The 63,931-nt window shown below is 42.7% G+C and overlaps 1 protein-coding gene across 3 annotated transcripts; it reads right to left on the bottom strand.

Annotated features, from left to right (window-relative positions):
• Positions 1–10,420: 10,420 nt before the first annotated feature.
• On the bottom strand, positions 10,421–39,569 carry ENTPD4 (ectonucleoside triphosphate diphosphohydrolase 4). Of its 3 annotated transcripts, none has more exons than XM_063086491.1 (13): positions 39,411–39,569; positions 32,495–32,596; positions 31,079–31,276; positions 29,995–30,200; positions 26,696–26,846; positions 26,012–26,115; positions 24,233–24,292; positions 23,796–23,950; positions 21,815–21,981; positions 18,969–19,293; positions 17,140–17,225; positions 16,006–16,167; positions 10,421–14,813 (listed from the first exon to the last, which is right to left on the bottom strand). In XM_063086491.1, exons 2-13 carry the CDS (start codon positions 32,500–32,502, stop codon positions 14,585–14,587), a joined length of 1,851 nt encoding a protein of 616 aa, XP_062942561.1. In that variant the 5' UTR covers positions 32,503–32,596; positions 39,411–39,569; the 3' UTR covers positions 10,421–14,584. The 3 variants fall into 3 exon arrangements, with proteins under 3 accessions (XP_062942561.1, XP_062942563.1, XP_062942562.1); XM_063086493.1 differs by having other exon boundaries at positions 23,820–23,950; XM_063086492.1 differs by lacking the exon at positions 39,411–39,569 and adding an exon at positions 38,018–38,085.
• Between the last annotated feature and the right edge of the window lie 24,362 nt (positions 39,570–63,931).

The following is a 63,931-nucleotide window of genomic DNA, read 5'->3' as shown; positions in this document are numbered from 1 at the left end:
ATGGTGGGAATCCTAGTTTTGTTTCTGATTCTACAGAGAATGACCATAACATCTCACCATTAGAAATCAGGCTTGCTGTAGGCTTATGTATGGAACCCTTAGAAAGGAAAGAAAGAGCTTTCCCTCTGTCCCTTGTTTATAAGTACATTTTTATTACACAGAATTTTGAATTTTATCACGTGTTTCCTATATCCATTGACGTAGTCATATGGTCTTTCTCCTTGAATCTTAACGTATTGGATCACATAAATAGGTTTCTTAGTTTTTCCTTCTTCTATTGTCCTTTTCTAGTTTTAGTGTTAGATTATACTTGTCTCACAGAATAAATTGGCAAGTGTTCCTTCTATTTTGTATTATCTGAAAAAGTTTGCATAAGATTGGAATTATCTATTCTCTGAATATTTGGTCAGATTTCCCTATAAAACTGCCTGGGTCAAGTGGGAAGACTTAAAATTACTCATTTATTCTTTTACAAATTTAGGACTATTCAAGTTCTTTATTTCTTCTTAAATCAGTTTTGGTAAAGTTATAATTGCATACGATTTTGTTCGTTCATCTACGTTTTCAAACATAGCGTCATGAATATATTCATAATTTTTCTCTTTAATATCTGCTGTATCTATTTCTCTTTTGATTTCTAAAATTATTTGTGCCTTCTGTTTTTGTTCCTGAACAATCTTGTCAGAGTTTGTCCATTTTATCAGTTTTTATGAAGAACCAACTTTTGGCTTTGTTGACCCTTTATTTTTTGCTTATTACTTGCTTCCTTCTAATTACTTTTTTTTTTTGCATTTACTCTGTTGTCTACTTAGTTTGTCGAATTTTATCTTTTATGCTTTTCTAATATATATATATTAAGACAACAAATGTTCTTCTAAGCAAAATATTAGTTGCATCTAGCAAGATTTGAGATGTGGTATTTCATTAATGAATGGTCAGTTCTAATTATTTTCTAATTTCCAATGTGATTTCTTCATCCACGCATGAGCTATTTATAAATGTGTTTTAAAATTTCCAAATATTCAGTTTTTAAAAAAGTTATCTTTTGTTATTAGTTTCTAACTTAATGATATTGTGGTCAGAAAAATGTGGTTTGTATAAAACTACTTGAAATTTGTTAAGCTCAAATTTTGCAAAACGTTTCACATGTGCTTAAAGTATGTGTTCTATAAATGTGCACTATAGAAGCTTATCTTGTTATTCAAGTTATTCAAGTGGATGGACTGGTTTTTGCTGCTTGAGATTTCAATAACTGGGAGAAGTGTGTTAAAATCTACTATGATAGTGAATTTGTCTATTTCTCACAAGGGTTTCCCTACGTTTCTGAGGAGTCCCATGACACACCAGTTAACTATTCCATCACAAGAACCATTTCTTCCTAGGAGGTGCTCAACCAATTGAGCTATGTGGGTTGAACTGTGTCCCCCAAAAGAAATGTTGAAGTCCTAACCCCCTGGTACCTATAAATGTGACCTTGATTGAAAATAACATCTTTGTAGATTTTATAATCAAGTTAAAACAAGATCATTCTGGATAAGGATGGGCCTTAAATCAGTGACTGGTGTCTTTATGAGGAGAGAGAGATTTGAAACATAGAGAAGACACCCAGAGAAGACAGAGGCAGAGACTGGAGTGATGCTGCCACAGGCGGGACACCAACAGTGGCTGGCCACCACCGGAAGCCAAGAAGAGGCGTGGAAGGATCCTTGCCTAGAGTCTCAGAGGGAGCAGGGCCCTGCAGACCTCTTGATTTTGGACCTCTGGCCTCCACAACAGTGAGAGAAAAAAAGTCTGTCATCTTAAGCTCCTCAAGTTTGTGGTAATTTGTTGCAACATCCACAGAAAACGAATATGCCTGCTATTTTGATTCATTGATTTGAAGTACATTTCTCTCCAGCCTGCCACTTGTACCTGACCATCATAGGTTAGGACCTGTTTGTGTAAGAGCGAGGGACAAGGCTGTCATGCTCAACGATCCTCGGGTCCACGTGGACTTTTCCATCCTCAGCTCTCATGGTCTTAAGCCAACATTGGTGAGCACCAAACAGTGAAAACATACAGAGGAGCTGGGGGTGTTGGGGGTGGGGGTGGCATGGAGATACAGGTGTGTCACCCAGGGGAAATAGCTGGTCACATTATCACACATTGTGGCTCACCCCCCAGCAGGTGAGTTGAAGTGAGGGGCAGCAGAAAGCATCACATTTGCTGTCTCTGTCACTTTGGACAAATTCACGCAACATCTCTGGACTTTCACTGATGAAATGACCACTTTGAGCTTGTGATTACACTACAAAACCACAAAAGATACAATCCCTTTTCAGAAGGGCAAGGGGCAGTTCAGGGGAGAGAGGTGGAGAGAGAGAGTGAGAGAGAGAGAGAGAGAGAGAGAGAAAGAGAGAGAGAGAAAGAGAGAGAGAGAGAGAGAGAGGGAGGGAGGGAGGGAGGAAGGAAGCCACTAGGGGGCGATATCTCTTTCTGTGGCTAAGTAGCAGGCTGACCTCCAGCCCCTGATCAGCAGAAGGGATGTCCAGACCTACCACCAGGGCCTCTGGCCAGGCTCTGAGGGGAAACTATCCAGGCAGAATGATCAAGGCTGTGGCAGGGACCTTAGAGCCAAGAAACATCGACTAGGAAATAAAATCCTGGGTTGCAAAAGAATGAACATAATGAGTCTATTTGTACAGACAGCTGTTGACAGCTCCGAAGAGCTTTCATGACATACAAGCTTTTTGGAGCCCCTCAACCTCTCTATGAGGGACACAGGGCAGGAGTTTTTATTCACATTTTATAGGACAGGAGACTGAAGCCCAGAAAAATGAAATGGCATGTTGAAGGCCACATTTGAAATGACAAGGACAGGACTCACATGGGCTCCCAACTCTGGGCCATGGCCAGGGCTCTCTGCACCACTGAGCTTCTTTCATCAGACCCTTGCTACAAGAGATGCAGTCTGCTAGGCCACGGGGACTTACAAAGAGAGATGGCACATGGTCCCTGTTCTTAAAGAGCTCACAGTCTTGGGGGTGGCACAGAGAGTGGGTGACAGGCATGTCGACAGATGCTTCCAATGACAAATATTATGAAAAGATGCCAGAGGAGGGCCTGGACTCAGTCAAGCAAGACTTCCCGTTAGGGGTTGTCTTGTATCCCCCCCAAAAGACATGTCAAAACCCTGACCCTGGTACCTCCGAATGCAACCTTGCTTGGAAACAGGGTCTTTGCAGATGTAATCAAGTTCAGATGAGGCCATTAGGGTGGGTCCCAAGCCAATATGACAGATATTCTTATAAGAAGTGACAGGCAGAGATTACAGTGTGCGGCGGCAAACCGAGGAACGCCAGCAAGCCATGGCCACTGCCAGAAGCAAGGAAGAGGCAGGAAGGATTCTAGTGTCCCAGAGGGATCACGGCCCTGATGACACCTTGATTTCAGACTTCTGGGCTCCAGAACTGTGAGAGAATCCAACACTTGATTGGCGACTGATTAGAGGGAGAGAGAGGATGATGAGAAATAATACAGAATGGTTTCCATTTCTGTTGTTTTAAGCCACCCAGTTTGTGGCACTTTGTTAGTATGTCCCTAGAAAATGAATATACTTCCCAGAAGCAGGTAATAGTCAAATATTAAAGGCTGAGTAGCTTTTGGAGTGCATGATACAGGAGAAACATTGTGGGCAGAGATAACAACATCAATAAAGGCCCTACCACATGCAAAAACGCAGCACATTCAGGCACCCCAAATAATTGGGTAGGACTGAACGAAGATGAGAGGGGACTTGGCTGCAGAGACAGGTGGGGGACCAGACCTGAAAGGGCTGATGTGAACTGTTTGGGTTTGTCCTGTAGCCATGGGAGGGACTTAAGTCAAATGCCTTTTAGAAAGCTCACTCTGGTGGCAGATTAGAAGGGTCTGAAGTGGCCAGTGCCTGCGAGCTCAGTTAGGAGGTCACTGCACTATCATAGAATAGTGCGAGGTAAAAGGAATATTAACTTAGGGAAGGACAGGAACAGAGATCCAACACTTGATCGGTGATGGACTAGAGGGAGAGCGAGGGGTGATAAGAGAGAAATAACACAGAGTGGTTTCTGGGTCTCTGCTTTGCTACCAGGTGGTGTAGAGAGAGAATAGGCACAGCAGCGGAAAGGCCCATACTTGGACGTGTGTTTCAGGATCCTCTGGGACAATGTAAGTACTTAACCCAGTAGAAAATGGAAATAAAGGTCTGGCCCTCTGAAGAGTGGGTGGAAGGAAATGAAAGGCAGAGGATGTTGTCTTGAGGTAGCACGTCCTTCCCTAACATGAGGTCAGCCTTGTGTAGGATTTAGAGTAGGGGCTGGCAGACTACTGCCTGTGGGCAAAATCCCTAGTCTCTCATGTATTCCGTGACTCACCGCATACTACAAAAGCAGTGAAGAGAGTCGCACCATCTGGCCCTTTAGAGAAAAGTTTTGCTGACTCCAGGTCTAGAACAGCCCTTTTTAGACGTTAATGTGCACTAGGAATGACCTGGAGAGCTGGTAAAATGAAGAATCTGACTCAGGAAGCACTGAGATTCAGCACTTTTATTAGGCTTTGGTGATGTTGATGCTGCTCCAGGTACTGCGCTTAGAGAAGCAAGGACCAGTGACAGTGTTGTTCAATAAAAATACACTGTGAGCCACAGAGGCCGTTTAAGATTTTCTAGTGTCCACTCTAAAAAGGTAAAAAGAAACAGGTGACATTAATCTAACAACATATTTTACTTAACTCAGTATATCCAAAATACTATGTCTCATGTGACCAACATAAATGGAGACACTTGACATTTTTTTTTTCATACCAGGTTTTTGAAATCTGGTGGATATTTTATGCTTACAGCCCATCTCAGTTTGGACTCTGTATGGTGTGGACAGTGCAGCTCTGCAGTACAGACTGGAGCCAGTCTGCTCAAATCCAAACCACAGCCGCCCTCCCCCCACCCCCAACCTGTAGCTGTGTAGCCTTGAGCTAGTTATGTAGCCTCTCTCAGGGATAATAAAAACACCTTGTGGCACTGTCTTAAGGATTATGTGATCTGACAGAGTGCTCAGAACAGCGCCTGGCACATGATAAGCTATCATTATGCTATTATGATGATTCCCTCCAATAAAGCCAGGAGTTTGGGTCATGTTTCTTGCCCCCACCCCAGGGGCAGTCAGTGGAGTGAAGCACATTCCTCAGTTCTCAGCCCCTGGTCCTCTGCCTTCCCTGCAAGGATCCTCCCCTGCTCATTCATTCTGCAAGTATTTATCTAGTATTGACTGTGTGTCAGACCCTGCCCCAGGTGCTGGGGATACACACAGAAACACACACATGAAACTCCCTGTCCCCTTGGATTACGTTCTAGTAAAGAGAGCCTCAGAGAATTGTAACAGATGTAGAATGTGCTAAAAGGCAGTGAGCACCATGGAGGTAACAGAAGCAGGGTAAGGGGCTGGGAAAGTGCTGGGGAGGGAGCACGTGGCCAGGTGGGCCTCCAGGGGAGAGCGACACTGAGGTCAGTGTGGCTGGTGCTGAGGAATTCTAGAAGAGAAATGAGATGTGGTCAGGGAGGCATGGAAAGCAGGAGGCACACAGTGTAGGAACTTACAGGCCATTGTAAGGACTTCGGCTCTTTCTTTGAGTGAAACACAGAGCCCACTGAAAGGTTTTTGCCAAACAAGCCTTATGATCTGAACTTGGATTTACAAGGCTGCCATGTTGAAACAGACCAGGTGGGGGTGGGGTGACCAGCCATCCCCATTGGTCCTGAACCAAGGGGTTCACTGGGATGTGAGGCGTTCAGTACTAAAACTGGGTAAGACCTGAGCAAACAGGTGTGGTGTTTACTCTAAAACAAAGAGACCAGTTTTATCTTTTGTCTTCCTTTTATAACCAATCGGTGTCCCCCATAACATCCATTTTAATGTGTTTTGATAGTCAAAATGTGCACATCCTCATAAAACATATAGTGTGTGTGCCCTACATTTACATAAGTGGCATTATGGTACAAATCTCATTTCTTGCTTTAAGGACTGAACACTTAAAGAGTGTTAAGAGCCATGCATTTTGCTGTAGGTACTTCTAGTTTGCTGTTTCTAACAGCTGCACAGCATTCCATGGTACGTATCTGCTATGTTTACTTATCCAACGACTTACTTGCCTCCAACAATGCAGTAAGCCAAAAACATCGCCAAGAGCATGCTTCTATATGTCCATTTATGGACCCAGGTAGACATTTCTCTGGGGAATGCACGCATGGTGGCTCTCTGGATCACAGGGCAAATAAATGAACAGCTAACTTTAAGGGCTGCCAGCTGGATTTCTGAGTTCCTGCAGTGGTTTACACTAATAGATCTGCAACATAACCAGAGCCACTTTAGACAAGCCCAAGTACAAAATGGCACCATCCGCCTCCTCCCCTCCCCTCCCCCATTCTCTTTTACAATAAGCCTCATGGTTTCAGAGAAAATGAAATTTTCAGTGTTTCCACATGCGCAGAACTCTCCATTCCCATGACCTAACTCAATCCCCACCCCGGAATTACATCAGCCAGCTCTTGGTGCCAACATACCAATATAAGCTCCTACCACCCTGTTAGCTGCTGTCCCCCATTTTCAGGTCAGCCCTGGGCTGTCCTCCATTTTGAGCACAGCCCGGCAGATTTCTTTCTTTAATAAAGCTTGAACGGTACCTGGCATCTCAGCTCACTTTCTTTCATACACCACCAGCGGCAATATGTAAGTTACTGTCTCTGGGTCACTGCCACCACTTTCAGTTTGACAATTCTGAGGGGCATTAGGTAGTGGCTATTTTTCATTTCATTTCTCTGGTTCTCTTAGCTTATCTCCTTTTTTTTTTTTTTTTTTTTTTTTTACTGTTTGGGCTTCCCCTTCTGTGAATCACCTATTAATATCCACAGCCATTTTTATTTTGGATTTCCTCTTTCTTAGTGATTTGCAAGAAACCTTGTATAATACATTAATCCCTTTTCTATTTTAGTTACTGAAAATACCTTCTCAGTCTGCCATCTGTTAGTTTTGACTATGATGTCCGCTGAACAGAAATCTTTACTTTTGATGTCGTTAAATCCCTCCTCTTCCCCCTTCCATTTGGTGCTTTTGGGAGATTTAAAAAAAAAAATGACTAACTTTTAAGGACAATTTAGAATGAAAACAAAATCTGAGGCTATGCTTAAAATAAGATAAATATACAGTATACGGGAATTATTTTCTCTAAACTGGGCTTCAGAAAATATCAATCTTACTTTGTTTCTACTTATGACTACCTAATTCTGGGGATTCTTTTTCCTTTCTTTTTCCCCCCTAAGCCTGAATGGGTTAAGAAGAAAGGAAATCACTTAAGTAAATTTGGTTCTCCCAAGTCTTTCCAAGCAGGCATTAAAATGCAACACTCGCATAACAACTCTGTGGTGTGAGGGAAACCAGAAGAGATGACCAGGCATGAGGCCTGGGATTCCATCTCGCCCTCCACATCCCACTGCATTTGGTTGAACACCACTCAGAACTCTGCAATCGGGAAAGAATCACACAGATTAAGAATAAAAGACTTTTAAAAGATTTGTTTCACAAATTCTAGAAACCTACAGAGGTAATTTGATAAAGAAACCAGATTTTGATTAGATTCCAAATAAAACGCTCTGAACTACAAGGTATTTACTATATTGGGTTGGTTATTGGAGGGTAAATGCTGGGCATTGCCCTATTTCCCCTCCCTGTGCATACTAGAGTACCCCCTACCTGCTGGGAAACTACCCCTGGCCAAGGTAGTTACCCAAGGAAAGGCAGGACCTCTTTAAGACAAAGGGAAGACTGGAGGAAGCAGGGAACCTGTGTAAATTAGCACACTGTTGTTAAAGCGCTCTGGTGCCAAAGAGTAGCAAGTAGATTAACTTATCTGCTCAGCCAGATCTCCCATGTGCTCTGAGTTATGAGAGCTGGGTGAGAGTCTGTGTGTAAGCCTGCAAATGATTTACACCCCTACTTTGATCTGTTCACTATATAACTGTTGTATGTACCCTGTGGCAGTGCAGATTTCCAGCTGGCCAGTTGCTGCCAGCAACTCTCATTAAGTCTAATAAACTGAAGTCTCTACCTATTGGCCTGGGTGAGTTCTTTGGAATAGGTGAACACTACGCAAGTGCCCTCTCAGATTTGGCGCTCCTGCAATGCAGTTATAAATATAGAAATACTGAAAGTAAATACAGTACCCCTCATTATCCATGTATGAAGAAGTTCAGGGATGGAACAGAGACACTGATGGGCAACAGGGTCACAGGAAGTCAGACAATTACAAATGTAACTTGAACATTATGGAGAACAGGCAGGAACTTCCAGAAAATTCTCCTGCGTTACCATGACCACAATAAAAGGACTTTATAATCTGAGTAGAGCCCGTTAATCAGTTAACTGTCTCCATCTTTTTGAATCTAAAATCTGGGTAATAAAGCTTGTGTCAGGTGGACAGCGGTACTCACACTACCAATTACAAGCCTGAGAGAACGGCAAGAACAGCCAGCACAGGTACTTTCTAGAAATAATGCAAAGAAAGTCAGTCTCATGCTGGGAATTAGAAAGGCACCCTTTGTTTTTTGATGACTTTGCCAAAGACTAACTTTTCCCCTTCACGTCAAACGGGGTTCACTGAAATCCCAGTCCCTCAACAAAATAAGATGTCTGAGCCATTTATTTGATGACTGGTTTTACAGGAGGGTGGAAAATCTTTTCTCTCCATTTAGTTGAGTTTACCTATTTATACAAGAAGCCTGTCTTTTGTGCCCATCTCCACTATGTTCTGAGGAGCTTTCAGTACTTTTCTCAGGACAGAATCGTTAAGGCCTGGTTTTCTTGTTTGGACTTCTTACTTGGGTCTCTCAGGCAGGCACCAGACTTGGGCTGTTGACAGAAACAGCTAACTGGCGTGAAGTCTGGAGCCCAGATGTAATTCACCTGTCAAACAGGATCAAGGGTGAAGGGCAAAGTTCGAAGGCCAAAGTGCCCCCTTGTTTCCCCTGCAGCAGGTTTTAGTCAATCTTAATGGATATATTCACTGAAAGGGGGGGAGGGGGAACTAACCTGTTAAAACAAATGAAAACACATCAACAGATAAACTCTTTTCTTTTGTTAAGAGGAGGAAGGATCACAGGCTGAGGACACAGGCTCCCAGACAAGGAGGGACTGAGAAGGCTCTTAAAGGTACTGCCTTTCATCCTGTATTGATGGTCCAGGCAAATTGATCTGAACCTGCCAAATTGTGCTTTGGGATCAGTGGGGCGCTCCTTTGTCTTTTGATGACCAAAAGAAGACAGTCTGACTTGACAAAGGTCATGTATACTTCTCCACTCCCAGACCAGTATGGGACAAGACCACAGCCCCCCTGTGCAAACCATGGAACAAATGGAAGCTAATTAAAAACAAAAAAACCCAGAACCATGTCCTTTTGGATATGTTGACATGGTTAGCTGTTAGAAACAGGTACTTCTCTTCCACCAAGTAGAATAAAAATTTAGACATCTTCAGCCACCTGAGGTACTGCAATGTATTTATCCATAGGCAAAAAGACCTATATTTATTACACTGCCTCATAAATTATTTCAGCATGCTCTGTTTCAACACTATTACTGTTTCCTTCCGGCCATCAACGGCTTGAGCACGCTTTCCAGCCGCCTCTGCTCTCTGTACCCCCACTGTGTTTTGCCGTTCCCTCTCTTCTTCTCATACATGCCTTAGGCCTTTGTTTCTGTTGTTGTTAACAGCTGGTCCCTTTCCCTTCCCATCTGTCTCTATCATATATTTTCAGATTACGTATCAGGCCCACCTTTCTCCACCAGGAAAACCTCTATATATTCCAGAACAGCTGAAAGAGACGCCTCGCTTCTGATCTCATCTTTTCTGCCAGCTACTAGTAACATTAATAATGAGGTTCACATTCTCCGGACATAAGCCAAAAGCTTTATTTAAGCTTAGACCTAATTGCAAAATGGAGTAATATAAAGTCAGCATTTGCTGTTACTATTTACAAGAACAAATACACCAAAGTGATTGGTTTTATTTCTGTTTCTTGTCTATACACAAATGGCTATTGTAAAATGGTGACCTTATAAACAGTTGTCTCGGTTTGGCAGTTATTGTTGGTGCATGGCTTACTGTCGCGTGCTGGCTGATATTTCTCCTGGTGAAACATGGGTCTCTGTGCTGCAGGGCACAGATGCCTCCCCGCACACTCCCTGGATCACACCCCATACAACGAATGCAGAGCATGCAGTCAGACTCAGACCTTTTAATTACTAAATTTAGACTCAAATTCAACTAGTCATTCCAACAAGTAATTAGACTCAAACACCACAGACACTTCTACTTAAAGATTCATCAGGAAGAAGCAAGCTCACGGAGACTACAGGCCATCGAGTGAACTTCTGCTTTATTGATTCTCAGCACCCTCCCGTGTGCAAGTGCGGAAACGCGAGGTTGCCAGACACAGAAAGTGACATGGCACCATGACAAACTTCCAAGATAACAATTCTTACCTTGAGTGGAAAACATCACTTAAAAAATACTTTGTGTTCATGTACTCCTAACTGTAAAATATAATTTTAGTAACAGAACAAAGAATTCTCCTCGGTTCATCACATCATTCATTACAGAAAGGGAAACTCAATAAAATACAAAATGAAACACTGGAATAAATAACTCAATAATTTACTGAAAGGTAGGTTTTCTGCATTGCACACTGCATTGCACACTGCCGCACAGAATTCTAAAGCTGATCTGTTCTAAAGCTTGGAAAACACATTTGCATGTTTTAGTTTCTTGCTCCTTATAAGGAAAACTATTCTGTGTAGGCCTGAGTTTAAAATTTAAGTATCTGTGCATTGAGAGTTGTTACTCTAGAGTGAACAGGTGTGGAAACCTGGTGTTGAAATACTGATCTCCTCAGCCTCGGGGTGGCCAGGAAGAGCCGCCCCATCTCTGGCCTCAAGCCCCCGGTAGTATCTTCTCTTTACCCCAGGTTGGGAAGCACTGCCTAAAGCCAGAAGTTTAGGGGCGAAAATGTGCAAAAATCACTGGTACAAATTGATGTGTTTGTCTTTTATATTGAAACCTTGAAAGGACTGAGAAGACTTTGAGAACATCCCCAGAAGATATGGAACGTAAGCATTCACTGTTGAAGTGTCCCTGCCAAGATTTAACAAGAATGCTTAGCTTTTACAAAGCTTTTAGCAAGTTCAGAGAAGCATCTGCTGTCTTCTCTGTGGTATGCACAGAGCTGCGAGGCACAGTGCCAGACCTTCTCTGGAACATGACCTGTCGTGACTGCAGACATCTCGACACAACATAATGAGCTCCCCTCAACAGCACTTCATTTTATTTTGGGGAGCACCAGGTTTCCTGGTTTGTTAGAAAACTCATCTTGAAAGTAATCTAGAACCTGAGATAAGAAGTGAAATTCTTGTGCATAAACAAATATTTTAAAGTTGAAGTTTAGTCACTTCTCTTGCCCATCTTTTTGTGCCCAAAAATGGTAACCACATTCCTGAATTAAGATGCTACCGTCTAAATCCTTTCTTGAACATGATTATTTTTTGCTGGGGCCAGCAAACTTTTTCTGTAAATATTTTAGACTTTACAGGTCACATTTAGTGTCTGTTGCAAATTCTTCAACTTTTTTTTTTTTAAAGAACTCTTTAAAAATTGAAAATCCACCACTCCCTCTCAGCTGGAGCAGGATGTTTCTATCAGTCTTTGTTTCGGGACCTTCAGGTACAGGCCTTGAGACTTATGACAAGACCTCAAAGGTGGTGGGGGGTCCCTCCTACTAACTCCTGTGGGTCCCTGTCCACCCTCTCCACCCTTTACAGCCCCCTTACTTTTCGTCCTCCTATATCTGCTACTGGCCCCTTGTGGCTCGGTCCCCACCTCCCCACAGCCTCTGCCAAAGCACCACAGCTCCAGTTAGGAAGGTGGCACTCAAGTGGCCAAAAGCAATGCCTTATGGAGCCGGGTTCTTGCCTCCTTTCTTAAGGACTTTGACCATGAAGTGTACATATGATGCAAACAAATTTAACCAAGACAGGCAGAAGCGCCTTGAAGAGACTGATAAACTGTACGATGAGATTCTGTGGCTCCCCAAGGCAGTGCTCAAGATGAACGGGCTTGACTACTTTGCCCTTGCCACCAGTCTCTGCCTGGGCCCCCAGGCTGCTTATGACATCCTTTGAATTATAGGTGGAGGGAGCCATGCCCCCACAGCTCTTGCATTCTGCGTGCCTGGAGAATTACCAGCACACATTTGCCACCAAGGTTTATGACTTGTTCTTTCTAAGTGGCAGACAGAGCCACAACTGGGGCCACTTAAGCCACAGCTGAGGGTGCTAAGGTGTGCTGCACAGGAAAACAGGAAATAGAAACCCAAGGCAGTCCTGGGCAGAGGCACATCCAATTCATTCTGCCCTGCTAGAGCTCTGAGCCTGTGATGGAAGGAGCAGCCTCAAAGATATCTGGAATACCTTTAGAGTTTTTCTCCCATTGTCCTGGTGAATAGCCTCTGGCTTCATTCTATCTATACTAATCTCCTTATCAACCAGTGGCATGGTCACACCTCTTTGGTTTCCTTTGCTGAAAATGTTCTTTCATTCTCTACCACATGGCCAATCTGCAAAATTTCCAAATCTTTCCACTCTACTTCCCTTTTACTTATAAAGCTGCCCTTAAATTATCTCTTTCCTCTCTTATTTTACAGTAAGTCATTAAAAGTGCCCATGCAGCAGCATGGATGCTTTTTTGCTGCTTTGTTATTTCTTCTACTAGATATCCTAGATCATCAGTCTTAAATTTTGCCTTCCATAAAGCCCTCAGACAAGGACACATTTCAGTCAAGTTCTTTGCTATTTTATAATAAGGATGACTTTTGCTCCTTGTTCCTCAGTTCTATCTGAGACCTCATCAGAATGGCCTTTACTGTTTGTATTTCTATCAACATTCTGGTCATAGCCACTTAAGTAATCTCTAAGAAGATTCAAACTTTTCCTACTCTTTGCTTCCTAGCCCTCACCAGAATCACCCTTAATGCTCCATTTATGGCAACATAGGCCTCTTCTTGCCTGCTCCTACAAACTCTTCCAGCCTTTACCCATTATCCAGTTCCAAAGCTGCTTCCACATTTTCAAGTATCTGTTATAGTAACAACCCCACTTCCTGGTGCCAATTTGCTACCAACTACATGAATTTAACTGTTCTGGAATTTGGAAATAGCACAAGTGTGCACACATGCACATATACACACACACTTGCACAAAAAGAACTTCACCTATGAAAATTCCCAAAACTTCTAAACTAAACAAGTTAAAAACCACCAGTCTCACATATGCCAAGCCAGTTGATCTTTTTAGGTAAGTTTTTGCTTAAAATGTCAAAGTTGTTTTCTTCAAAATGTGAGTTTATTTCTTGCACTTAATTCAGACTCTTCCCTTAGTTTTGATTTACAGTGGCATTGGCCACTACACTTCAACTACAGCAGTAATAAAGAGAACATGTCAAGCTATGTATGGGATTACCCAAATAAAACTCTTCAGACAACTTTTAATTAAGAGGGAGAGGGAGATACCAATTTGAATTTGGAAGAAACTGGAACAAAATTAAACAAGCAAAAACATATTACTAAGAATTACTGAAGTGCCTAGAAGTGGAGACCAGCTTTGGTTCTAATAAAACTGAAACCAGTGAAACTCTATGAATTTTCTAATTCTTTCAAAAACAAAGTGTTCCAAGGCTGCTGAAAGATGGGATAAAGAAAGTAATCTGTGGTCAGGAAAATATAACAGTAATGGGAATTTTCTAAATAAAATGAAATGAAAAAATAAATCCTGAAGTGTGTGTTTTTAAAAGAAAAAGCACTGCATTTCCTCATCCTGTTTCATTAGCATTTTTCACACACGTACACAAAACTCTAGTCAATAGTTCACATTTTTCACATCTCTTCACCATCAATTTTAAAAATGGTTACCTCCTGGTGCTTATATTTCTCTATTTTGGATACAAATGGTTTCGAATTTTTAAACTTGAAAAGAAAACACACAGAGTGACAGACCTGAACAATAAATAAAAATCAAATGTCATTCTCTTTAGGTTAGAGCTCTCTCTAGAGAGAAAAAAGAGAATTATAATCTCGGTCAATAAGTTCTTTCATTCTGTAAAAGTATCAATCTTCAGTCCTATCTCCACTAATAGAAAGCATCTGTTCCACTTCCCTCCAATATCAAAGTGCATTAGTTTAAAATTTAACATGCCTAAAGAACACCCAAAAATTTTAGTAATTTTTGACAGATATCCTATGCAGCAAAAATCAAGTGAATTTCCTTTTTTCCTACTCCACAATTTAAAGCTGTATTCAAAACAGTTAAATGCAATATTTCTAGGACAGCAGGGCCTACAAACAATGAATTTTGTTTTTGTTTTAAGGAACAAAAAAGGAAAGTAAAAACAAAACCATAGGAGAATAAAGAGGAGAAACCCTGAGGCAAAAATGGCTTTTCCTTTAGAGAGTCTTCCTGGAGCTGTCTAACTCGGGCTCATAAGGCACCAGCCACCTTCTGGGAAGGAAGGCCTTCCTCCATCCAGAGAGTGGCAGCCGAGCCATTTCGCAGTGTGCGCCGGTGAATGCGCCGGAGCCGCAGCAGGTAGAGCAGGATGGACAGCAGGACCACCAGGAAGCAGCCGGAGAACAGGTAGTGGTTGTAGACAAAGGAGACACCCCGCCAGTGAGCATGACTGGCCCGGAACACCTCCTGCTGGATGTCTCTGCCCACATGGAGATAGGACAACAGAAACAAACAGGACAGGTAAGAGAGGGAGTGGATGGAAACAGGGTGCTGAGGGTGGCAGAGGGGGGCCTGGTGTAGCCCCCAGCTCCACAGACAGGAACCGTGACCCCAGTTGCTGAGACTCATTTTCCTTACCTCTGAAATCGAGGACAGTATGGCCCAACATAGGGTACTTCTAATTATTAATGAGATAACATGTGAAAGTGTATTTATGAGTCCGTGGCAGTTACCATCACTACAACTTGGGTACCAAAAATCAGAGAAATTCACAACTGTGAGGTTTTCACTAATACGTGGAAGTCAATGTGGAATTAAACCACATGTTTGTGAGCAGTAATAACCACTAGTCACAATTTTTATAGTTAGCCCAGTTAAAAGTATTGCTGGGAGATGTTCAATTAAATGGGAAAAACAGGAGCTAGTATCTCATTTACCAATTAACTAGGGTTCTTAACGTGGGGTCAGTTGACAGCTGGGTCAGCAAACTTAGAAGGGGAAAAATGCACATCTTTAATTTACCAATCTCAGACTGAAATCTATTATTTCCTTTGATCATGAATGTAGACCACAAACTATTGTAGTATTAGCAGGACCTGTGACTTTGTTACTAATGAATACCACAGATCTTTTATACCCCATTACAGTGCCGTCAGTGCCTCAAAATATCACTGACACTCATCACCACACGGACATTACAGAAATTATTAGTTCTGCGGCCAGATCTTGTTATTTAATGGGCTAACAAAGAATAGCATATATTACTGTATCACAAATTTGTTTTCAGTACTATTTTGCTAAATGTATTTCAGTATAATGGTTTCCTCTGTAATCCTCTATATTTATACTATACATTTAAAAAACAGGCCATAAAGGTGAAGAACCCCTGAATTAATCCTTTTACAGGGTGTGGGAATAGACAGTTGAGAATAATCAAAACAGAACAGCAGCACAAAAGTGCTGCATATTATTGGATAGGCAGGAAGGGAAGGGAGGAAGTATTTGGGGGAGGTGAGGAAGACCAAAGTCAAACTTCTCTGACTCCATGCTTCTGTCCACAGCCAGCTCTAACAGCAGTACCCCAAACATCTACAAAGCACAGTTGCCATGAGGCACTGTGACAGCAAAAAAGCATCTTTTTTTGATTTCCATTACCCATCTCACAGCCCTACCTTAAGGGTAAAAAGCGGGTCCTGTAAAGGATTGCTCCCAGGGTCCACTGAACCTCCTTGTCATAAACTTGCAAGGCAGTCTTTAAGTTCTTATAGTTGACAGGAAAAGAAAAGCCCCTATGAAACACCTCAAACATCCAGGCAGATTTGAAGCACTGGTACCTACAAATGCCAAGCACAAACACAAGTCAGGCCGATTCACTCATCAAAGTGGCACCGTACATGGAGATGGCCTTTCTCTATGACAGCGCTGGTGCAAAGTCTTCCTTGGCCAGCTTGCTGAGCAGCCAAACCAACTGCATGTTTTTCAAGTTGATTTGCTTGGTTTCTACTCCTTATCCCACAGACGAAACAGTTCACCTGTCAAAATCAATTAGCTTGTGCAACTTGATCTATCTATCTATCTATTTATTTATTTATTTTCCTTTTTTCTGTTTTGGCATAATTTAATCTGTTACCATGACAGATATTTTCCTCCCTCAGGCATTCCATCTTTTATTCATTGATTAAATATGGAGCAAATTCCAACCTCTTTGGAACTCAGTTTCTTTACTATAAAATGAGAAGGTAGGAAAGTCCTTTCCAGCTCTGATATTCTATGACTCTCAGTATTTATTAGAGTCTTATATTTTGCAAAGCACTGTGCTAAGAAAGTAATAAGATACAATAATAAATAAGATATAGTTACTGCACTTAAGTGACCTATAATGAAAGGGGATTTTTAAAAAGCAACTAATAACTATACAACAAAGCAGAACACGATACATACATCAGAGAGGTGCGATGAGCATCCCGCAGACCTGAAGAGAGAGGGATGGAGTATGGTGGAGTGGACAGAGGAAGAGTGGAGAGGGATAGCATCTGACCTAGCTTTCATATCTGGGCAGGATGTGAACAAGCCAAGATACAAACAGGGGAATTTCAGGAGGAAGAAGAGCAAAACTGGACAAAAAAATCATACTATGGCTGGGCACAAGTATTTGTGTTGTTTGACAGGAGCCAAGAGTAGATGAATAGAGACTGAGGAGGATAAAAAGGTAGATCGGGGCCAGGCTATGGGGAGCCGGAGGGTCCGACTCTGAATTACTGGTTTCTTAGAAACACCCACCCAGGCCTGACCGACCCACTACTTACTTAAGCCTGTGGAGGTCAGCGTGAGAGGCATACAGGCCTCGGTCAAAGCGTTCCCGCAAGGTAGCCCACTGTGTTGCACAATAATCCTGCAAGAAATGTCATCCCAAAAACCATCAGTAAAGGCTTATTAAAACATCTTTTTCTTTTAAAAATGGTTCACCACATTCACATTCATAACAAGCACGTCTTTCCAATTAGGAAATACACAAGCTTCACTTACATACGTGTAAAATGAATGCAAGACAGACACACTCAGTGAGCACTTACTGATCAGCAAATGTGATGCTTGCTTTTTATTTTAAAATTCTGCCAAAGGTTTTGTGAAAAAGCATTTCACTGCCACAACCAACCTCCCTCTTGAAAACTGTTTAGTTTCTCCCTCCATGACTGCACATTACAGCTAAACTTTTGGGAGAGTGAAGCAGTATCTTAGCTAGTTCAAACTCAGTACTATGTTTGTGGCAGACATAGCACAAGGTACTGGGAAGAAAATGGTGACTAAGGAAGCCTTTATCTTTAAGAGAAGGGAAAGAGGTACCACTTCTCTCTGGGGTCATCTGTAATAACATGAGTCCCAATAGGAACACCACTGAGTGCAGTGCAAATGCTTCTTCTGAATGTAATATTCAACTCGACATGCCTCCTACTCTAACCTTGACTTAAAGGATGAAGAAACTGAGGTTCAGAGAGGTGGTGACACATGCCTGGGTGTGCGCTAGGGAACACAAGGGAACAGCACTCAGCCTGGGGCCAGAGGGGCAGCATGAGCATTGTAGGAAGAGGAAACACCACAAACGGAGACACAGATGAGATGTTGCCTCGAGTGCAGGAAACTAACAGCTGTTTGATACGATTAAAATACAAGAGCTGGGTAGGGAGATGAGGCTACAGAGGTGGGGAGGACGTGCGAAGGGACAGGAAATCAATACTGTAAGCAAAAGGAAGCCACTGAAGGTTGTCAGTAGGAGAGCAAGGTGACGGATGTGTGTTTCAGATGCTCTGCAAGCTGCATGAAGGGTGAATGATGGAGATCACTAGATGCAGGAAGACCAACTGGGAGGCTCCTGCAATAGCGCAAATGACAGACAGAAGCTTGGATTAGGACAACGATTACAGCACAGGAAGCAGAGATGGGCTTGAGAGATACCTGTGAGACAGAATATCACATGTGGTGACTGGTTATACAGGGGTGTATAGGGAGAGATGAATGAGCAACAGGGAAAAGTCATAACTCTGAGGTTTCAGGGAGGGGGACTGGTTGGTTGGTGACACCATTAACCAAGACAGCACAACCAGAGCAGAATGGGGAGAAAATGGTGGGTTTGTTTGGAGTTGTGAAATCTAGCAGGCAACTGGGCGGGGTCAGGGCTGGAACCTCTTCTTGAGCAGCAGCAGCAACCGTGAGCATGGATGAGATCATCCACGAACCTGAAGGTCAGGGGGCCAAGGGTGGAAGTCTGGACCACCAAGGTAGAAGAGAAGAGGGGGAACAGGCTTGAAAGAGCCCGAGGAGACACTGGCAGAAGGCAGGGAGCACAAGAGGCCAGGAGTGTGCAGCTGGGAGAAGCACTGTCAGATACAGCAGAGAACAGTAACACAAGACTGCAATTTGGAGGTCATGGTGACCACAGCAGTTCATGGAGTAGTGAGTAGAAGTTGGCTTACAGTGGCTTTTTCACTTCTGCTGTAACTGTTTCCCTCTCCCAACCAAAGGGAACAGGATTCCCACCCCATCTTTCCCTCCTGATGGGAAGGGAGGACACAGCCTGTCGCTGTCCACACCAGTCTCTCAGAAGCATGCAGGAGCAGATGGTTTCTTTGAAGGTTACCTTTGCAGCTTTAGTGAATTTAGCAGCATGGTAATCTCCCCCCATTCGTAACACGTCCTCGGTGCAGTAGTAGAATTCAGAAAAGCCATAGAATTCACTGTTCTGAAAGTGAATTGGGGGCTGGTAGACCCCATTGAGGGAAGTCTGTGTCTCATTTGTTTTATTCATGAAAGGCTGGATAGTCTCTCGACACAGGTCAAAGTTTCCAGTCCCTCGTAGGTATATGGTCTGTCCATTTTGCTGGATTTCATCTTTAATGTCTAAGGGTAAGCAGGGGTCCAGGTACGGCGTATCAGGAGTCAGACCGGTCTGTTTACCCAGGAGCCTACAGCACAGAGAGAAACTTTATCATGAGTCATACAGAAAACCGTGCTTCAGAGAAGTGACTGCAAGCCTGCGTTTCTCAAAACATGCTCCAGGGAACACAAAGGGGCTCTGGGATAATTCATTTAGGAAAATATGCACTTGACCCTCGGAGACTCATGGTAGACATTTGTGTGCAGCAGACACATTAACAGAGCCCAGCTAAACAGCCTGTCCCATTACCCGATGCTTTCGATTCCCTGCAGCACAGCCAGACCCTCCCAGCAGCTGAGTTGCTCCCAGCCCCATTTTTGCCACTAGTGCTTGTGATTTTAACTATCTATAGATGAATGAAATGTGACTGTAAAAAGAACTGACCCAGGGAAACCAAGTTAGATGCTTTAGAAAAACCTGATAAAGTTGCTAAAAAACTGTTGTCAAACTAGGTGTGGGCAAGATTTGAAAATTGGGAAAAATTAATAAAAATATAGAAGAATTCGGTACCAAATTGCTTTGTAAATATCTTTTAATCTTTGGTATTCTTTAAAGAAAGGCAAGTTGACATCTCAACGAGGGGTGCACTGAATGCCAGAGAAATGATGAACGTAGGCTAAGAAAGCTTAGCTCACAGCAAAAAAACGGCAAATGAACATAGAAGTTAAAACAAAATGTTTAACGCTTGACTCTATTGTTATGATTCTCTGTTCCAACTAATTTATGTTTTAATTTTTTACTAAACAACTATTGGCCCCAATTACAGCAGATGGCAAAGTTCCTATTGGACTTCAGGCTCTCAGAAATCCTGTAGAAAAGAAATGCTTTCTGTTAACTTTTATTGAAATGCATGAGGCTTACTACTCCCCAATGAATTTTCTGGGAATTAACATCTGTCAACCTACTGTGTGCATGTACCTTCAAGCAAATGAGAAACAGAAAAGAACTTACAAAAACTGAAGTGACGTTGGTGGTGGATAACATAAAATTGCCTTATGGATGCTTAACTGTTAGAAGTTAAATACTGCTGGAATTCAGTATGAGAGTTCATCATTCTGAAGATAAGTCAAGTTTTTACTTTCCACTCAACTGACAAGATGTGTGTGTATTCCTTAAATCAGGGATACTCATAATGCACGTGAGTGTAATAAATTAAGGTCTTTGCCATAAAAATGTTTTACTCAGTTTAAAAAAACCAATTACTGCTACAAATGGCAAAAAGATAAATGTGAATTTCAAGGCTTAATTCATGACATAAAAACATTACAATTATTATAAAAGTCCAAAAGCAGTCAAATGTATACCTCATGCTACTATTTTTAGTTGCCTACATATAAACTAAGAAGTACCACTGACCTGTCCATTATACATAGCTTTTTGACATTAAAACCAATCAGTAAAGATTAAGGTTTCAGAAGAAGGTGTTCAGTGAATCAGGAAAAATATGATTCAAATATCATGTATAAAATATTTCTATCTTAAGACTACTATAAAAAATAATATCAAAATGTGCTAGACACCAATTTAAGAAAGAAAACAAAACATGAGACTACGAATTTCATAATTAACACTATTCAATTAACTTTTAGAGCAGACACTGGAAAAAGTTTTTATTGCTTTTCCTATTTACATGCATGAATGTCTGGTAAATAGGGTGCTGAATAGTTCCAACTTGGTCTTTTTTAATGTTAAGGATTTCACAGGTTTTTAAGATTAAATTGATCAAGGAAGTATACTATTGCTTAGCTCCATGAATTAGGAATTTTTCCCCCTCAAAGTTCTGTTACCAAGACAAACAAATAAAACACAGTAGTTAACATATCTTATAAAACCCAAAATTCAAATTTTTTTATTCTTCCAGCTTTTCTGTTCTTATGAACTAATTTCACATAAATAATTGCTATATACTTAAACCTACAAAATAAATTTAAACTGATAGCTTTTATTTGTTTTCTATATTTTCTATGCCAGATTTCTACACAGCTCGTTTTTAAAAGTTTCACCCCTAAAAATGTTCAAAAACCAGTAGCTCTGACTTCCAGATCACTTCTTTCTCTTGAGTAACTCCCTTCACTATGGTTTTTACCTACTAAATAGCTGCACAGGCTGCTTACGCATAGAATCTCCAGAATATCACACATTTCCACCTTCTCATGATGACAAGTGTGCACACTAGCTGCAGGCCTCCAAGACACCAGCAGTGCCCCAGAGCTGAGCTTCTCTAGGAGTCTGCAATTGTGACCTGCATTACCCAGGGCTGAAGATTATTCTACAGCCTGTTGGTGAAATTCCTAATCCATCAGGTGAGGGGTCGGTCTGAGGGAGAGGGCGCGTGAGCCACCTTTGGAGTAGGATAGAGGGCTGGAGGCAGGACCCTGATGTCCTCTGGTTCCTTCTCCCTACTCAACTGATGGGGGAGTAAAAAGCTAACAAGCTAATGGTGCCAACACACTTTTGCTGCTTAAGCCCTCCTGCTTTGTCTGGACCTCTTGTTTATGAGAGGAGACCTAGGTTTGCAAATGACTGCTGAGTAGTGGAAGGCACTTTACCTGTTCTTTTCAACTGTGTTGGCAAATATTCTATCTTCATATCTCTGTCGGGCAGCATTGCCACCAAATCCAAGGAATGTGGCCACGTAGACTCGATACACATGCTCAGTTTGGTGCGCATCACACCCCAAGTTAAACTCAGCTAACAAATTTTTAGCTACTTCCTCCTGCAGACATAAGAATAACAAACTTTAATATTTTAAGCAACTTTAACCTCCTGTTCAACAGTCTAAAATGAGTCTCATCTAAGAGGGCCCAAAATTCCTGCTTTTGTGTTTCCCAAAAATCCTTCTAAACATAATTCAATATGACAAATTCTGACTTAGGAAATTTCAGATGGGTGGCACATTTATGATATTGTTATGACTTTTTGAAAAAGGAAGTTAGCAATATAAGTCATACCCTCTGACCTAGTAAATCTATTTATAGAATTCTATGTGTGGAAATAAACATAGAAAAGTCTCTATACACAAAGACCTCCTTTGCAATTCTATGACAGAAAAAACTGAATTTCATCTAAATATACAACATCAAAGGAAGGTGAAGTTGGTTACAGTGATCAATAGTTTATGAAGGAACGTGCTCATGCATTGTTAAAAGAAATTCATCAAAATGCTAACAATGGTTTTTTGGGAAGATGAGTCTCTGGGAAATTTTTAATCTTGATTTTTCAGTATTTTTCACAAACTCCTTTTATATGTATTTTTTACTTTATTTCGGGGGAGAGGGAAGAATTTTTACAAAGACATTAGTAATAGCTTCTAGAGGCAGTCTGAATGGAAATTAGAAAACACAAGTCATAATACTTGAATTTACAAAGCAATTTTCCAAGGAGCTTAATAAAGATGCCAATAACATTTATTGAGCACAGTTGAGGTGCCTGGCAGTGCACTAGATTTATCATATGCATTATCTCACGTAAACCTTAAAATAACCCTACACTGTAGGTACTTTTTTCTAATTTATAGATGAAGAAACCAGCTCACAGAAGCTACATGACCTGCATAAGGTCACGTAACTACTGTGGAACAGGATCATGAGGCAGCCCAGGCTCATCCAGTTCCACGGTCTCCCTGTTCACCAGCACAGTATGCTGCCCCCCCACTTTCTGGGGGAAAATGTAGGAAACCAGGCTTTGTTGTTAATTCACAGCTGAACAGAAATAAGAGTACAAGTTGAGTAACCCTTATCCAAAATGCCTGGGACCATAAGTGTTTTGGATTTCAGATTTTAGATTACTTCCATATACATACTAGTGGAGCATCTCTAATTTGAAAATCCACATCAGAAATGCTTCAATGAGCACTTCCTTTGAGCATCAGCTTTGAGCATCATGTTGGTGCTCTAAACATTTCAGATTTTGGAGCATTTTGGATTTTTGGATTAGGGATGCTCAACCTGTAAAAAAAACAGGTAGCAATTCAGGAATATATCTGGACACCATCCTGATGTTCTTTATGCAAGGCTCCCCACCTACTAGGAAGCTCACAGGCAGTGACTGAGAGCTCTGTAGGTGATGGGGAAAAGACAGAGTGAACCACAAATTCAGGAATGTGGAAGTAGTGGATACAAACATTGATTCTTTCCAGAAAATTCAAAAACTGTCTGAGCCATTAAAAAAATATTTCCCCAATCATAACTTAAGAAATCTGATGCTATTATATTATTTTTTAAAAACCTGTTGAGAAAAGAAGTGACCGAAGAGAAAATGTAAACAGAAACTCGAGCATGTGACTGACATATATACCAAAGAAAAACCCTAAGTTCAGAAAACAAACCAGCTGATTTCAATGAACAAACACAAGTGGCTTAGCCGAGGTCTGCCTTGTCCCTCCTGTCTCCTTTCTCCTGGGTTGAGAAGGTGGTACCTCTCAGCAAGCACAGTAAAGGTGTGTTCAGACTCAGAAAACAAAACAAAAACGGATGGAAACATGTTAAATGAAAAGAAAGCAAACGGAAGGAAATCTGTACAGATAATGACCTGCTGTGAGGAGGCAAAGCTTACAGTTTTGGGGACTTCGTACGCTATCTGAGTGGACACGCCTCCCATGTCGAGAATACCCGCCGTTCTTTTACGAATAATGGCTTCACTGCTTTCACTGCCGGGAATGTTAACTTCCACGACTGCCTCGTCATCTGGAAAGAACAAGAAATGTTCAGTGGAACGGAACAGACCCAGAGAACTGGGACATTCTGAAGAGTCATCTTGTTTCCACGGTACACTTCAAGCATATTTAGGCAAACGCAGTCTACTCCTCCCGACTAAAGCCAAGTGTAAGTGTGCTCAACAGCAGCTCCTCCCGCTCTATCCTACACACTTGGCAGCGGCACAAAACTTAGCTCCTTTCTCAGCCTCTGGATTCAATAGAAAAGCCATCATTTCCAGTTACACACATTAGTTGGAAACATGACACTTACCATCTTCAATATGCTCAAATCGTCCAAGGACAAAATTAATGCCGATCCACGCATACACACCTATAGACATTTCACAGGGTGAAGAAAAATAAAGTTTTAAAACATTTCGTGTAACTCTTCTCAATTTAGTCTGTGCAAACATCTCATTTATTTTACTCCCTGACAACCTGCGAAAACACCATGTGAAACAACACATCTCTACTGATGTTGTGATCTTTTCCTAAAGGTTTCCCAAGAACTCTTAACTTTAATATTTATGATTTTATATCATTTACATAGGTTGAAAATATAATTCCCCAGGTGCTGGTATTCCTTTGAAAGGTATGAGTTATTTCAAAATGCTGGACTGTTTATCTTTTGAAGTTAAACATCAGTTGCAAGGTTTTAAACGTTCAAGGTATCTCCTACTCTTTTTCCTTTATCCCTCGTGTTCACTCAGTTGCCAAGTTTGATTCTATTTTTACATTTCCTATACGCAATCTCTAGTCATTTCCAAGGCCACCTTGATCTAAGCTGTTACTGAGAGAGGCAGTGAGAACCCATCTACTGGATCCTCCTGCCCCCACTCTGTCCTCTGCCACTGGGCTGATACGCAGAAGGAGGTGCAAACCCTGCACCGACACTTGAAGACCAGTCCAACTGTTACCACCGCCACCTTTCCAGAGGGCTGCAGTCCAGTAAAGCTAAACATTTCTGTTGTTCTGTCTGGTGCATCCTCTCCAACCCGTACTGACTCAAATCATTTCTTCTGCCTGTAATCTGCTGCCTATGCCTCCCTGAGAGCCCCTCCCGTACTCTGGCTGGCATGCTTTATTTACTACTATCCCTTGAGCCACCGTGCAAGTGTCACTTTCTCTATGATGGCCCTAGTGCAAAAGAAAAAAAAAAAAAGGCTCCCTCTTTCAAATTCCCATGATATTTTTTCCTTATCTTCCTCTGGCACCTAAAACTACCTCATATAGCAGCTCAATGAGTACCTCACTTGTCTATAAGCAGCTCAGTAGCAATATCTGAATTTCACCTGATTTTGTGTTCTCTACAGTGCCCTTCACATGGGAAGTATGTGCTGAAATGACAGACGATTGTGAAATAAATACTTTGGTCTCCATTTCTAGCAAGCTTTTTCCCAAATAATTTCACTGACCTGCAATTTCATTCTCAAGTAGAATCGTTTGTTTGAAAATAGAACTAATATTCCCTCAGTGTATCATAGTCAGGAAGAATTTCCTTCTACTGAGCAAATCAGAAGTTTCCAATAGCTTGATAATTATTATCATCTCAGAAAGCCATATAATTTAGGCAGGGAACACACAGTTTTCTATCAAAATGAGTTCAAAATATGTTCCCTAAATGTGGTGAAGACAAACTGAGTTATTTTTTAATGGCCTAATGATTGGGTAATAAAGATCAGTCATATGGCCGGCTCTGTGGCTCACTCGGGAGAGTGTGGCGCTGGTAGCGCCAAGGCCGCGAGTTCGGATCCTATATACAGATGGCCAGTGCACTCACTGGCTGAGCATGGTGCAGACAACACCATGCTGAGGGTTGTGATCCCCTTACAGGTCATAAAAATTGAAAAAAAAATAAAAATAAAATAATTAAAAAAAAAGATGTCATAAAAAACTAATTTAGTTCATTTAAAAAATATAATATTTCAATGCTATCATTTCCCAAATTTTAAGATATTAAGAGTAATTTAATAAAGTATACAATGGGGAAAATAGGAAGGATTTAAAGGAACAGTTTCCCAAATTTTAAGTTGAAGACCAATATACCAACCTTCTTGTTTCCCTGAAATTACTTCTGCGTGAGAGTCAGAAAACAGAAAATCAAAGTGCACGGGGACATCAGTCAGAAGGTCTTCCAGAATGGCTTTCTGCTGGCTGTAAGGCAATCCAAAAGTTTACATATCAAAATATCACATCTTGAATTTTTTTTTTCCTAAATAAATAAACCCATCGCTCTGGTATATCTTATATGAAGTTATTAATTTAAAAACTAAAGCAGGGCTGGCGTGTGGTGTTGATAACACCGAGGTCAAAGGTTCAGATTCCCTGATACTGGCCAGCTGCCAAAAAAAAAAAAAGAAAAGAAAAAAACTAAACCAAGCAATCTGTTGAAAAGATTGTTTATTTTTGAAAGATTTTTCAAAATGAGCAAGTTGTGTGAATTACGTGATTCCTAGATGTAAAACTACAACTGCAAGTATTCCTTAAATTAATAAAATAGATGAGCTTTTTTAAAATGACAACTTTAAAGCTTATAGTCATAAACTAGTAAATTAAAAGATATTTGGTGGTTTCTGATTAAGGGAATAGTCCTGGTACTATTCCAGATTTGAAGAAATAATTCTGAGTGTCTTCCTTTTGACAATGGCAAGGGAGGAAGAGAAGTGGGGGAAGAACACACCCCCATAGACCCCCTCGCCCCTGCCCTTATCCCCATCCTGGCACCCTGGATCACCTCTCAGGAAGGACTCTCATCCCAGCTGTGCAGAGAATGTAGAGCGGGGTCTCCTTGTGTTTTGTCCGTGGCACATGCTGTGCCGCAAAGTTCAAGAGTGGAGAAATGTAATCGCTGACTTTCTCTGGAGAGGTAGCAAATTCTGAAATGCCTAGGGAGACAGGACACTTCAGTTAACAAGAAGACATTTAGTAACATGCTATGTTTCTTTGGTGTGGCTAATTTGAGAGAAATTCAAGTTACACACTACACTCTCCTGGTTTTCCCTATCTCTCTAGCAACTACTGCCACAGTCTCTCTTCCTGAGATGTTGATGGCACTGTGTCCTCTTCTCAATCATCAAAGACACAGACTGGATTGAGCATCTACCGTGTGCCATGTACAAGAGCTCAGCCCTGCCCTCGAGAACCATGTCCCCCCCATCCTCAGGGAGGCTCACTCACCCCCAAGGCTTCCACGGCCACCATATGATGTAGTTCTCCAAGGCTCATCACCAGCCACCCAGATTGGTATATGGCAACCATCCACTGGACCTCGCCAATGCTCATCCTCACAGCCACCCCAAATGCAATGTACCCAAATCTGAACTCAACTTCTATTGCAAACGGCTCTCACAGCTTGCTATCTACCTCGCTGACCACCAGCACTGTCCAGTGGCCCAAGCCAGTGTCCAAGACAAAACCCCTCTCCCTCACCCCTTTATGCATCCTGGGTTTGAGAGATCACCTCTACTTGGTTCCTCTCATGTGACTTTGCTTCTCCTCATCTCTTGGGATGCCACCAACCCCGGCCAGCCTGCTGTAACAAGTTTATCCTCCAGTCTTGACCTTCTCCACGCTTCCCTCCCCAAAGGATACCTCTTTCCCACTTCAAATCCTTTTGTGGCTCCTCAACACCCTCCAGATTAAGCTCAACTCTAGACTGGCATTGCCTGTGCCGCATATTCACCATCTTTCTCTTTTCCCATGTCCCTTCCATTTGCCCTCAGCTACACTGAACTAACGCTTCTGTGAAGCACCACTCGGGCCTTTGCACCTCCCCAAGGAAGAGGTGCACCTCCCACTCCCCACCCCTCTGTAGCCAGCTAACTCCTGCACATCCATTCGGGTCCTTTCTCCATGGAAGTCTTCCCCAACAGAACCCTGGAGCTGAAAACAGGCTCTCATGATATTCTATGCTTACCTCTACTGCTAGCTGTGCTCTCATTACACTGTATCAAAATTACCTATTTATTTGCCTGTCTTATTATAACTGGAAGTTGCTCAAGGCACAAACTGTGTCTTGCTCAAATTTATGTTCCCAGCATCTTACACAGTGGCTGGCAAAGAGCATGTGCTCAGCAAATATTTATTAAATGTGCACAGAAGTGAATGAATATTTCCCACTGTCCTTTAGCCTACAATATTAAAAATAATGGGGACTTGAGAAGTCAAAAAATTACTCATTTCACAGATTCAAAAATTGTAGGCCCAGAAAGATGAAGCAATTTGTCAACGGAATCAGTAGAAAACAGACTAAAATACGGGTCTTTTGAATCCACATACAATGCAATTTCAATGGACACCAAGTCCCCTGGCCGGCCATCAAAAACAAAAACAAAAACAAAAACAAAAAACAATGGACACCAAGCCCAAAACTAGCCAGAATCTTTAAGGAAATTTCTAGAGCCCTGAAATGTGCTATAAATGGGATTCCATGTGTCAGGACAGAGAAGTGCTATAAAAAGGTATTTTGATTTCCATTTCAAACACTCCATATAGAGTGAGGGAAAGAATCATGTTAAGCCTGATTTTAATGAGATTCTGGTATGTACCCTGGAATGATGTTGTAGCTGACCCTTTGTTCTAAAAGGACAACTCCAAGACATGAAAGGCCTCATCTTACTCCATGAGACCAATTTAATCACTGATAGAACACGGTATATGAAGCTAGAAGAAATGCAAAGTGCTTTATAGAGTTTTATTTCTTAGTCTTCAGTGATTTTTGTATTTGATCAATATTACTTTAACTCTGAAAATGTTTCTAGATTAGGCATACATAAAAACTTAAAGGGTGGGAAAACAGAAAACTAAAAATTAAGACTTTGAGAAAAGTTAATCTTCGTTCATGGAAATGTATTCTGATATCAGAATAATGCTTATTTATAGACAGATTAGCTTCTCTCTCTTTAACCTAAAAAATGAGGTAGAGATTTTTAATTTTCTGAGTAATATGCTGGTACCCAGCTGCCCAAACATCAAAGAACGATCAACTTGTTGAGTGTTGCCTGAAGAGGGTCTGAATTACTCAGCGAAGAATGAACAGGACTCAAGGGGTCTACATTCTATGAAGTAAGAAACTGTTTTATGAAGACATGTATTTTATCATGCTAAACTGAATAGACTTTTTACTTATATTTCTGAAATAGGGGATAATGAGCTAGGATAATTATTTATCAATATTCTCTAATATTTTAAAAGATAAATTCCTTAGATTGTTTGGATTTAATATTTTACTAATCAATACATTGGTAAGATGAAGTAAACACTGTATCTCTAATAAGATCTATGGTCACTGTTTGAAATCAGTGATTATCAACTATCAAGACATCAAAAGCTTGTTTCAAGGTACTCCTAATATCTTCCATTCCTAATGCTCCCGACAAAAGCTGTCCATGGAAATGGTGATGATGACACAGAAAAAGGCTGAAAATCACTGATTTAAATGATCTAATATCGAAGTCAAATTTCAATTTTTACATATCACACTGGCTTAGACATTGTAATATCTTTAAAAACCGGACATAATTATATCAGCTCTTCTAAGTTCTATGGTCACCTTCATTAAATAATCTAGATCATCAGAAATATATTTGGGCAGGAATTTTTAAAAATGATAACCATAACAAAATAAAGAAAAAAAATGACAAATATATACCAAGATATCAGAATATAGATTTTTATGAGTTATCTGAAATTACCTTGTCATTAAGGATAGAGACGAATGGCTACCAAATAGGAAAATCCCTTCCACAATTAATGTCAACTAGCAAACATCTGAGTAGACACCATGAGTAAGGCATGTGACAAATGCTACAGAAGACAAAAAGATATGGCTTCTGGATGTTTTATCAAGGTGTTAGTCACCTTATGCAAAATGGACCAAAAAGGGAAAAGTGAAACAGAGAGCCCCATTAAGTCCTCACGTGAGCTTTGAAGTGGGTGGTGACAGTGTGAAGAGAAAGGGAAAGGCAGGAGAGACACCACCGAGATCAAGAGGACAGAACCTGGTTGCCAGCCACACAGTTCTCGTTTACATACCGGGTTTTATTTTCATAACCACTGGCTTTCGGTTTTTATCCCTCATTTGTCTGATATCCAGCAGATCGTGAGGATTGCCATTATGCCTTGGCCAGCAGTAGACAAAAATTCGAGACCCACTGCTGCCACAGTCCACAACAATACCATAGTTCACATTGGGGTTACTGGTGTCTGTAGCTTCAATGTCAGTAACTCGTGCCAAGTACCTTGTGCAGAAAAACACATATGCCTTTATTTAGACAGAGCATATCATCCTAATCCTAACAGAGAAAATACAGAAGACAAATACCGAGTCAGTGATTTCTAAGCTGTGTAATAGCAACACTGTAACACTTCTTCACAATTAAAATCATTAAAGAGTCAAAAGGAAATAAAACAAATGATGGTGATAAAGATCATCTAAATCAGATACACACTCATTATTCCTTTACAGAAGTTCACACAAATTCCAAAATGCAACATTGTATTTCCAAACTGCCAACGTTAACTGAAAAATCAGTTTAAAACACATTACAGGAGAAGCTTATGTTTAAATAATTATTCCAGGGCCTCTTATGATATGGATTCAGTGGTCAGCAGTTAACAAACAGTTTAAATTTTTCATGCTATGCTATATTCAGTACAGAATCTAGTTCCTACAGTCACATGCTCCTTAAATTCCAACCCAGCCCCAAATGTCTTGAGGCTATGAAATAGAGATGTTAGGCACTGAACGTTTGTGTCCACCCCTAATTCATATGTTGAAAACCTAATCACCAATGTGATGCTATTTGGAGGAAGGGGCCTCTGGGAGGCAATTAAATCATGAGGGCAAAGACCTCAGAGACCCCAGCGAGCTCCCTCACTCCTTCCCAATGTGAGGACACAGTGAGAAGGCGCCATCTATGAACCAGAAAACAGGCCCTCACCAACACGAAACCTCCTGAGACCTTGATCTTGAACTTCCCAGCCCCCAGAGCTGTGAGAAATACATTTATGTTGTTTATAAGCCACCCAGTCTATGGTATTCTATTGTAGCAGCCCAAACCAAGTAAGACAGAAAGTGTGGCATTCCATCTAGAAAACAAATGTTTTTATCTCTTACCTTTGAAATTTCTTGTCTCTGGATAGCCGCCCATATTTATTTCGGATTATGACAACAGAAAAGTATAAAAGAGAAACAGCAGCAGACAGGACACTAATGACAATAATCTGGCGAAAATTGGTATTCAGAATTCGAGGACACCCCACTGGAGAGATGCTAAAATGCCATGAAGCAGGAAAAAGACAGGAGATGCCGATCCTGAAATTCAAAAAAAAACCCCCAGATTTTAAAGCCATCTGCTCCAAAGAGGCCTCCCCTCACTCACCTAAACTGATCCTATAGCAAGATACTCAACTTGAGCTACCCCTATTTCCCTGTCTGTAGGTATCCGTACACCAACATCTTTTACATTTCTATTTTGCTACAGAACCCATTAATATAAAATTATATGAATGAGAATTAGACCCTGTTGATTATGACACTTTGGGTTTTCCCCCCTTTTTGAGAATACTATGCAGATTTTTATTTTACCCTGCTTTGGTCCAAGAAGAATTAAAGACAGCTTACAAGAATAAGTGCAATAAGATAGATATATACACAATATGAAATCAGGTTTAAGGATGATGAAAGCAAAGGGAAATTTAGTATGTAGAAATGCACGTCGTGAGGTAGGCCTGCGAACATCAGTAAGTATCCCAGCGGCCAAAACACTGTCCACTAGGTTAGAACCATATCAATTGCTCAGGAGGAGTAAGATTTTCCTAACACTGAATTCAAGGCGAATTTCTCTTTAACGTCTCAGTAATGGGAGAAATAACATCTTTAACAACATCCCCATAACAAAATCAATAAATGAGTTTTGTATGTCCCATATTTTTAGAAATAGTCCTATGACACATTTTTTTGCAAATAAGCAGGAACTTTTCTTCTCAGTTTATGGCAGGAATGAGAGGCTCATTCTAGAACTATTATTAGGCTTTTTAAAAAAACTGCACTGACTTCAGGATAAATTTTATTGTTTTACAGTTAATTTCTATGCTCTTCACTTTGAAGAGCACTTCATAGAATAAAATACCTCGTGAAAGACAGAGGTATCCTGCTAACCCAACAGAATTTTCTGCCTGTAGTGTCTAGTCTCCACGGGGGATCTTGGGCCACACCACGGCATTTGTCCTCCTCCTCCCCACAGCACAGAGGCTACACACAGTTATCCTGTGTTTCTATAACCCCCGTACAGATCCCAGTGTGCAGCTTTGACTGGAAACTGCACAACTGTCTGTAGAATCTACCTGACACTCTCTCCCATGACAGGCGCCCCAGTGGGCCCTGGAAGAATAAAGGTGTTAAACAGAAGAAGTGCAACACAACTTCCAACGCTTTCCACTTGGGATTTGGATGTTTTTTCCTCTCAAGACCTGTTTTTGTGGCACCAAAATCTCAGATTTTACAGTACCAGTGATTAGGCCCATCACTCACCTCCCCATACTGAAAAGTCAGCGACCAGCAAGATTCTGGGAGTCAGGCCCTCACACACATTTACAGAAACGAAGCTGGGGTCCTCACGGAGTTAGAGCCCTCCTGTTCCAGGAAGTGAGAAAAATCACAAAGAGAGCACAATTAAAGAAAATGTCTATGTTCGTTTTATCATGTGTGTGCTTAAATCCTACCCCTCATAACCTGGTACGTGATCCTTGCACGGAAACTGTTAGAAGGGTCTATTCTGAGCGACACACTTCTAAGTTAATTTCATGCTGGCACAGAAGCCCAAATCAAAAAGAGATGATAACAGTCTGGCACCAGTTAGTGCCCTCTACCCAAAAGCACATCAGTGAACCAGAAATATAAGGACATCAAATGGGCCTTAAATACTGTATGGTACAAGGAAGACTTGGGGTGGAGGCAGGAGGTAGGCAGGTGATTGAATGGGAAACCGACATATCCATTGATCTGGTAAATATGAGACTTACCCTTCATGTGCAAAGTATCATGCAAGGTACTATATCCCTAGTCAGTTCCGTGTCCCTTTCCCCATTACTGCCCCTCCTCTAATCTCCAACCTCAAATCACAGGGAAGACAGAGGCCTACAGCCAGGGTCTCCTCCCATGTGCCAGAGCCAAGGATGGATGTGTCTCTCTTTTCTGGGTTTCAGGGCACTGCTTTCCCTCTTCAGGCCTCTCCAGACAGCTGTCTCCTCTAGTCTGCTTACTATCTCTTGGACAACTCCTGCTAAGGACCTTCAAGTCCATTGTCCTCTGCCAACCCTGTCTGCTCTTGTGCTCCCGAGGGATCTCTCTGTCCATTCTCTTCTAACTGGTCAGCCTCATTCCTGTTTCCATTATCAGATAACTCAAAAGCTTCTCTCTCTACCTCAGGCTTCTCTTCTGAGCTACAACATGCACCTTCAGCTGCCCGTGAAAATCTCCATGAACAGGACCATGAAAAACATTTCTACAAGTGAACTCCTGAACTGCAATCCTCACCCCCTTTCCTCCCAGCCTGCTCTGCCCCCTGCAGTCCCAATCCTGACCCCACCAAGCTGCTCAAATCAGAAACTGATCCTTCCCTTTCATCTCCCAAATCCAATTTCCTATGGATTTCTTCTATTTCTTTAACATCATTTTATCTAAAATCTGTCCCTTTTCTTGACCACCTTTGCCTGAGGTCAGGTTTTATATCTTGCCTACTCTGACAAAACAGCAACCTAACTGGTTTTCCACCTGCAGTCTCAACCCAGTGGCTCTCCAGTGCTCTATCAACACCCTCAGGCACAGATTCTTCTTCTGAAGCTGATATCCACTCCCTCCCTGCTCAGGACCCTGATTACATTACTCTTGCACTCAAAATCTTTCAGCGGCTACCATCACACTTAACACCAAAGGCCTACACTCTGACCTACAAAGTCCTATAGGATCTGGCCACCTGTTACAGCTCCGACCTCATCATCTACTCTCTCCTCTTCACTCTGTTCTAGCCACACTGGCGTCCCTAACAGTCTTTAAACATGTTAGTCCAGCGCTGTTCAATATGGTAGCCACTTGCCATGTGTGACTATTTAAAGTACCTAAAATTAAATGAAATTAAAAATGCAGATGCTCAGTTGCACTGGCTACGTTCCAAGTGCTCAACAGCCATGTGGAGCTTCTGCACTAGCCAGCGCAGATACATAACACTGTCATTACTGCAGAAAGTTCTGTGGACAGCACTGATCTGGTCCCTGTCTATCCTTCTAGTCTAATCCCCTGACAGATCTCTAAATGTACTCTACTCTCCAGCCATACTAACACAAGCTGCAGAGCTCTGAAATGCTTCACATTCCTCTGCGTCCGTAGAATGAATCTCTCTCTTGGGTCCATCACTTAGCATTCCTGTGCATACCTCATGACACAAATCAGCATGATCCCTCTGTGAGAAATTCCCTAAGCCTCATGTCGCCAGAGTTTACTCATCACAGCAGTGGACTGCAGTATTACACTTGTGGTTAACTTTCCTATTACATGGCGAGCCCCACAAGGGCAGGGACAGTGTCTTCTTTTTCTATTTTCCCAGTGACCGGTGCCTGTCACACTGGTGATGAGCACCACTGTTAGTTATACAAACAGATGGAAACAGGAGATACAAAGATAAATCAGATATGAACATGGGCCTTAAAGAATTTATAATCTGACAGAGAAGATAAAACACACACACACAAAGATATTACAGAGTAAAAATGCCTGCCTGACAAAAGGGGAAAATCACTTTAATTAGTTCAGATTTTAATATGGTGTCCACACTGTACCATGTACCCAAAATTTAGGACCATTTGTGATTTAAAAGTTTACACAAAGTGTTAAAAAGTATGTCAATTAACTAGGTGTTTAAATGAATTTTAATGTGTTTTTATAAAATAGCTATCTTTTAGCATTTGAATATGGTGAGATTACTACATTGCACCTTGTATTCCAATGGCTTATTAAATATTAAAAATATCCATAAAAAGGTAAGATGAAAATGTAGGTAAATACTTACATAATCTCAGAATGAGTAAGGTTTTTTTTTTCACAAGTAATATCAATGTCTCAAATCATAAGTGAAAGAAAATGTCTACACATGAATCTAAAACTTCTGTGTGTTAAAAAAAAAAAAGAATAAACACACACACAAAAGAAAAAATAAATAAAAACAAATAAAAACTTCTGTGTGCTTCAACAAAATACCTCTGCAAATACACACAGCTTGGGAAATGTACATGTAAAACTCACAACAAAAAGTAAATATCCTTTACATATAAAAAGTTCTTAGAAATAAGAGAAACACTGGAATAGAAAAATGGGTAAGAAAAAAAAAAGAAAGAGAAAAATGGGCAAGGATAATTGGAAATTAACAAAATAAGAAATATAAATGTCTGGTAAAATGTAACTTCATCAGTATTCAGAGAAACAGAAATAAAAACAAGACTTGATAACTACCAAATTGGCAGAGATTAAAGTCTGACAATGCTTTACTAACAGTGCTGGGGACTAAAAAGGTACTCCAATGCTGTTGGTGAGAAGCTGAACAGGTACTAACCATCTGGGGGGCCTCTGGGTAACATACATGAATGTTTCATATGTGCTTACCCTCTGCTCTACCTACCACACTTCAGAAACTCACCCTTAGGGAACAATAGGGTAAATTCATTGAAATTTATATAGGATGTTCATCATAATACTGAGCATAATAGCAAAACACTGTTACTAATGTCCACTATGAGGGTGGGTAAAATTAAACAGGGTACTTTTCTTCAACGGAATACAATGTTACTTTTAAAGGTGATGATGTAGATTATATTTACTGACACGGAAAGATGTTCATGATATATTAAGTGAAAAAATTTTATCATGCATTGGGGGAAAAATGGCAGGAGAGAAACCAAAATGTTAACAATGGTTAGTTATTTGAATAGTGAGATAACGGGTCTTTATTTTCTTCCCTAGGCTTGCCTATCTTTTTCAAAGCGTATAGATTAATTTTATTATCAGAAGAAACAACAGAAGTGTTTTTAACGAGCTCCCTTTGACTGATGATATCTTATTTCCAGCATCAAATCCTCTTTTGGATAAGTTGAGAAAGCCTGTCTTAAAAACTCATGACATAGGAATTCCGATCTGAACATTTAAAAAAATCCATGATAGTTATGTGATAGCTGAACTAAGAACCAAAAGAAAAGTTTCAGGTAACAGCTTAAAATCATGGTTAAAGGCAAACTGGTCCTTGGGGAAGAAAGGTCTTTAACGACTCAATGATCCATACTGAGGATGGTATGAAAAGGAATAACAAACCCAAATTTCAAATACTAATATCCAGGAAATTACCAAGAGAAGAACCAAAGGCAATGTTAAATTACATGGATGCTTGCTAAAAGAGGTCAGAGTAGGCACAGTGAAGCCAGCTTTAACAGAGAAAGATTCCTGGAGGTGGAAGGTAGATTGGATGGGGGTAAGAAAGGAGAATACACTTCCAAGGAGATGTACCATTAGAACTATCACAGTATACTTAGGAAACTTTATTTCAGCTGGTGTTTGTCTTGGGACTTTTTTTTGAGATATATGAGGTTTTGACCAAAAGGATAAGTCGATGTTATTTAAGTTACAAAATTTGTGTTTAAAGGCAGAGAGTAAATAGGACAACTTATAATTTGCTTAAGTGATTACTTTTATTCAGGACAAGAGTATGGCCGATTACTGTCTAGCAGCCAATATATGGTAATTTGATATTGAAATGTAAACTCCAATTTTCCCTGCAGCTAAGAATCTTGCTATCAGAGCTTTAAGAGGCAAACTCTCAGGAATACTACATAAAACTGCCACGTTTTAAAAAGGCTTAAATTGTGTTAGACCCATCACCAGAGAGACGCAGCAACTCTCGTGACTTCAGCTAGTGGTGCCCTCCTTAGCTGAACATTGTTTAGTGAAGTGGAGAACATCTGGTCATGGGCCCATGTCTTTGTCTGTCAGTCTCTCACAGACAATCCTAAGGACAACAGTGAAAATAATGCAGGTCAGCCTTAAAGGCAAATGGCTCCTGGGGAGAAGAATGCAGGATGCAGTGGAATAGACATTATGGAACTCTCGAGTCACACGCAAATAAAGTCGCAGACGAGTCTGGCTCTGGAAGAGCTAGACCTCTAAATAAGAAAAGACCAGACGACATGAAGCTGCTGCAAAAAAGAGTAATCTGAAATCAAAGGATTACAAAAGGACCTGGAAAAACTAAAGATGCTCTCCAGCACTTCAGCAGAGTTTTGTAAGAAATAACTGTCCTGAGCGTGAAGGGAAGGCTGCCAGGGCACATCACTCAGCTGTGGCAAAAGACGCATCACGACAATTTGATTCATTCTTTAAGAAGAATGCAATAGCTGCACTTAAGATACATCTTTTCGGCAATATTTACTTTAAAAATTTTACCTTTATTTTTCAGTATCGAGTAGTAAACAACCTCTTCCTACCTCTTCATTTGCAAAATTCTGGTCCCCATTTTTAAATGGTCTTTTTCTGGTCAATTTCTTCTTTCCTCCCGTTCCAGTTCCACATCCCAAGCTTGCTGAAGCCCTGTCAGGGCAAACTCAATTAGCCCACGTCTGGGGTCACAATCTTTTGCTGAAAACTAGTATCACCTGTAGAATTTTCCAGGTCTAAGAAGTATATCAGCACCAATGAGATGACCTGGTTCTCAACTTTGATGACTACTTCTTTTGTCAACATACTCTTATCATTCATTGAGCCCTTTCAACTCTTCCTCAAATATTCCATTCATCTAAGACGACCACAGCAGACATCAGCACTTAAGACAGATCTCTTGGTGGGTCACTCACCTTCTGCCTACACTGTGAACACCACTCTTTGTAAACACCTCTTTTTAAAATACTGCCTTCAAAATATGACCAGCTCAAGAAACTTCTGGAAGCCTACGGATCAACACCAACTTCCCTATGTGGTACCTGAAACCTTCCATCCATCAAGTGGTCCCATTTCACCAACCTGTTCTCTCATCAGTCTGAGATAACATCTCTCTGTTCTAAGAGGTGGGTCTCTCCTCTCCCAAGTTGTTGTCAGGCTTGCTTCTGGCCTTTAATGATGCCACTTCCTCCTAAAAGCTCGAGGAAAGACTCATATTATCTTTTAATTCTATTTTTCCACAAACTTTCTAAAGTACCCTCATGTGGCCTGCTCTCAATATTCCACTTCTTTCAAAGCACAGGTCAATATTTGTCAAGAGTTAACTTGTTATTTCCTAAGGTTTTCCCACACTCTGAATCTCCTCTTTATTCATGTGTAGTCTATTTTAAATAAACATGCTGAATAAATATGTAGAGAATATAAATCCTTAGATCAACTTTCATTTTTATCTCTTCTCCCTAGACTATATACACAGGGGCCGAGATCATACATTTCCTACTAGGGCTAGAAGGACGTAAGCCACGGATTCAATATGCAACAAATACAGATTATATATTTATGTGAAAGTAAACAGAGAAAAAAACAATTAAACTACTTATACAAATTAGTACTCCATTTTACAATTCTGCTAATGTGCCATACAGAACAAACAAACCTGATAACAAAGACAAGATAATATCAAATATAACAGAAAGGATATGATTCTTTCAGGCCTCTCCAAGGCAAGACATTTAGGAATTTTCATCATACAAAGCAGAACACAATAAAGACTGCGATGTGAAATTAAGCGGGGATTTGAGTCTCTAATTCAGGCTCTTTCGTAACCTTTAGTTTATTTAGCATGGAAGTTCTTGAATTATAAAGTATCTCTTTTGTTTCCTTAGTGATAAACGTTCCTTAAAAATGTTCTGCACCAGTGTTCAGCTAACTGGGGTCTGGGGACACCTGCCGGCTCTGGGACATAGTCTACAGAATGAGAGACCTGTCCTTTTAACAGGAGTCCACGCATCACTCAAGTTGACAAACACTGCGCCCAATCAGCTCCATTTTCCCAAGGAGAAACCTAACACGAAAGTGAGCAGAGCAAGGCAAAGCAGAAACGATGCTGCTGATCGTGTCAATGTCACGACCTAACGCGGCAGGCCGGCCCCGGGTCCCGGTGCAGCATCCCGTGTCCCGGGTTCCGCCCACACTGCGTGCGAGGGAGGAAAAGTCCAGCGCGGCCCGCGGCTGCTCGCTCCTGGGGCCGGGGTGGGGAGCACCTGCCGCGCGTCCCAGGCGGCGGGGACGGCCCGCGGGGGTGGGCGGCCCGCGGGGAGGGCCGGGTGCGGGGAGAGCTCCGGGCGAATCCTCGGGTGCCCGGGGTACCGAGGCTCGTCCGCGGCCCGTTCGCCGCCCGCCGGTCCGCACGCCCCGGCCGTCCTCGCAGACGCCGCCCGCCTTCCCCTGGTCCGCGCCCGGAAGGCGGCCTCACCTGCTCGGCAGGCCGGGGCTTCCGCGGGCGGGCGGGCAGCATCACGGCCACCGCGGCAAGCAGGCGGCAGCGGCCGGGACAGAACCGGCCCCGGCTTCCTGGACGTTCCGCTCTTTTCCGGGAGCCGCGCCCCCGCTTGCCAGCCCTCCCGTCCCCGGCGTCGCGTCACCGCGTCACCGCCAGCTCCCGGAGCGCGCACGCTGGCGGCGGGAGGGCACGCGCCGGGGGGCGGGGCCTGGGCCGCGGTGATTGGCGTCTGAGTGCGCGGCTGTTCCGCGTGCGCGGCTCCGCGCTGTGAACGCGAAATGTGGAAAGCGGTGGAGCGGTCCTCTCTGTCCCAGCCAGTCAGGTTGTCGCCCGCAATGTGCTTGTGACATTGCAGTTCATCCTCCCGGCAGTGCTCCTAAGGATTATGCAAAAATAACACGTGAAAACCGAGCAAGACTTAGGCTTAGTGCTCCTCAGCAGTAGCTGCTCAACTGTGGACATTTTCACAACTTTGCCAGTAACGCTCCCTGGGGAAATGAAGGCTTACACCCACTCAGTGACTCTCTTGAGGTCCACGTAATTCGTGAGAGGTAGGGCCCGGATTTCATCCTTGCCCCTAAATTGCATGTGTTAGAGACAGACTGTCCCCACACCCCCAACACTCACAGTGGTCACGAGAAGAGATAAGGTGAAGAGCACTGTTCGTGAGATTGACCCAATGGCCCGTTCTCTGCTCGAGGCCCCTCTAGAGCTCTAGCCTAACAGTCAGCTAACTGCCTTGGAGTCACAGAGCTTTGCCCTTGAGAGCTGGAAGAGACCTTGGTTCTATCCATTTTCCCCGCTTTTATACAGGAGAATACACTGTTGCCCGGAGACAGAAAGTGACCAGCCAGCCCAGTCACTTTAAAACGTTGGACAGAACCGGTGGTTCTACATTTTAAGGCAGAATCCTTCTTGGTCCGGCACCAGCTTGGGTCACCTCCTCCTCCAGGTCATGTTTCACCCCTGGATTCAGCTGCTGTTTAAGCAGGAAGGCTAGCAGTGACCAGGGCCTTGTGTTTTAGAAGTAGATACTGACTTTTTAACATTGTTCCACGTTAGAATCATGAAGTCGCAGAAGGTTGAACGAAACTGACTGTAGAAAATATCTAGTCCCAAGAGAAGTTGAGTGTCTGGATCAAGACTCCCCGGAGGCAGAGCAGGGAGCAGAGTTTCTGACTCCTGCTTCAGTGTTCATTCTTGGCAAGCTGTTGCTATAAAAAATTACCAACTTGGATAATTTACACGTTAGAAAATCCTGTGACGAGTATTCAAGGTCAGCACTGAGAAGCTGAAGTAATTAGCCACCAACATGCTGTGATTTTACGGTCAGGCTCCCTCGAAATTATTTGTCCTACAAAATCCTTACCAAAGGACTTTGAGATGCTGTTTGTATTATGGCAGTCTCTTTTAAGGAAGCCTCTACTACAATTTCTAACTGGTATGTGTTATTACACCATCAGTATTTCCTGATAATTCATGTGTATCGATTATCTGATAAGAGCTAGGACAGATGAGTGGGGAAAAAAACCAAGTGTTTTTCCTCTGTTTTCAGACTACCATCGCACACAAGTCTTCTGTGACCACATGTGTGCGGGTTTTTCTCCATACACCAAGCAAGCAATCGATTCTCCAGCCAACCCCAGCTGGGTGTCCTCCAATTCAATTCCTATGCTATCTACCTGGAGATAATGTCAGATCCCACAGGTTGAGGGCTCAGTCCCCAAGACTGCCCTCAGCCCCACTTTAGATGCCAATCTCAAGCTCCAGGTTGTTTCACCCATGCTTCTGACTAACTGGCTGTAAATGAGTATCCCACGACCCCTTCCTTGTGTTCAATTAGTTTGCTGGAGTGGCTCACAGAACTCAGGGAAACACTTACTTATGTTTACCAGTCTACTATAAAGGATATTACAAAGGATACAGATGAAGAGGTGCATGGAGTGAGGTGTTGGGGAGGGGTCCAGAGCTTCCATGTGCTGCCTGGGCGAGCCACCCTCCAGGAACCTCCATGTGTTCAGCTGTCTGGAAGCTCTCCAAACCCAGTCCTTTTGAGTTTTTATGGAGACTTCGTTACATAGGCATGATGGATTAAATCATTGGCCATTGGTGATAAACTTAACCTCGCTTCTCTCCTCTCCTAGAGGTTGGGGGTCCTGCCTTGGTCTTTCTGGTGACCAGCCTCCATCCTGAATCTACCTAGGGGCTGCCAGTCATCAGTAGGTTGACCTCTAAGGTCCTTTCCAGGTATAAAATTAATGATTTCTAAGAGGCAGAAGACTAGAAACAAGTTTTTCCCCTTTTTCTCGTTCCATTGTCCTCTCTGCTATGGCCTGCATGTGCCCTTCAAAATTTGTGTTGAAACTTAATAGCCTCACATACCAGCCAGCTGCCAAAAAAAAAAACAAAACAAAAAAAACAATACCCAATGTAATAGCATTAAGAGGTAGGTCCTTTAGGAGGCAATTAAGTCCTTAAAGGAGCAGTAAGGGCTATTCTGGCAAAGGCTCAGAAGAGAGCTCTAGAGAAAGCCTCAGTCTTAGAGATTATCCAAGTGACTGTGATCAGAATGTTGGTAGAAATATGGACAGTAAAGGCCATTCTGATGAGGTCTTAGACAGAAATGAGGAATGTCTTCTTGGAAACTGGAGGAAAGTCCATACTTATTACAAAGTGGCAAAGGGTATAGCAGAGTTATGTTCATGTCCTAGTACTTTGTGAAAGGCAGAATTTAAGAGCAATGAACTGAAATATTTGGTGGAAGAATTCTCTAAGCAAAGTGTTCAGGGTGCTGCTTGGTTTCTCTTAACTGCTTGTAGTAAAACACAAGAAGAGAGAAACAAATTAAATATGAAATTTATAGTTAAAAGAAAAACAGAATTTAAAAAGAGTTGGGAAATTCTCAGCCTGGCCAAGTAAAGAATGAAAAGCTGTGTTGGAGAGAAAATAACAGAGTGTGACCAAATGAACCTCTGATAAGGAGATTAATAGGAAGCCAGATGCTATTTGTCTAGATGGAAGAATGACCCTGAAGGCATTTTAGACATCTTTGAGGCTGCCACTCTCATATAAGGTTAGAGTGCCAGAGTCTGAGGTCAGAACAGTTTCACAGGTGGTTCCCAGGGTGCCTGCAGGACATCACCATTCCAGCATTTGCTGCCCGGCACCACCTAAAGCTTCTGCTCCCTGAATTCCAGTGCATTGCTCTTCAACCAGCATAGCTATGGCTTAAGAGGGCCTGGCGTGGTTCAGGCTGCCACTCCAGAAAATATAGGTTGTGAATCTGGGCAGCATCCACATGGTGCTAACTCTGCAGGCACACAGAGTGCATGAGTTATGAAGGTACGGCTCCCTCCACCTAGATTTCAAAGGATTTCCTTGGAGAGCATTGGGGCCTGAGCAGAGAGTTCCCATAGGGCAATGTCTAGTGGAGCTGTGGATTAGACACATCCTCGAGGACCAGGAACTATAGAGCCCCCAGAATGCAGTGACAGCCTGGGAAAGCTATAGACATATGATTTCAATGTATGAGAGCTATGGTGTGGACTGCACTCAGCAAAGCCATGGGGGTGGGCTGCCCAAGGCCTTGGGGGCTCAGTTTCTGCCCCAGTATGTTTAGAAGGCAGGACATGGAGTCAAAGAAGATTATTCTTCATGGTTGCTATGTTGGGCTTTAGGCTTTCTTGGGACCTGTTATCCCTTTCTGCTTTTCTATATTTCCCTTTTGGACTGAGAATGTCTATCCTATGCCTGTCCCACCATTGTATGTTGGAAGCCCATAACTTGTTTGATTGCGTAGGCTCATATGTGGAGCACAGTTTGCCTTAGGATGAATCATCCCTGAGTTTCATCCATGTCTGATTTAGGTGAGACTTTGGGCTCTGGACTTTTGAGTTGGTTTAGGAATGAGTTAAGACTTTTGAGGCTATTGGGATGGAATGAATGTATTTTGTATGTGGGAAGGACATGAATCTGGCAGGTCAGGAATGCTGTAGTCTGAATGTGTCCCCCAATATTTATATGTTGAATCTCAATGGCCAATGTGATAGTATTAAGAAGTGAGGCCTTTGGAGGTGATTAAGTCATGAGGGCCAAGCCATCATAGACGGGATTAGGGCCTTATTAAAGGGATTGAGGACATGAGTTTTCTCTCTTTCTTTTTTCCACCATTCATCCCCTTTTTGCCTTCCATTCCTTGTGCCATGCAAGGAGCTAGGCAGTACCATCTATGAGGAACCAGACACCAAACCTGCCAGCACCATGATCTTGGGCTTCCCAACCTTCAGAACTGTAAATAAATTCCTGTTCTTTATAAATTACCCAGTCTGTATTTTGTTATAGCAGCACAAATGGACTAAGACACTCTCCTCTTCCTCCTCCTTCTCCTTCTCCTTATGAAATCAAACATAAAATAGAAAAGCACTTTTCCTTTATTTTAATTAAACTCCTGATCTTTTAAAAAACTGTATATTTGGGAGCCTTTATAAATGGATTAGGGCAGATGAACAATACCAATGTTTAAAACTCAAACAATTCTTTTGAATTATCTTTCTGAAAAACCCTCTGCTATGGTCTAAATGTTTGTCCCCTCCAAAACATATGTGGAAGCTTGATCCCCAATGTGGCAATATTGAGAGGTGGGGCCTTTGGGAGGTGATTGGCTCCACCCTCATGGATGGATTCATCCACTCATGGATTGACGGGTTAATGCATGACTGGGTTATCACCAGAGGGGCTCTGGTGGCTTTATTAAGGAGAGCAAGTGAGCATGTTAACATGCTCTTGCTCGGTCCTCTCACCACGTGATTCTCTGTGCCACCTCGGGACTCTGCAGAGTCCTCACCAAGAAGAAGGCCTTCACCAGATGCCTTCCTTGGACCTTGGACCTCCCAGCCTCCTAAACCGTAAGAAATAAATTTTATCTCTTTATAAATTACCCAGTTTCAGGTATTCTGTTATAAGCAATAGAAAACTGACTCCAGCATGGCAATTACTTGGAATTCTGTTGGCTTTGCTCCCAAATGTTTTAACCCATCATTCCTGGGATCCTACATTGGCTAAACTGTCCCATCTAGCAGGGAGCCTAGATTGGCTAAACTGTCCCTGTCTGGCACCACACAGTCACCAGTGTGTGGGTGTGGAGGATTGTGGGAAGGTGACTGTGGTGCTAGATGTCATGTTAGCAAAAGAATCACGTAGCCCTTGGAAATAATGAATCCTATTGCCCTTCCCTAGCCCTGTCTGCTTTCTGATGCATTCATGCACAGACCAGTTTTGAGTGGCTTGGTTAATAATCCTATATATTTATACAGCATGTCTTCAAGGAGAACATAGCATTTTACAGACATGACCTCATTTATGAGCCCAGCATTCCTAAGGCAGGGAATGGGCCAAGAGAATTCTTATTTTATGGCATTCTTTTGTGGAGAGAGAGAGCACTTGAGATCCAGAAAAAGAAAGTGACTTGTTCAAACCAACATCAAAATTCAGGATTTCCGTCAACCTTTTCTCATCAAAGCGGAGTGATCAAGCTGTATCTTGAAGGAGTCGTATGGGATATGGATCCATTAAACACACACACACACTCACACACACACACACACACACACACACACACACAGAGAGAGGTAGTGGACATGGTTGCTTTTGCTACAAAGAACTTGTCTCTCTATTTTTGGTAACAGTAGCTCAAATTTCCAAATGAATACACTTATCTCATACTCAGTCCATTTGGGTCAGATAATATGACTCTGGCTTGGTTAAGCAGGGTAATTTCACCCCTGATCACTAGGATTGGCACGTGAATCAATGCTGTTCTGATCAGATCTAAGCCTATTCTTCAATATCAGCTTCATCTGCAATCAAGATATTTTTGTTTTAGTATAGATTTTATTTTATTCCTAAAATTATTCAGACTTAGGCAGAGAAGCAGAGGGTTATTTATTGGACCACTTGAGCTTCTACACTTCTGTGTTCCTTCCTTACTCCAGATAACATACCATTCTGCTTCTCAGCCTCCTTCATTAATTTCCCATCACCTTTAAGTTAAAGTTGAAATTCCTGAGCAAACCCACTCTGGGGATCACTGGGAGTGGTCAGATGTCATTGACAGATCAGCCTCACACTCACCTCCAAGTGACACCTCAAGGCCGTGACTGAGCAACTTTCAACTTTTCAGTCAAACACTTCCCCATATGTATTCCCTGGGTTCTAATACACTTAACTACTTCCTTGTTCTCAGGTTGTGTCTTGTTTTCATGCCTCTGTGCCTTCGCACATGTTTCCTGTGGTTGGAATAATCTTCCCTCCTTTGGCTGCATAGAAAACTCCTACTAATCCTTAAATTTGCCCCTCAGAAGTTACCTGTCCTTAGCTGGTCCCAACCTTCCCAGGCAAGAAAGTCTCTTTCCTTAACAGCTCTCAGCACCATTGTTTGGTATAACCGTGTTGGTCTCTGCTACCATCTGAGTGATGTCGGAGGTAGGGTCTGGTAGGTCTCAACCAACCCAATAGTGTAGGTCTCAACCAACCCAATCCTTTTACCAGGTTCTTGACTCTGCCACAGGAAAGAATTCAAGGGCAGAGTCTCAGTAGAAAGTGAGAACAAGTTTAATACAACAGATAAGAAATACAGGTTCCACACAGAGAGTGTGGCATAGCTCCAGAGACTGAGCAGGGCCCACACCAAATTTAACACAAAAGCAAGAAATACACACTTAAAGTTCAGAACAGAGTGTAGGCTGGCTCAAGAGAGTGAGCAGCTGCTTGCTGAAAGTAAGTTTGATACAAAGTAAAGTATACACACCTCAGCCATGGAAGTGCGGGTTGCCTCCAGGAGAGTGAGCAACAACTCGGCCTTCACCTGGGATTTGGCTTTCATAGTTTCTCTATTAATGATTATTCAATTAAGGGGGTGGTTCCCAGTTATGTAACATTTAGTCTTGCACATGCTCAATCAGTCTCTGCCTGAAGCATGTTCACTGGTCAGATCCTATCACATGAACCAGGCATAATCAAGAATATTCTGTGCTCTCTATTGAGCATGCCCAGCCACTGGATAGGCATAAGCCAACACCTTGTGGTCTCATTTTCCCTGCATTGATGCTGAAAATAGGTCTAATTATCAACAGTAACTTTCTTCTAGGGGTGAGTCAAAAGGAGAAGATTGAAACCTTGGGGAATGGCTTGTTACCCAGAGGTGTGTCCTGAAACCTGAGCCCATGGAAACTGAGCACCTCCTATATTATGATTCCTCTGTGTATTCCCAGACTGGAGCAAATAGGAGTTCAATTTAACAAATACATTCTGTGTGCCATGCTGTGCTCATGCCACACCCTACAGAGCTAAGAAGACTCTGGCTACCTTGCCTTCTTCAGGCAGAATAGATATCACCTTCCTCCTGCAGCAATTCTTCCCTGTTTGCCATGTCTCCAAACTCCTCCTTGGTGGAAATCCATGCTGTATTTTTTTGAAGAAGATGCTCAATAATGTCTATTTAAACTGAATAGAATTAATTTCATTCTGTGCAAGTTGGGCTAGCAGCTTCATCTGTCAGAGTCTTTGAAATTCATATTTTGTTATCTAACATACTCATTATCCTTCTGAGCTTTGAATAAGAGTTATTGGCATACACCTCATCTCCCATCCCTCTCCCGTTAGACTCTAAGCTCTTTGAAGACAGGAACTGTGTCTTCAGCTCTGTACCCTCCACAGTGCTTAGCTCAGAGGTTGGCACACAGGAGATACTCAAATCATGTTTGCTGAGTGACTAGTGAAGGAATGAGAGAGATTACTTTCCTTCTTCTTAATCAGAGGGAAGCATCTATGAAGACAGATGGAGCTTGGAGAGAGAGGTCACTTTTTGGTTTACCACCCTTCAAAATCACTGAAAATCAGGGATGGAAAAGGGAGAGAGAGCATTGATCCAGAGATAAGTTTTATGTCTCCTCACAATATTCTGACCCCACGTGTCCTGTGTGCAAAGCAGGAAATTCCTTAGAGATTTTGGATTTGGATGGTCCATTTTCCACTTGGGTGTTGCAAAGGAAACCCTATTTTTAAAAATGTTCTCATTTCAGTTGGAATTGGGGAGGGAGAGTCAAATATGGCTTCTCAACCGAACATCTTCCTCTGTGATGTTGAGTAATGCAACCCATCTGCTTTTGCAGTTGACCTCCCAGCAGAGGGGGAGACAGGTAGAGACAGGTGCTGCTGCTCCTCAGGGCCATGCTTAGTTTGGTGAAAGTTTTCCAAATACACAGAGGGTGTCAGTTCAGGCTCAAATGTGGCCCCCCAAAGCTGACGCCACTGGGAGTGACCTGTATGTGCAGCGGGCCGCCGGCTCCCCTGCTGGGGAAGAAGCTGGCCTCCTGACCTGCCAGGCTGTTTGTTGTGTTTCTAAACAACACATTCAGGTCCTGCTTCCTCAGCAATGAGTCTGTTGCTCCGGCAAGGTTTTTACATTTCTTCCTGCTCTATCCCTTAATACAATCGTTAAAACAGAAAAGGTAATATAAGAAAGTAAAGTAGAATATTTACCACGCCTTCATTTTCTGGTACAACACCTACCGCCTGGATAGATCCCTTTACTTTTTTGTGATCATGGCATACCTGTGTATGAGGGCAGAGAGTATATTTATTTTCATACCCTTTAATTACTTGGTGCTTGTGCAATACCTAATACATAGCATGTGGTCAATAAATGTTGAGTGAATGCTATTTTATAATATGCTGTCTTCATTTACCATAACAAGAACATTTTCTATGTTTCTATAGTATAAATAGTAGTAATTCTAAGTGTTTCCATAATGACATGGAATCATTATTTGTTAAAGGTCTCTGTGTGTTGGAATTTTGACTTTCCTTTGTTGTTTTTGTTGCTTTTACTGTTATAGATAATCATACACATTTTCATACATATTTCATTTAGCTCCTTTGGAATAAATTTATCCTAAGGATAAATTCCGAAGAATGGAATCACTGTGGTCAAGAGATATGAACAACTTTATGATTCAATGTGTATTTCATAAGGAGCCAATGCTCCTTGGTAGAGAGGATCCAATGTGTGACCTCTCCACACAACATATGCATACATCTGTCTCTAGAGCATGTCCCAGTTTACAATGGGGGGCACAGAAGCTGCCTCCAAAAGCCCCTAACTTAGACCTCTTTGATTTTTTTTTTTTTTTTTTTTTTTTTTTTGGTGGCTGGGGTTTAGGGATCTGAACCTGTGACCTTGGTGTTATAAGGCTGCGTTCTAACCAACTGAGCTAACCAGCCAGCCCTCAGACCTCTTTGAAGAGCCTGAAAACATTCACTGGAGGCCAGGGGCACTAGTGACCAACTCCATTTGGTGGAATAGAGTAGGTCTTTTGGTGTCTGAGTAATAAAATAGATTATTAACAGAAATAATGCCTTTCCCCCCAGGACCTGAAAGAAAATCCAAAAACATGATCCCTATCAGAAGAGCAAAGCCTGTGAGAGGCAGTGTAGGTTTGGGCAGCCCTTGCTTTAATGTTAAAGAGACTTCATGATCTCAAAGCCTAAGGGACACATCCATTCATAGTTTCTATTGTTTCTCCAACAAACTATCACAAACTTAGTGGTTTAAAGCAGCAGCTAAAATTGAGGTATCAATAGGGCTGCATTCCTCTCTGGAGGCTCTAGGGGGAAGTCCATTTCCAGCTTCCAGGGGCCACCCACAGTCCTTGGTTTGTTCACTGCCCCTTCCTCCATCTTCAAAGCCAGCAGTGTCAAATCTCTGTCTGACCAGGGCCTGGAAAGGTTCTCTGATTTTAAAGGACTAATGTGATTACATTGGGCCCACCTGGGTAATCCAAGATAATCTCCCCATCTCAAGATCCTTAACCTTAATCACATCTGCAAAGTCCATTTTGACGTGTAAGGTAATGTATGCGCAGGTTCTAGGATTAGGACATGGACATCTTTGGGGGTGGGAGAAGAATTATTCTGGCTGCCACAAGACCTACAATGGAAATGTATTTTTTTAATTTAAAAAAATATGCATTCACAGAACACAGTACATTATTCATCACTTGTATGTAGCAAATGACTAAATTGTATAAGTCAAGTATGAAAGTCAGTATGAACTCAGAGAACTCTCTTCATCAGAGAAACTTCTCTGGGGTGCTATGTAGGCTGTCCATCACCACTGACATGGAGGCTGGGCCTGCATCTCTGAGCCACTGAAGCTGCCTATCTCCCTTCTTGTGTGAGTCCCAGCTCTGCACAACTGCCTGCTGCTGTTGGAAGGTGGGGCTGGAGCAGAGATGTCACATGCCACCAGGCAAGGAGGGAGGGGAGGAGGGCAGGAGGGAGGTCCTAAAGGTGGATCTGGGGGATGCCCCTCTTTGCTAGGCTGTTTGAAGGGCTTCCTTTTACAAAGACAGCATTTTCTTCCTTGGTGGTCCTCATCCATCTGCCTCCCCAGGCTGCAGGATTTTGTCTGCTGAGGTCTTGTATTCAGGAAAACTTCCCCTGGAGAGGCTCTATGTTGAATGACTCTGCCAACAGATGCAGGGGTGTGTGTGTGTGTGTGCGTGTGTGTTTTGGAGCTGCAAGACTCAAAAAAAACTAGCTGAGGTTTTTTTTTTTTTCACTTGTGACTAACAGGAATGGAGACACAAAGGAGAGTAAAGAGGGGAATTCACATTTCCCTCCGGAATGCTTGGAAGGTGAGGGTGTGGGCTGAGAGAGGCCCTGAGCTCAGGGATATGGATCTGAGCACAACATAGGCAGCAAAGGAATTCCTTTTGGGATGGGTTCTGGGACCCACTACAGCTGGCTCTGAAACGTGGCTCTTTGCGGACCATGAAGGCACATTGGCACCGGATCCCTTCTGAGCCCCACAGTGAGACTTTGGACCCACCACTAGATGGCAGCCAAGCTTGTGGCTGTTCACTGCGGAGCAGCAAGGCGGGCCAGGAGCTGTCCTGAGGCCCTCCTGTGGGGTTGGTCCTGTCTCACGTCTGCGCAGGGACGTGACAGAGTTCTATCTGATAAGACATAGCCACTTTCGCCCCTGGGTTTGCTTCATTCCATTGTGCTACCCACCAGGGCTAAACCAGGAAGTTTTCACTCTGTTCTCTGAATCCCAAAATAGGGAAATTAAGGTCGTTTTGTTCCTGGGGACTCCTAACAGGAAAAGTGCATCTTCTCCAGTGAAAACCGATTTGTTTTGTAATTGTAATTTATTTATTTGTTAATAGGCAAAATGAAGGCAGGCTGACTTGGTTTGAGGTTGGGCTCTTATTTTCTGGGCCAAGTCCTCTCTGGGTCTTTGCTTTCTCACTTACAGAAAGGAAACTAGTAATCCCTGCCTTACAGGGCTGACTGAGAGTAAAATGCAATAATGATGTATGTGTGTAGCACAGTTTCAGGCACTTAGTAAGCATTTTCTATGTTGTTTTACTCCTGATGGACCAGGGGCTCTGTTTATTCACTTTTGTACATTCTCTGCTGTCCCAGTGTGTGGCATGTGACATCCTCCACGCGTGGTTTGAACAAATGAGCACAGCAGCTTACGACGGAGCTTGCTGTCATAGATTTTAACTGACTATTCCCCTGTTACTGAAACACCCAGTTTTGTGAGGGTTCAGAAGGTTATATGACACAACTCCCGCCCGTGGGTTCTAAAAATCTGACTGGAGGAGCCATGATGAATTAAAACGCATTTAAGAGGGAACACAGAAACTAATAAATGAAAAGTGACTGAAAACGTATGCTACAGACTGTTCATAATTAAGGTTATAGTTCCTCAAACAGGGCTCAGTTTCTCAAATTCTGACACTCCTGGTGTGAGTGTACATCTGGATTGTTTGTTGATAATAGTCTGTTTGTCAGAACCTGGGTTTGTTTTTAAATTTATTTTTTATTAGCATATTCATTGTTACAAATCATACCTATTCTTTAAGCCCCTTAGCCAATCTCTCCCCTTCCCTCTCCCCTCTGCCCTCTGATAAACCATACATTTGTTCTCCCCATATGATAGACTGACTGTCCCTCTGTTGGTCTGTTGCCTAGATGATCTGTCCAGTGCTAAGACAGGTGTGATCAGGTCCTCTCCTATTATCATAAATTAGGTGCTTCTTCTAGTACTCTGGAGTTTGCTTTGTGGAAAGAGAGGACCTCTTTTTTTTTGGTCTCCGCTGGTGCCTCTCCCTGTGTCAATGCAGTTGAGAGTCTGGCGTGCCATCTGCACGGTGACTGTGACTGCTGCTACAGAGACGAGAAGCTTTTGTGGCAGCCGTGGCAATTGCAGTGGCTATGATGGGCTGTTGGTGTGGAAATGGTGTTTTTGGTGTGCTCTTTACCTGGCTGCAGCTGGGTTTGGTTTCCCTCAGCTCCACACCTCAGGCCGCTGATGGAGCTCCAGAGGGTGGGGGTTGGTGGCAGCAAGACCCTGGGAATTTTGATGGGGAGGAAGATGACTAATTTTGCAGCAGGGACATTTTGTCTAGAAGGCAGACCTGGGAATCCAGTAGGCATTGTGAGAGAATCAAGCTCCCAGGGTTGGGATGGAGGTGCCTGGAGACTGAAAAAAGGAACCTAAAAAGGGAAGTAAAAGGACGTTGAAGACAACATTTAGCTTCTGCACCATCTGGCCGATGATTTCTTTCTCTTTCAGGATGTGAATAAATTCATCAAATTTAAATCTGCAGGCTACCTTAAAAGTGTTCTAGCTTGATCTCACACCCAGCACAGGAGTCTTTATATAAAATCTCTGGCTAGAGGCATTCAATTCACTGCTTAAACACTTTTATGGACAGGGAACTCACTACCTCGGGAGAAAGTCCACTTCTTCATTAGACAGTGGACTTTGTAATTATTAACCCCCAAATTTCTTCTAGCTTTCACTTCCCGGTGCTTCTTCTGTCCTGGAGCTATGCAGATTAGATTTCATCCCTCTTCCGGAGGTCTGTTCTTCAAATTGCCAAGAGCTGCTATCACATCTTCCTTAACTTTTTCTACAAAAACTTCCCCACTACCTTCAATCATTTGTCAGATAATCCCGTGCCCCTCTCAGACCACCAGTCCCATGTCCGGAACTAAAGGATTGAGCAATCACTGCCAGGCACCTTGCACATTGGCTTCCCGCTATGTCATGACACAGCGCTAGATGGCATGATGGCCAAGGCCCCATACTAGTACTCAGGGTACACAGGACCAACGTAGCAGTTGCCCACTTCAGTGCCAGCCCCATCATGCCTCATATCCCTGTTTTCCTCGGTGACCACCAGAAGTGCACATCCTGCTTCGGCAAGGATCCGCCGTCACCCTGACCCTCATCCTTGTCCTCCTCTGAGTGCACCTGATGTGGACATCCATGTTTTGCATGTCCAGTACCCTGTCTTTCTTCTCTGGATGAACAGCAAAGCAGTTTTCCTTGGAGAAGCCACTTCCCTACTAGCAAACATGTGGTTCTGGTGGGTTCTGCCCACCAGGCCTGGCCACTGAGAGATGTATCCACACTATCCACAGTGATTGGTTCAGGTTGGGGTTTCACTGGTGCGAAAAGAGAGGCAGGCTCTGAGAACCATGTCCATCTCCTGTTCTCTCTTCAACCCAGTCCAACTAGACTTCCATGCCCAATACTCCAACTAAAATTGCTCTTGGGTTATGGTCTCAGGTGACTGCCCTCTTGCCAGATTCTGTAGTCACTTTTCTGTTCCCATCTTACTTGCGTTTTCAGCAGCACTCAATGTGGTAGTCCTGTCCCTCATTTTCCAAGTGACATCCCAAACTCTTGATCTTCCTCTGCCTTGCTGATTGTTATAGAGATTATATCCAATTCTCTACCCTTCCACCTCCTTTATTTCTTTCATAATACTTATTTTATAATCATCTTGCTTATTTTTTAGTTTATTTTTAGTCTCTCTCTATATTGTCCAGAATGTAAATTTCTTTCAGAAAAGAATTCAATTTCTGTTGTCTGTATTGCTCAATTGGCACATAGTAAGTGCTCAATAAATACGTTTTCAGAGATAACTGTACCATTTTCCCAGACCTCTTATCATCCAGATCACTTTTCTCTTGGTATAAATACCCAACTTAGTCAGTATCCCTCTAAGAATATGGCCAGTTTGGAGACCCAGATGAGCATAATTACTTTGGCCCCTGGCAAAGATTTTCACATTGACCTAACTCTAGTTGGGCTCCTCTAAACTTTCTTCTCAACTAAGCCCTCAATTTTGGGTTTACGTGTTTGTTTCTGCTCAGTCCAGTTTCAGCAAGAATTGCTGGGTCAGTTTAGTAAAAACTCATCAAAGTCCTTATCCCCTGACACTGGATATCTTAGCACCCTGGCCTGCCCTCAGCAATAATTCTGTTAAGTTGGTTTAGCCAGAATTTCCCCGTATTAGTCTGTTTTTGTTGCTTATAGCAGAATACAAGGAACTGGGTACTTTGTAAGAAAATGAAATTTGTTGCTTACAGTTTCAGAGGCGGGGAAGGTCAAAGGCCAGGGAACACATCTGGTGAGGGCCTTCTTTGGTGGTGGCTTTATAGCAACACAGGGGTCTCACATGGCAGAAAATGGCAGAGCAGAGAGAGACATAGTTCCTCATGTGCTCTCCTTTTAAAGCCCCCAGAACCACGCCCCTGACCACCCGTTATTAATCCATTCACTAGGGCATGGTCCAACAATCTAATCACCTGTTCAAGGCCCCACCTTTCAATTACCATAATAGGGTTTTCCTCCCTCAACAGTTATAGTGGGGACTAATCTTTAATGTATGGACTTTGGGGGACACAATTCAATCAATCCACAGCACCCCCTAAACCCTGATGTTTCCTCTTGGTAATTTTCCATCCACTGATCACCCCCCCCCCACCCTGCTCCTTGTCTGTAAATCTCCACTTGTCCTTGTAATACAGAGTTAAGCTCTATCTCACTCCCCTACTACAAAACCCCATGGTAGTAATCCCCCTGAAAAAGACTGCCTTACTGTCTTTAATAAGTGCCATGAATTTTTTTTTCTTTAACAACCCTATAGTTCTATTAATATAGACTCAAATCACTGCAGCTCTTTGGCAGCCATGTCCAAAGCTGTGCTATTGAAGTGCAGTGTAAACAATGCCCCCTAGAGTTGTGCAAATTGGTGGCTCCCTATGTTACATTGTTGAGCAGAACTAGAGGGGGAGTTAACTGCATTTTCAAAATCTTTCTAATAGATATGCTATTAAGTCAGTTTTCCTCCTTTCTGTATGTAGTTTCTTTTTTTGGATAGAAAAGAAATCTTCATAGTTCTTCCTAACAGAGAAGAGTTTTGCTTCATCCTTTAGGTCCATTGAATTTGGAATCTTTTTTTTGTCATTCAACAGATCTGAAAGCTTGATAAGCCTGCTCTCCCGTTAGAGTCAAGAATAGAGACCTGAGATGACCTGATAGAGAATCTCCCCTTCCCTCGGGCTGATATGAATAAAAGATCAATTCTCTTTAGGCTCCCTTTACTATATTATCATCTTGTGCACTCCCAGAACTCAAAATACTTGAAAAAAACAGGAAAGTTTCAGAATAAAAATTATCCCACTAAATCATATGTAGAAGGAGAATTGGACCCAACACACTGGGTTTCAATTCTCATTTTTTTGAGGGGATGGGGCAGCTGGCCTGAATGGGGATCCGAACCCACGACCTTGGTGTTATCAGCACTATGCTCTTCCAAGTGAGCTAACAGGGCAGCCCACAACTCTTATTTATTGATACTTACCAGATCTATGAACTTGCACAAGCCACTCAAATTCTCTTAAGTGAAATAAGCCTCATCTGTAGAATGAGTACATAAACACTCTTAAGTCTTGTTGCAGGGTGCTGGATGAGTGACTCTCTTGAGGTTCAGGAGTGCTTGAGATTTATATTTCTGTGACACCCATGAAGACAGATCCTCATCACGAATGCAGTGGCTTTTTAGCATCTGCTTTAGTGAGATTTATAATAGTGAAAAAGTGAGGAAAAAAATCCCCATAACCACCAGTAAGAGATAAATTGTGATGCACACACACACACACACACACACACACACACACACACACACACAACGGGCCATTTTGCAATAATTAAAAAACACGGATTCTTAGTGATATGAAGGAGTAAGTGAAAATGAGTGAAAAATGCAATTTTTATATACAAAATGATTCCAGAACATCATGGAAAAAAGGGAATATATGAAAATGTCAAAGTGGTCATTTGGGGTGTTGAGATTATTAATCATTTCTTTATTTCTTTTAGTTGTCTCTATGTTTTAACATTTTTACAATGAGCGTGTACTACACATACAGTAGGAAAAAAATAGAAAACATTTTGATATGCCTGATATACGTATTATAAATTACATGCCTTATAAATGCTTATGCCCTGTAACTATGTGAATTCCATTTCGGGGATTCACCCTAAGAAATAACTCAAGTTACATAATATGCTATAATAGAAAGATGTTAATGTGATGTTATGCTTAATAGTGTAAAAATGGAAAGAGTCTAACAATACAGTAATAATTAGAGAAGATGACATCATCTAATTAAAATCAAAGGCAGACTTTAAAAATTGTGTGTAAAGTTTGTAATAAAATGAATGAAATTATGTTAAGTGAAAACCTAGAATAAAATTATATTCTTATTACAACTATGTTATTTTTAAAAAGAAAAAAATACATTAAAAATAATCAGGAATACAGAAAGGTGATTGTTTTGGGTGGTGAGACTTAGGGTAATCACGAAATGTAATTTAGACTTTTCTACACTTTCAGAATGTAATCATATCTTATTTGTGTAAATAGGAAAAAAATATACAATTATTTTAAAGTACCTGCTCCATGGAGGGAGACTGGGGAGTGAGCTTATCTCTTTCTGGAGAGCCTCCCAGAGTTGGGTGGAGACAGAACTGATAACCTGCTGTTTTAATTCAAGGACCCAGGGCCCCCAGTTACACCCACCATCAAACAGAACACACTCTCTGCCAGCCAGATGCAGCCTGGGCCCCTGAAGGTCCAGGTCAGGATGTGGGTCTCTCCCAGGGATGCTTGAGATCTCCAGAAAGAGAGGGAGAGCGCCTTCTACCAGCTCATTCTTCTCCAGCCTGCCCCAACCACAAAAATCCCCTTGTGAGATTCACGGCCCCTTCTGCTACTCCTTCGCTATGGCTGCTTTCGTCAGCAGCACTTTGGACAATGAAGATGGTGCTGGGTGATAGTAGCTTACTGAGTTCCCATGACAGGCCAGTCACAGGACATGGAGTATTGCAGTGAATCTTCACAACCTGAGGTACATACACACCCAGAGTGTATTATCAAATTACCATACTATTATCCTCATTTTACAGCTGAGGAAACTGAGACTTAGAGATGAAGTAATTTCCTCAAGATCACACAGCTGGTAAGTGACAGTTCCAACTGACTATCCCCAAGTCCATGCTCTTAATTGCTGTCTTGGTGTAGGTAGAATGTGCAGCCCATGTCCAGTACTGTCTGTTTGTCCTGCTGCAGGTATCACTGCATTATTTAAACTGGGTATGGCTTTCTTTACATCGTTCTCCAGCCACCCTTCTCCCCCAGTCCCCTGAGATTTGGGGCAGCTGTTTCAGTAGCGCACATTGTGTGTGTGTGTGTGTGTGTGTGTACCTATCTATATCATACACACACACAGACTTCAATCATAGCTTCTCAGTATCCCACTGAATGGCATTCAACCCTACAGAGATAAAAGTCATAAGGCTCCAGTGCACAACGAGTGTATAAACTCTCAAAGTGTTCCATGTGTTTGTCATGGCCCATGTTGGCATCCCGTGTGGGGCAGAATGTGCCTGACTTTCCTCTGTATAAGCTTACAGCACTTCATACAGTGCTTGGCCCATCATGTGGATTCAATAAAAGTTTTCTGAATAAATGAATTTTAAAAAACCCCAGAAATGAATGTTTTAGTGACATCACAATCCTAATGTTTGGTTTCTCCATCTGTAAAATTCAAGCAATTATATTCTTTCCCACTAGACTGAGAGCTTCTTAAGGGCAGGGTATTGTGGCAGATAGGGTGTACTCAATCAAGGTCAGTTGGCTAGAATGAATTCCCCTAAACTCCCACAAGGGGCTGAGAATGGGAAAAGCAAGGCCTAGAAAATGCTCCCACATTTCTTAGAGAAAGACACTTTGCTGATGTGGAATTACTGACACGGAATGTGCTATCTACCACCCAATTGCAGAATGTCCTCTGCAAAGTGTGTGCCTGAGTCCACAGGAAAGAGGTTGCCACTGAGAGCTGGAAGCACGCACTGTCCTGGGGAGGTCCTAGGCCAGCCCCCAGGGAGCCAGCGAGCAGAGGAAATCAGCAGCATCCTCGCTCCCTCAGCCTCAGAGCTGGGCTTCAGGACTCTCTAAAGAAACTTGGTCAGACCTAGACCCAGCTTCCTTCTGGGGACTGACACCTGGCCATTGTCCTGGCCTTCTGCTACTACTTGCTGGGTACCTACTAAGTGGCATAACTGGAATGGGCTGCTGCTGCTTTTCAGCATAAGCCCTGCTAACTGCTTTGCATGCTAGTCTTTGGTTAAGGAAAGCCTGGGAGGGTGAAACAACCTGACTTGAGAGGTTTCCAGCTGCGGGCGGCTGGTCTGCCTTCTCACCTGCCTGGGAAGCTCCCATGCTGCAAGTCTATCAAACAGCCTCCTTCCTGCTCTTGTTCCTCCCTGCCCACTCCTATTCCCTTTTCCCTCACTCTGTGCTTTGCCTACCTCTCCCCGCATTTTCCCAAACAGCACTTTGAAGTGAAAGACAGAATGGGCCCCTCCCCGCCCTTTTCTCACCCACCTTCTCTCCCCTGCACACACACACACACACACGTGTCCTCCCTTCTGCCACCCTCACCTCGGTGCCAGCATGGCAGCCTCGGGAGCTAGTAGAGCATTGTCTTATTTTGTTCCCATGTGCAGGGTATCCTGAAGGCTTAGGGCCATCCAGGTGGGAACAAGGTCCCCCACAACATCTCAGAGGGGCTGTTTCCAGCTGGCCTGCTCTGACCCGCGGGAAAGGCTAGATTTCCCTTGGTTCCGGCCAAGCGTGTGGCTGCTGTTTCAGAAGGGCCACAGTGGCCGAAGACTGGAGGGCACACATACATCCTAAAAGCAGCCCAGGGGCCGCTATCGCCTGACCGCAGTGGAGGACTTCCCTCCCAACCTCACAACTCCCTGATGGAAACTGCGAGGAAGGCCAGCTTCCCAAGCACCTTCACAGGCATATATCCCCCTTGGGTCTCACCACAGCTGCTGGGGACAAACAAGATTGTCGTTCCCATTTCATAGATGAGGAAACTGAGGCCCAGAAAAGAAACACAGCTTGTGCAAGGCAGTGGTATGACTGGAACTCAAACCCAGGTCTTCTGGAGTCCCAAGAAAATTTCCTTACTCTTACTAGTTTCCCTCTTTATTATGCCTCCTTTAAATTGGCAGACTCCTGTGGTCTGGTAATTATCTCCGTGCTTCTCAGTGAATGCTTGGGCAGCAGTAAACAAAACTTCACTGAGAGCAAGGACAATTACAGGATTGACATCTGGGAGGGGGCCCACTTCGGACACTGGAAGAACCACCTGCCAAACCTCACACTGCCAGAAACCATTTTCGGAGCTAATGTAGATATTAATATCTCAGTTTACCCCTAAGATGAGATTTCCTGAAAGTACCTTGCAACCAATCTCTCTCTCGGACATTATTTTTTCCAGGAGTGAGAAGGGGATTCTGCCCCCATGGCTTGCCAACATCCCTTCAGCGTGGGGGCCCACCCAGTGTCCACCCAGCAAGGTGGCCCGCCCAGCTGCTCACATGGCCCTCCTTATCTCCTTGGCCCAGCTGAAGCTTGCTGTGCCTCTTAGTCCCCTGAGCACCTCGTAAGTCGCAGCTGGAGGAGCTAACTGCCGGGGACAATCCATTTCTAGGAGAGGTATGTGGCCGGGGAAGTTGCTGCCAGAGGTACACAGGTGAAACCAAGTCAACATGAACACTGACTCCTGCCTCAAAGGTGTCCAAAAGGAGAACTTGGGCTGGAGAATGTGTGTGAAAGGAGTGGCAGCCCCACCCCCCTCACCTTGGTGACAGGGTGGGGTTTACAGGCTAAATACAGGTGCAGGAGCCTAAGGTCTTCTGTGTTTGTTTGTCCCGCTCTGCCTCACCTTCTCCACCAGAACCACCAGAAGTTGCCGCAGACCCTCAGTGCTCCCCAGTCTCTGAGGCGGTGACAAGGGACTGGTTTCCCTGTGCTTTGTTATATCATACAACTACCTTTTCATTGTTCCTCCTCCTGCTCCATGTGGGTGCCAAGTCACCCCTACCCCTACCTAATTACAACAGTAAGAATAACCACAACAAAAATAAGCTGGTATCTGTTGCGTGGGTCAGGCATGCAGTATTCTATTAAAACCTCAAGCCACGTGGAGTGGGTATTGTCATCCCCATCTTATGGTTGAAGACACTGAGGCTTAGAGAAGTGGAGAAACTTGTCCGAGATCACCCAACTGGTAAGAGGCTGCCCAGAGCCCCACCCACCCCCACCTTCCCTGCTTCAAACCCTGGATCACTCTTGACATCTTCTCCCCAACCCAAATCCACCAGTCTGTGCTCCATGAGGGAGCCCTTCCAGCCAGCAAGTGTCCATGGAACCCCACTACAGGCCTGGGCAGGTGGAGGGACACAAGGGAAGGCCAAGCCATAGCTCCTGCCCCTGCAGAGCTGAGGAGCTGGCTGAGGGGACATGACATGGACACATGGAATGACCAGTGAAGAAGGCCGGACTCTGCTGAGATGAGACTATTTGCACTTAATGACTAGAAAGAGGGAGCCAGAGACTCAGCTTCACCCCCACCCCCCACCCCCCGAGCTTGGTCAAGTCACTTCTCTTCTCTGGGCCTCAGTTTCTTTATTTGCACAATGAGAGGGTTATCCTAGAAGATTGCTGATCAACTGAGCACACCCCACTTAGTGAGAAGGTGAGGAAACTGAGTCCCAGGGATTAGGACTGTCCCAGAAAGTAGCTGGAGCAATGACAGAAAAGAAAAAAAAAAAACCAATATTTGACCTTTAGAAGAAAATTGTTTAGTTACTAAGAATAGAATTCCACACCCCAGAATGAGCCCAGTGGGGGCCCTGTGAGAGGGGAGGAGACTTTCATTTCCCAATCCTTTTATGTCTGACAAAGCTCTGAGAGCTTCCTCCTGGTGTGGGTTTCCCCTTGGTTCGTGAGTGCTCAAGGAAAAGTAAGCTGGTTGCTTCTGATCCTTTCCCTTCCAGGCTACTGAAGATTGCTGAGCCTCCAAAGAAGCCACTGCTAATGCCATTTTCCTCTGAAACAAGAAAGGGTGTTTGAGTTTTGGAGGAGTGGCTGAAATGAGACACCCGGAGATTCAGGGTTGGAGGCCTGACTTACTCTGGCAGGCTGCCTTTCCCTGGAGGTGTCTGGGTACAAACATACATGACTTGCAGCCTGTCCTAAAGAGGGAAGTGCTTGTATTGGTCATGTAGGGAAGAAATGAGGCCGATAGGAGATCTGTAGCGGCTGGTTGGTACCACTTTGTTGCAAAGTCCTTTCCTTAGCTGGGTTGCATGTTTTTCTAGGCTGATACGCTCCTGCTAATACCGTGTTGAAGTTGGGTGAAGGTTACTGCCTCTCTGCCCCCAATGTGTGGAGTCTAATGCCCTTGACCCGACACTGCCCAAACCATTACCTCGATTTGCATCTAATTAGAGCAAGACAGGATACACTTCATCATGTTTTACAAATAGGATGTCATGTCATCCGTAATGATGTTAAGTTGATTCAGGTGACCACAATGGCCCTTCCTATCTTAAATCCCATGAACCCGTATTGTCTCATATTTTTCTTTCATCCTTTTGGTCCCTTTATACCCAAAGCTGTTCCAGACATGAACTTTTACTCATCTATCCTGCTAATGTTACGGAGACCCCTAGTCTCAGCTCTCCTCCCAGTTTAAGGGAAAACCAAAGAAGGGTGGTCTGCATGCACTTTGTCTCTTACAATAACACAAATTTATATTTGTCAGAGGCTTTCAACTTGTAGGAAATTTTTTAAAAAACCTCACAAGCAGCGTTTCATCCCTGTGAGGTGGGGTGGGAAAGGCAAACGGGGTATAACAGGCAAGGCAGCTATTTCTGAAACACCTACTCTGCTAGCACTTTCCATTTAGGAGCCAATTTAATCTCCAGGACAGCCCTTCCTGGGAGGTTTTATTACTCCCCAGATGAGTTAAGCAACTTGCCCAGGGTCACTCCGTTGTTAAGTCAGAACCCAGATTTCAAAGCAGATCCGTCTATTAGTAATCACTGTGCCCTACTGCAGTGGAGGCAGAGCAGGACTCAAACTCAGGCCTCCTCATGGTCAGTCTGGCACCTTCTTCAACACAGGCCATGTAATCATGGCTCCCCAGTCTGAAGTTTATCTTTGCACCACCTCTAAAAGAAGGCGCCTATAAATGCACAGTGTAAATAAGATCAGATGAGTATTGAAGTAGGCTGAATAATGACTCCATTCTCCCCCACCCCAAGAAAAAAGAATGGCCTCATCCTACCCCTGGAACCTATGGATGTTACTTCCTATTAAATTAAAGACCTTGAGATGGGGGATTATCCTGGATTATCTGAGTGGGTCCTACAGGTATTCACAGGTGTCCTTATAGGAGGGAGGCAAGAGGTTAAGGAGGAAGTGGGAAATGCGAAACTGGAAGCAAGACGCTGGAGTGATATGAGGCAGGGCAGCATCCAGCAGCTAGAAAAAGCAAGATACAACTCTCCTCTAGAGACTCCAGAAGCAATCCTGGGGTGGGCATCGTGATTTTACCCCAGAGGAACTGATTTCAGGCTTCTGGCCTCCAGAGCACCAGGGAGAGAATCAATTCATGCTGTGTTAAGCCACCACTTTGTGGTAATTTGTTAGAGCAGCCATAGGAAACTAATATAAGTACTGTTTACCTACTTAAGATAATAAACTATTTAAAGCATTTAAGTGTTCCCTTTTATATGTAAATAATCTACAGGAATTCACTGTAAGCAGAATCCATGATTGCTTAGGCTGGTTCTTATATATTTGAATTGAAAGTCATTTTGAGTTACTCATTAAAGCCAAAACTATACAGGGCCAGGCTTTGTAAGCCTAATTTTGTATTGGAGATATGCAGCTTTTGTTTATGTATTTGAAAGTAAGTTTTACAATCTCTATATGAGACTTCTACTAGTTCTCATTATATCTATTAAGGAAGTATACTTAGTGCATAAAACAAAGACTAATACTCTAAGCAAGGGTGGAAAGAATTTGTAAATTAACTGGTATTATGTTTGTGTTCACTTTTATTCTGATGAATCATTCATTCAGGCTCATATTTCTGTCTTGAATGGAGGTATCTACATAGAAATATATATCTTTTTGGCACATAATGCAATTCATCAACTTCGTATGCATGATATAAATAGCTCATAATTCTAAATTTGTAACTTTTAGCTTTGGGACTAAGTGGATAAATGGAAAGGAAATTCATGCTTTGCTTATAATTCTTCTTTCAGAGGGAGTTAGCAGGTGGGTTTCAGCCTTGAAATATTTTGGGATGTATTTGTGTTTTGTGTGTAGTTATTACTCACAAAGATGATGTTTATTACACATATTATCTTGTTGAAATTACCACTGACTATACAAATGACTGTCTGTAATAACGACTATTTTGAGTATAATCCTTCTGCCAATGAACATGAATTTGAACAATATAACCCCAAAATCTAATTGGCATAGGTTAAGGTGCAATACCTATCATTAGGTATTGATCCGCCTGCTTTCCAAAGCAACTATGAAACTGTTCACTCATGTTCATTTAAGAGTCAGTTAATAAATAGCATGAACCATCACTAGGTACTTAGAATGGTGTTTACCATTCTTTTTCTGTGGACAGAATTGTCAAGCTTGGTTGAAACACCATGGTGGGACTCAGAGTAGTATTGGCTGCTACACCCTCTGGAACTATGACATATACAGATTAGAAACGTACATCTAAAACATAGAATAGATCTTTAACTAGTTTTAGTTTAATAATAGTAACTTGGAGTTGGAAGAGCAGTTGCAGACATTAGTGATGGTGGAGTAGAAAAACGTGAGGCTTGAACTGGATGTTTAAAAGAGAGAAAGAAACCTTAAGTTGATTAAAAGAATACCCCGCCCCCCAAATGAGGGATGAACTTGCAGGGTTCATTTGAGGCCTGCAGTGGGACCCTGATGGAACAGCTTAGATGCTATTGAGGTTAATTTTGGGTCCCAGTAAATATCTTCTCTCCTCTATATTATACTCTAGGTAGGACACATATAAACACTGCCAGATACATTTTTAAAAGGCCTCGCTGCTGTTGCGTGCAGGTTGACATTAATGCACTTTCATGATCACCTATAGTTCCTGCATTCCAAGACAAAAGACCACCCCTACAGCACATTTATTATCAGCCC

Source organism: Cynocephalus volans, chromosome 2 (assembly GCF_027409185.1).
Source record: "Cynocephalus volans isolate mCynVol1 chromosome 2, mCynVol1.pri, whole genome shotgun sequence".
NCBI lineage: Eukaryota > Metazoa > Chordata > Mammalia > Dermoptera > Cynocephalidae > Cynocephalus > Cynocephalus volans.
This window is presented reverse-complemented; position numbering and strand designations above follow the sequence as displayed.

Coding starts and splice junctions, on each gene's coding strand:
- ENTPD4 (XM_063086491.1), bottom strand. Junction 30,201..31,078: donor AGAGACAAGAAATTTCAAAG/GTAAGAGATAAA, acceptor TTTCTGCACAAG/GTACTTGGCACGAGTTACTG. Junction 26,116..26,695: donor ATGAGAGTCCTTCCTGAGAG/GTGATCCAGGGT, acceptor ATTGCCTTACAG/CCAGCAGAAAGCCATTCTGG.